This window comes from Rosa chinensis, chromosome 7, assembly GCF_002994745.2.
Source record: "Rosa chinensis cultivar Old Blush chromosome 7, RchiOBHm-V2, whole genome shotgun sequence".
Taxonomy (NCBI): Eukaryota; Viridiplantae; Streptophyta; class Magnoliopsida; order Rosales; family Rosaceae; genus Rosa; species Rosa chinensis.
This window is the reverse complement of record NC_037094.1, coordinates 43,586,628-43,658,716: the sequence shown is the minus strand read 5'-3', so window position 1 is coordinate 43,658,716 and position 72,089 is coordinate 43,586,628. Positions and strand designations below refer to the sequence as shown.

Genomic DNA, 72,089 nt, shown 5'->3' with positions numbered 1-72,089 from the left:
ATTGGCCTGACCACTTCTGTGCCTATCTGATCTCTTTTCTCTCTCCCGACTTAACAGCAACCACACAGTTTTTAATTCTATTATACTCTCTCTCGCCTTGAAACAATAAACTACCCCATTCATTTTCATTCCCTTCTCGTCCTCTCTTTCGCGAAACCAGTGGGCAGTAGCCATCAGCACCGCATTCTCTCTCATATCTCTTCAATAACCATTCAAGAACTGGAAACAATAACGACGATGATGACGATCATATTCTGACTTTGTGGTTTAGCTACTCTCTCTCTCTCTCTCTCTCTCCCTCCCTCCCTCCCTCCCTCCCTCCCTCTCTCTCTCCCTCCCTCCCTCCCTCCCTCCATGAAACAACCTGCAGATCCACGTACCATCAAACTCCATGAAACAACCTGCATATCCACATAGAAAGGCCGTCTACGCGGCCAATTTGTGATTAGTCGAGTCGGAGAGTAGCCGCCCAGCTCCTAGGCGGCCGAGTTTTAGAACACTGGTATCTGGCCAACATCAGAAATGCGGAGGTTTCCATGAATTATAGGTCCAGATTAAGCATTTATTGCCCTTGAATAAAAGGTTTTGAATTGTTGTAATTTCCTTATCTTCTTCCTTAATCAAAGTTTTATTTGTCTTATTTTAGAGAGATTAGTTCTCATTTCCCCGATTAAACATTTATTGAAGGGCAATAAAAATCTCCGACGACCTCTTTAAGGACCTTCGGCGATGTTTCCCACCAAATCTGACAATCAGATTTCGACGATCGATGACCGAATTCGGATTCCAACTATTGGCGACTGGATTCCGGAGTCCAGCAAAGTCTCCTATGATGTCTCTCTCTTCCATTTTCTCTCTCTCTCTCTCTCTCTATGTGACAAAAGGATGAGGGCAAAATGGTCTCAATTTTTTTTTTTTTTTTATAAAATTTAATTGGGTATTAAGGAACAACTTATAAGAGTTATTATGGGTTAGTGGGAAAACAGTGAGTGAGTGGTGTAAGGAGGAAAAAAAAATCTCTAAAATTGGTGTAAAGGGACAAAACCCCTATCTTTAATCCATCAAAGGACATCAAGTGAAATCTAATCGTTCATATATAAAGCTAAAAAGATAGACAGGTTGCCTGCTGGAATATCATTTCTTGATTGAGCATTGTCTGCTTGAACACCTCCTTGTAATACCCAAAAGGTCAGAAGTTAAATTATGATTCCTCTCACTGCCATTAGTTATGATTCATTATGGGGATATATACTAGGGTATAGCTGTTGCATGGAATATGAGGTTCCACTCCTGCAAGTCTGCATGTAATCAAGCACAAGTTTAGTGAATAATGCGACAAAGTATAACCTCACTTCCACCAAAAAGAAAACATGCAACTGTCTACAGAAGTCAGAACTTTGTTTGCATTGAATGGCAATATAAAGCAACTAATTCACTATGTTTCTTCCAAGATTTTCTCAATGGAAATTCTGGAACTTTCAAGGGTATGAGGCCCTGATAACGGAGAATATGAACGTCAGGATTAACTTAAGCTGTTTAGATCAACTGATACACTGTAAACAGGTGGTGTAAGAATAAAGGAACAGAGAGAGAGATGGTTTAACTGGCTTAAAGTCAATTCAAAGAACAAAAACCATAGCCCATCGTTCAAGCACATTTTAGAATTATATCAAAGCAACAAAGAAAACTTAAATAAATTTCTACATACTGGCGGCCTACAGAAACATCTCCCAACATAATGCTGCTGAGCAGAGGGAATACACATCTTAGCAGCACTCTAGTAACTGGACAAGCTTTAAGATGCAGATACTGAATGGCCAAGGCTGTATTTGATGCAAATGTACAAATTTTATCCGAGCAATCAACTTATATTAATTGTTTTAAAAGGTTCCTATATCTAGCAGAAAAAAAAATTCCCAGTATTCACAAATCAAATACCCAAACAAAGAACTGAGTATACTGATGAAGAAAAAATATCACCTCTAGAAAAATGTGGTCATAAAATCCATACTGGGAACAAAGAAAGCTGAACAGAACCAACAATGAACCCATCAAACACTGAAAAAGGCACATTCAAGCCACTTCATAAATGTTCATTCACAAACCAAATAGAGAAGGAAAAGGGAGGGAAGATAAAGAAAAAAAGCCACTTCCTAATCTCTGTTTTTAACTAACCCATCAAAGACACCAGCTCTAATCGCCAAAATGAATCAAAATCCATACCTGAATTCTATCCACAAAGGATGATCATTCACTCATTCCAGTATTCCACAACTCATATATGGCTTGCTTCCGCACCCAAAACAAAGCAAAACAAGAACAACCCAGAAACAAACCCATGAATCAGAAATCACAACAACACAGCAAAAGCATCAAAACCAGCATTTTGGAAAGGCCATGAAAGAAGAAGAAAAAATATAATAAAGATGGAAGCTTTGGGATCCAAATGGGCTAAGGGTAGAGAAGACCTGTCATTAATTCATAGATTATAAACCTTAGTTATGAAACTCAATGTGTAAGTTTTCAGTTATGACATGGTAAAAGTAACTTACAATTGCAGCCTCCTCCAAAATTGCTGCTCGACCCATCTGCACCTCCATCTCTCTTTTCCACCCCCACATGCTTCCTCTTTTTTTCCTTCTTTTTTTTTCCCTCCAAACCTGAAGCAGGAACTTGTCTGGTCAATTTCAAGTAACACACATTTTGGAGCATTCAAGTAAAATTTCAACACAAAGATGTATATCATAGTTATAACTCAACATCCATAAAAGGTAAAATATGGAAATACATCAAGTTCAACATTAGCAACCATCATATTGTAATTTGTTTTTCCTACATGGGAAGGCGAAATTTAGACCTATGTTAAAGCTTTCATTGACTTTCCCAGATGAACGAAGAGGCTTTATTCACAATAGCACCTTCTCGTTCAAAAATTCCTCAACTAAGTATGCATCTCCAGAGCATTTCCATATTGATTTAATTTTTGTCAGAAACATTACTCTCGTTAGTAAGAAGAAAGGGTAGAAAATAGTGAATAAGTCCATAACAAAACAGAACTGTACAAAACACCCATAAATACACCTGTACTTCAGATAACTAGAGCAGCAGTATCATAAATAAAGTATGGAGAGGGAAATAATATCTGAACTTTGAAGATGCAGATGCCCATAGTGAATCCCAAGAGAATGATCTGCTTCCTCACCCTTCTGATTATCAAATACCCTTTGTCTGTGGGTGCATTGGAAGGTAAAATTGAGGATTATAACCCTCTTTTCTCAGCTCTAGAAGAAGAATGTTGAGCAGTGAATGTAATTTAGCAGATTGCGGGTGACTTCTGTCTGCTGCAACAAATACATGAGTCTTGTTGTTGACCTCGATCCAACTGTACCCAGGAATTTTCTGAACTCCTCTTTCATTCATCAAATTTCGAACCTTACGCACATTCTCCCATTGTCCAGCATCAGCATATATATTTGCGAGTAACATATAATAGCCAGAATTGTGTGGTTCCAGGTCAAAAAGATGTCTTGATGCTTCTTCAGCAAGCTGAATATTGCCATGTACCCGACATGCTCCAAGCAATGTTCCCCAGACACCAGAACCTGGGGAGAATGGCATGCTCTTTATTGTTTCAAATGCTTCGTGTAACCGTCCAGCACGCCCAAGTAGATCTACCATGAGGGCATAATGCTCTGACCAAGCTGGGATCCCATATTCCTCGGTCATGCAACGGAAGTAGAGCATTCCATCATCAACTTGGCCTGCATGGACACAAGCAGATAACACACCAAGAAAGGTGACATGATCAGGTAGGATTCCATTATCAAGCATATCACGGAACAGAACAAGAGAGTCCTTGAGGCGACCGTGATAACCATAAGCAGAAATAATGCTGTTCCATGAAACTTCATTTTTCTCTTCCATTAAGTCAAATACACGGCGAGCAAGAACTAAGTTTCCACATTTGGCATACATGTCTATGAGTGCACTCTCGGCAAAAATATCAGAGCTAAATTCACTTTTAGTAATGAAACCATGAATCTCTTTCCCATAATGAAGTGCTGGTAAGTTTGCAGAAGCAGAAAGTGCAGCTGAAATGCTTACACAGTCATACTTTACACCTCCCATCCCCATTTGACGAAACAGATCAATGGCCTCTTCTGGTTTACCATTTTGAGAATAGCTTGTTAACATCGAGTTCCAACAGATCGCATCTCTTTCTGACAGTCTTTGGAAAACTTGATGAGCAAGATCCAGCCTTCCAGATTTTGCATACATGCCAGTAAGGGCACTACCCACATGAAAGCTTTTATCAAGCCCGTGCTTCAGGATATTGCCATGCAATTCCTTTCCCAATTTCAAAGCAGCTAGACCAGCACAAGCTGGAAGAACACTTGCCATGGTAAGAGTATTTGGCCTCAATTTCTCTCGAAGCATCCATCTAAAAATTTCCAATGCATCAGTATTCATCCCATTAAGGACAAGCCCTGAAACCATAGCAGTGCACATCACGACATCAGTTCTGGTACTTTGGTTGAAAATATTGCGTGCCATCTCCACACTTCTGCACTTGGAGTATACATCGGTAAGTGCACTTTTCAAATACACATCAAAAGGTACACAATGTCTAATAATGTAACCGTGGATTTCTTTAGCTTGCTTGAGGTTAGCCGGTTGAGCAACCGACGGAAGAAAACTTGCCAATGTGATGGAGTCAGGTTTGACACCAGCAGATATCATCTCTTTAAATAAATGTGAAGCCTCACTCATAAACCCATTTTGTATATAACCAGATATCATCCCATTCCATCTCACTAAATCAGTTCGTGGCATCATATCAAACAACGTACGAGCGTCAGACAAGCAATGACATTTAGAGTAGACCGCTATCAAAGTATTAGCCACTGAAAAATGCGACTCCAGACCATAAGCAACAACTAACGCATGAAGTTGAGTACCAAAACTAATCATTGCTTCTGAGGCACAAACAGACAAAATGCAAGAAAATGTCACTGCATTGGCCTTAATTTCACTACTCCTCATTTCCATGAATATACCAACAGCATTACTTAATTCCCCCTTTTTAACATATCCATGAAGCAGGACATTCCATGAAACACAATCTTTGTGGGACATTTTATCAAACAAGCGGCGTGCATCATGGATACAGCCATTGTTGACATACAATTGAAGTAAAGAACTACCGGCGTATATATCCACCTCAAAACCCATGAACTGCATTGAATCATGCACTGCTTTACCCAATCTCACATTATTCAAACCACCACAAGCCTTGATTACACTGGGAAAAGTGTACTTGTCAGGTGAAACTCCAGCAGCCAACATCTTAAAGTAAAATAGCAAGGCAAATTCGAAGCGGCCCATTATACTAAACCCTCTAATCATACAGTTCCAGGGAAAACTATACTTTAAATCAAGCTGATAGAACACGTTCTTGGCATCCACAACACTAGCACAATGGAAATACATGCCAAGCAGCTTTGCGGCGACAAGACTATTTTCGATAAGCCCAGTGCAAATAGCATGTGAATGAACTTGTCTACCTTGTTGAATAAAAGAATGATCACTGCATGCTTGCAACATAGTATCAAATTGGGTCGCCAAAGCTGCTTCCAAGTTGAGGAAGTAGTTGGCGTTTGTATGTATGGACTTGGAGTTTTGTGGTGTAAAGGGTCTATAAAATGAACATAACATCCTCCTGTACATCTCTTTTTACAGTAGATGAATTGTGTATCAAATGCTTAATCCAAAATCTGCGAATAACATGAGACAAACTGTTTGAGAAAGAATAACAGTTTAATATGGAAGTATTCAGCCTAATGAGCTAGTTATGTCCAATGTTTTAAAAGGCTGAGGCGTAGCCGAGGCGTTTTCGGCAGAGCCTCAGCAAGGCGTTCGCCTTGAGGCGTAAGGCGTAAGCCTTATGTATAAATTAGTTGTATTTATGTATAGAACTAGTCTTATATATAGAACATGTATTGTAACCAAAAACTAAAATTTGACAACCAAAATCAGACTACTCCCTCCCAATTACACAATGAAATTCAGAAACCAATCACACAGACTGAAAAAAACAGAAGTTGGGAATTGTATACATACAATTCTGATGGTAATGGCTCAAAGCTTAAAAGCTAATTATCAGCATCATTGTTACTGGCTTCACTGAGATCCCTCAAACTTCTCCTTGAAGGAGTCTTGTCTATGCAGCCACATCATGTGCCCCTGAAACTCCTTCCACCACCCAACTGATAAGTACCAGAATTACATTACAACCCAAAAAAAATTCAGTGCTTGTGTGTGAGTTGTGAGAGAAAGAGAGGTGTAGAAGAAGTTGCTATACTATTAAGGTTATGCTACATATAATGCTGTTCAAAAGGAGTATAGAATTAGACCCATTATATCAGTTTTCAGTACTTGATAAACAATGTTATAAAATAATCAATAAGAATATTAGGAGACTTGAGAATGTAAAACATTGACGGCATAGGTTCAATGAATCATTACAAAAATGACATAGGAGCGGGACATAGGTTCAATGAAGCACAGAAACCACAAAACAATTTTTACAAAAAGCAGACCAGAAGATAAACAATTATTACAAAATGCTGACCATAGGTTTAATGGCACATCCGTTTTTATCACACAACACAAACATATCCGTCAGTTTCTCTATAAGATAATAACAGAAGCTAATTATCAGTGATTAGTACTCTAGCCAGCCTCACTATACTTGAAGGTGTTTGATCTGCCATACAAGGAACATTACTGCAATAAGTAGAAACTTAATTGAGAAAGCAATTCTGCTAGAGGTAAAGCCAGCAACTTTGGCCAAAATGAAACACCACTCCTTTGTTTTGATTACAAAATGATTACCAGAAACACATGATAATCCCAGATTGCTATTATATTTGAGTAATATGACCAAAGCACATGATAATCCCCAACACTATGACCAAATCCTTGAGAAAACTCAAGGCAATATGGGCATGACCAGAAACGCAGTAAACAAGGCAAAAATGGAGCACCCACTAAGCAGAAAAAGCAATTGAGAAGACAAAAATGACAAAGCAATGTTCTTTTTACCTGAGGAAGGAAGCAGAGAGAGCCAAAGGAAAGAGCTTGGAACTTGTGTGGGTGTGGTGGAGGAAGAAGAAGAAGAGGAGGAGGTTGCAGAGGAAAGCTGTTAAAGGGTTCTGGAAATAAGATATCGACCCACCCGCACCCGACCCCGCCGGAAAACCGGAAATTTAATTAGCCCCACCGCCACAGCCAGTGTCACGCTGATGAGGCCAACGACTAGTGCTTTTTTTTATTTATTAAGAGAAAACCTTAATTGGGTTTTTTTTTTTTTTTCGATTGCTAAATAAAAATTAAAAGCTACAAAGAGCCGCCTCTTTTTTGAAGTAAAGAAGGTCAGTATGACTTTATAATTCAATAAACAGTACAAAAATGATACACTTCTCAGAGTCATCAGATATAATCGTTTTTTTTATAGAACAGAGCCCCAACGCTCTCACTACACATACCTTTTAGATGATAAGAACTTTTATTAAAGGGTGATTTTATTCATACCTCTAAAATTGACATTTGGACCTCTTCACTTACTAGATCTCCAATTTACTTTTACAAATAGTCAATATGTTACCTGCACCTCCCTAATTTTCCCACAATGCCCCTAATCCAATAGAAACAATAGATGATGCAAAATTTATGTATTGATGAATAGGTCTTTGAGTGTATACCGATTCAATTGCTCAATTACTGAATTGAGCTCATGAACATTTACACGATCACTAAAACATGGATACATACCAGTTGCAATTGCTCAGATTCGGAAGATATAAAAAGGTTTAAGGAATCAAATTTAATTGGCATGACTCACAGAAGAAATCTTCCCATCCATAAGTACTTTATCTTTCCCATTGAAGCCAAAACAAACCACATGAGGTCATAATTCTTATCCATGGTTAAGGTGTAAAGGCCACGAGCAAGGCATTGTTGGCTTACAGAAACGTGAAAGTTTGGTTGGTTAGTGTTTAGTGCAGACCAACCAAGTTTCATCCCAAGAAGATAAGTATCGATTGGATTATCAAAACTTTGTCATAGAACATTACCTGTATAATCAAATATCACAGTTAACTGTTGAAGGTCTGAACTAAAAATGCCATTGGAATAGAAAGAATATTAGATATGAAAATGGTTCAAGTGAAATCTATTTTGATGTATATTTTAGGGTTTATAGACAGGACCCGCCCCAGATTTCACCTTGAAATCCAGAGTGGCCATGAAGGGCCTATCTTAAAAGAAATTCTATCAAAAATTGGCGGAACTTCCCCTAAAATGGACTACCCAAAATCCTGTAACACTTCTGAACTTCTGGAGCCACCCTGCTTCCTATTTCACAACATCCTCCCATTTCACAAAACAATCCTAAAATTAAGAATATTAATCTCATGGGTTATCAGAGCAACCTAATGCACAAGGTACACAAGAGGATGGAGTAAAGAGATAAAGGACCAATACATTCTATAATCCTGGAGCTATGACAGCTATGCCCCAACTCTATGTACGCCCGATCTCAAGCTAATCTGGCCTGCAATTGGGCATTTAAAACCGAAGGGCCCAGGGGAAAAACATTTAAAAACCGTTAGAGTGAGTGGACAAAAAAGAGGGTAATTTACGAAAATAACAACTAAATGCTTTCCCCATTTTCTCATTCTTTAAAATCTGGCATACAGTGCAATTTATAAAACATTCTAAATTCACTTCCTTTAAAATCAACCTTTCATAATGAAATGTCTCAAACCCACTTCCTTTCAATATACACCTTTCCATGTAAAACCTTCGATGAAGCATTAGAGGGGACTGCCGACCGGAACCCAGGAGGCTGTGTTTAGAGGGGACTGTCGACTAACTACCTCATGTCATCTAGAGGGGACTGCCGACCAGATGACACACCGGAGGGAACTGTCGACTGGAATATTCTGGAGGGGACTACCGACCAGAATATTGTCTGGAGGGGACTGCCGACCAAACTATTACCTGGAGGGGACTGCCGACCATATAATGTGCGCATGTGCCGATACTAGCCTCCTTATTAAATTCATCCCTTTTTAAAACTTTTTTTCCCTTTGAAATATGTCCTGTCAAACATCAATCTCATCCTCGAGAAAATCGTAGATATTTTATTAATTAATCACTTCCCGAAAATCATTTCTCAATTCAGTAATTCATAAATACTAGCTCGAATTCTACTAAAAGCCCTTGGGAAGGAAATTGCAATACTAATCTCGTAAACCATTAATAAGTCTCAATAAGTCAAACTTGTGAAATTGTAAAACTCAAAATAAACTCCTTGCCGATAACTCATAAATAACTCAATAATTTAATCCCTCGAAAGCATGATTCACTAATTCTCGATAAATCATAAAAAGCATTATAAAAATCAATAAGATAATTAAATACCTAAGAACATATACTGCATGCAATTCAACTTAAAAGCGTTAGGCGATCCCGCAAACAGTTCCCTCCGTCAAGCAGTAGCTCGTTACATCGTCCTGTACACAATTATATTCCGTGAATAACTATTCAACAATTAATTACAATTCCCAAAATCAAATCCTCATAATCACCTCTCCATTGCTTCTCGGATTCAACCCAAATTTTACCACTAATACCAATTCGTTAATTTAAAGATTCCAAGGCAGAACCGAGAGATATCCGATGGTCGGATTCTCGTAAATCGATAATTGAATCCTAAATTCTGGAAATTGATAATCCACAAAAAACTTCTCCAATTTCAACCAAACTCACAGCTACAAGTTCTACAACAATTATATGATTTAACTAGCTAAAAATAGAAGTTAAATCACTGTTCTACACACTGCCACGCGCCTCCCACAGTGACGGCATGCGGGGCCCAGGCCCCACCTGCCACCACCTCTGATGGCCACCAAATTTTGGCAGCAGCTCCATCTCAACCTCCTTAACACTTCTCTCCACTACCGCCAAGCCAGAAAACAAATAGAACTGGCTAAACAATTATGAAAACAGTAAACCTCGATTATGAACAGTGAGAAAATTCAAACCTTCGATTCTTCCTTCACACTTCAAATCGTTGCCAAAGACTTGGAGAGCATCATCTATGTCTCAAGGCGCTTCCAATGGACCAAGGTTTATCACCGGAGGTGGCAGGAATCGGGAGAGATCGACGTTGACTCAAAACTGCTGCAGTAAGGTTCTTAGGCTTGGTTCTTCGTTTTCCGGCTAAAACTTGGCGAGCTACCACCGCAGGTGAGTCCAGGAAGAGGAGAGGAAGAGAATGATGGCCGTGGCTTGCTCCCAGGTGGCCAGACTTGAGAGGACGCTGTAGTTGCAGAGGAGAGAGAGAGAGAGAGCTCGGGGAAGGAGAGAGAGAAAAGAGACCGGGGGGGGGGGGGGAGGGGAGGAGAGAGAAAGTGAGAGAGTTACCAAGTTACCTTTGTAGAAAATTCAAATATATACACACACACACACACACACCCCAAATTACCATGAACAATAACTTCCGTTTTTCACTTATAACTTTCGCATACGAACTCTAATGTTTACATATCACTTGGCCACGAACTCTGTTTAACGTCCTCTATGACTTTCGTGAAGAAAATTTCCTGAAATTTTGACCCGAACAAAAAGTCAACTTTTTAGGGCCCCTAAAAGATCGAAACAAAGTGAAAAGTGAAAGTAATTGTCGTTTACTGTCCAAATGACTAGCAAACCGGTAAATTGAGATACAGGACGTGACATTTACATTGGAGAAGAAAGTTTTCTCCAAGTTGGAGACTACATATTGTTCGAGTGGAGAGGTTTATTGGTAATTTAACATTAGTTGACAAAGTCAACTCTTACTTGAAAAATGAGAGAGGTATAAATGCTAATTTTGGAGCTATGAATAGAAACTCCCTTTATTAAAACAACAAATCTAGTTCTCCGAAGTAGAGTAAAAAGAGTCAACAGAGAAACTAGATTTCTTGAACCCGAAAAGAAAATTAAGCAATAATAGGATAAGATGAAGCCATCTCCTCCTCCTCACTCTCCAAAGGAGCAGAAGCCTCCTCCATTATTGTTCCATCTTCTGTTGCGGTATTGATCTCATCAATAGTCATAGCCTTGGCTCCACCATCCTCAACCTTAGCCAACGAATACTCTTCTATTTCTTGCTCCTCTTGCTACCTTTCATCACCTTGTCCAAGTTACTAGGTAGCTTAGGTTTGTTCTTACTCCCCTTAGATCACCCTAGCTTCTTCTTTTTCTGAGGCGAGACAACCAGCTTGCCCTGCTTTTATTTCAAAGTCAGCATCACCTCCTCATCCAATTGTAGCGCTAGTGTTGGCAGTGCAAGGAAATGCTTGCCAGTCCGGCTTAGTTCTTTCTCAGTATGACGATTGTTACCCAATAACCTAACGGCCTCCACTACAGCTGTCGACACCGGAGCATTCTTCTCCACCACAGCCAATGGCAGAGGAACATAATCAGGCATTGCAACAAAGGGATTTAAAGAGGAGATAGGAAACATTAACCCCTTTAGAAAACATGCAGCAGCTTGAACTGAAAAACCAGCCCTTCCCAAATTTTAGTAGTCCAGTGATGTATGGGCTTCGTATGGCCTTTGGCCTCCCTTTTACTCCTTAAATCTCAGTGTCAAAGCAGAACCTATTGATATGCAGGCCGTGGAATGTCCACCTTACTCTGCTTGGAATTCTTATCTCCCCCAATCCCAACGAAACATAGTCAGAAACAACAGCGATAGATTAGCCAAGGTAGCCGGTAGTGGTTGTGCATTCACATCCTTGTGCTCGGTCAATAGAAACTTGTCACAACCTACTAGATCGTGTTGAAACAAACCATAATCTCGGTATAAACCCTTAATCTTCTCAAAGACAAATGTCAATTCAAGTTCAATAGAAGGGAAGAAAAAAGTACCTTAATTCTCCTCCTAATATCGTTCTCAAACCTGATTCATTGTTTAGTCTCCTTATGCCTCAGAGAAGTCTAATCAAACACGTCTCATAGACAATCCTGCCATCGATAGGGCCAGAGGATTGTACAGAGCAAGAAACATGCCGTTCACCGAGACCTAGGGTTTTAGCGTGCGTCCCACACTATCATACTCCCCAAAAACAACAGTAGTATTCCTAAAGTGCCAAGGATCTCTATGAAAAATATGATTCTTTTCGCTTTCAAGATCAAATTGGAAATAAATTTTTCCCTAACATCACTCACCGATAAACTAGATTTGACTCTCCAAATCGATGGAATCGATCTCTTGAAACCAGAAAACTTGGATTTAGGGCCAAGGAGATGACCCACCAAATAGGAATGTCATCTTGAATAGCGGCCGCCACCACCGTCCTAGATCTATATGAGTAGAGTCTGAGAGTTGGAAGGCTGCAACAAGACTTGTGATAGCGTCATCCATGAGGTTTGGAAAATTTTGTCGAAGAAATCTCTACGAGAAGCCCTAGCAAAGAGAATGACTAGGTCAAAAAAGTAGCTTCTTTCTACCTTGTACATTTGTTTACAAAGAGCCACCTCTAAAACAACCTAAATTCAATTATCAAAATAGGGTTTGAGCATCTTGAAAAGGCAAAGCATGAGACGAACTAGAAATCTCCAAAATGTCCAAGATTGGTAATAACATCAGTAACAAAATTGGCTTCCCTCCAAACATATTTGAACCAGATTGAGTCAAAGGATAGTGAAATCATTTTGATGTATCAAACTAATATTTTGATCCTCCAGTCTGACAGGACCCACCCCAGATTTCACCCTAAAATCTGAGGTGGCCGTGTGAGGCCCACCTTAAGAATAACTCTACTGAAATTTGACAGAATAACCCTAAAAACAGACTACCCGAAACCTGTAGAAAACTCAATATACACTTCTAAACAAACCGCCCTTATTTCTTTGGAGCCACCCTGCTCACCAAATCACAACAACTCCACATCCACGTAAAAACAAGTCCAATACTTCCACAATAGCTGACAGGACCCGACCCAGGAATCACCCCAATTACCTGGATACGAGCCTGCGGGGCCCACATTAAGCGAAATCCTACCGAAAATTCGGCAGAACCTCCCCTAAATATGGGCTACCCAAAATTTTCACAAACCTGGATATGATTACAACATTAACTTCTACTCAACCTACAATATCATATTTACAATCCAAGCACATATATTATATCCGGAAAGTTCAAATCCCAACATAATCCTCCGTAAGCTACAACATCCATCAAACTTAAAAGAAAAGGTTTATTAGAGCAACACTAAACTAAGCCGATATCATACAAGGTAGGTTAAGTAATAACCTACGGACAAAAACGGAAGCGCTGATTTCCAAGTCCTTGAGCCTGGACGCACTCTCTGCTAATCTGAAATCTGGGCATTTGAAAACGAAGGGCCAAGGGGAAAACATATAAAATCCATTAGAGTGAGTGGACAAAACCGAAACTAGAATCAAAACAATTTATGGTATGCTTTCCCATTTCTCTTTTTAACAAAACCATCATGCAGCTAAACCCAACGAAGTTCCAACTCAATCCTTTTCCAAGAAACTCATTTGATGACTATGAAGGACTGCTTCCTAGGCATCTCATGCCATCGGGGAGGGACTGCCACCCGATGACGCATCGGAAGGGACTGCCAACCGGAGTAGGAGGCGGTGATTAGTTGGGACTGCCAACTAGCCACAGGTAGTAGACGGGACTGCCGACTAACTACCTCAAGTCATCTGGAAGGGACTGCCAACCAGATGACGCATCAGATGGGACTGCCAACCGAGCTGTAGTCTGGACGGGACTGCCGACCAGATATTACCTAGAAGGGACTGCCAACTAGGTAAGATACGCATGCGCCAAAACTGGCCTCCTTGTCAACTGCTTTCTTTTTAAATCTTTTACTTTCCATAGAGTCACATTTTCTCAAATAATAAATCAACTGAAAACTTATTTCCATGTTGCATGCATTATTTTAACAAAATAAAAGTCCACTCACAAGTGAGTCCCGCAGCTAACCCTGCTGCCTGCTTGTGTCCTCCTCGCTCGAGGGCTCAGTACGTCCTGTCACAATTGAATAGGATATAATTAACCATATAATGAAATACTCTCAAAAACAACTCATTCCCCTTGGAATAAGCATCTGTTATTCACAAATTGTTAGAAAACTCCCATCCTTTAATTTGGGATTAAATTCTGTCATTCCTTTACAACCTCGATGCCCTCCAACTCATAACCACTCAATCGATTTTTAATTCGATTCCTTAACCATTCTAAGACCTCGCTTAATCTAAGCCTTCACAAAGACCGTTCGATAACTTAACAAATTTTTAATTCACTTCCTTCAACCCAATTTACCACCAATTTATAATATAAATCCTTTTCCAACAATTCCACATTCTTTCTTAATTTTTTCTCCTTTGCAAAAATCACAATTTTCAACTCTAACAATCTCAAATTCTCTCTAAATTTTCTTTTCCCAAACCACAATTTCAACACCAAATTCCTCAACAATATAGACCAATCCCACAATAACACACAATAACATTGACAATAAATTACCAAGAGATTAAGTCAAAAGATTCATCAACTAAAACATTTAAAACATCCATAATTTCCAAATTTCTCTTTGACATTCCAAACCCAATATACTTCTTCAACCTCTCAACACTCTCAACTCAACACCAAAAACATGACAACAAATTCTCAACCCAAGATAATAATCTTAACCACCTTAGAACCACAACCAACATCAAACTCCAAGGAAACTCATTAACCAACAACCTTAAATCTAACACAACAATTCATAGACTACAACTAACAGTTCCTATACCTGCAACAACAACCAAATTCAAGTAGAAATAACCAGAAAAATCAAACAACAACCCAAGAATTCGAGAGTTACTGTTCACGGTACTGTTCAGAGTCTCAAACACCCTCAAATCTTCTTCCACCGATCAAAACGAGCTGCAACAAGGTTAGGAATACGTTCAGTACTTCCCCAACAACCAAAACCCCCAAAGAATCCGGCCGGAAATCGCCGGAAACCGGACATCAAAGCAGAAATCCATTTTTTTCCATTTCTGCAATTCTCCTCATATCTCCAAAACCAAAGGTACCCAAGGTGAAATACTTACATGGCTAGAAGGAGAAGGAAGAGAGGATCACGTCGTGCCCAAGCTTTCGTCCTGGGGTGGCCGGACGGCGACGGAATCGCCGGAGAGAGGGAAAGCAGCGGCGGAAGAAGAAAAAAGAAAGGGGGGGGGGTGACTCGGGTTCTACCCATGCTCTCTCTCTCTTTCCTCTTTTTTTTTTTTTTTCTGATTCTTTCCCTTTCTCTCTCTTCCATCTGATTTTATCCCCTCCTTACCACATATAGTAGCTCACAAAAAAAGAAAATCATGCCAAAAAATAGAAATGTCTATTTTTGGTCATAACGTTTCCGATATAAATCCAATTTAAACAAACTACGTGTCTACGAACTCGATTTTTCGTATTCTACGACAATCTCAAAGAAATTTCCTAATTTACCGGACTAAAGAAAAAGTCACTCTTCGGTCAACCACGGTAAAAAGTAACTAGTAGGTACGGGGCAGTACAATCTCCCCTCCTTATAAAAATTTCGTCGTCGAAATTACACCTGTCAAGGAAAAAGATGTGGATACTGTTGCCTCATTTGATCCTCTGGTTCCCAAGTAGCTTCTTCAACCAGGTGATTCCTCCATAATACCTTAACCAAAGGTATAACCTTACTTCGGAGTACTTGCTCACGACGATCAAGGATCTATACTGGTTCTTCTTCATATGTTAAATCTTCTGTAAGTGTAATGGGTTGAGCTGGTAACACATGTGAAGGATCAGTGATGTACTTGCGAAGCATGGAGACATGGAAAACATCATGTACTTGAGATAGTTGTGTAGGTAAAGCCAAGTGATAAGCAACAAGACCAATTCGTTCTACAATCTCATAGGGACCAATATATCTCGGACTTAGTTTCCCTCGTTTACCAAACCTTACCACACCCTTCCAAGGAGATAACTTCAGAAATACCCAATCACCAACTTGAAATTCAAGATGCTTCCTATGTTTATCTGCGTAGCTCTTCTGTCTGCTTTGAGCCGTCTTGAGTCTCTCTCTGATCACCTTAACTTTATCTGTTGTGATTTCAATAATTTAAGGTCCAATAAGTTGTCTTTCTCCCACTTCATCCCAACACAAGGGGGTCCTACACTGTTTCCTATACAAAGCTTCGTAAGGAGCCATACCAATACTCGAATGGTAACTGTTGTTATATGCAAACTCCATCAAAGCCAAGTGCTTATCCCAACTTCCTTTAAATTGTAGAGAACAAGCCCTCAACATATCTTCCAAAGTCTGTATAGTCCGCTCAGATTGTCCATCAGTTTGAGGATGGAAAGCAGTGCTAAATTGTAATTCTGTTCCCATAAATTTGTGAACCTTCCTCCAAAACTTTGATGTGAATCGAGCATCACGATAAGAAACAATGGACTCGGGAACACCATGAAGCTTTACAATTTTGTCCACATACAACTTTGCCAGTTTATCCAAACTAAAGGTTTCCTTAACCACCAGAAAATGAGCTGATTTGGTGAGTCGATCTACAATCACCCAAATACCATCATTACCATCCTGCGTACGAGGTAACTTGTAAATAAAATCCATGGTGAGATGATCCCATTTCCATTCCGGAATTGGCAAAGGTTGCAACAACCCCGACGGTTTTTGCCTTTCCGCTTTCACTTGCTGGCACACAAGGCATTTACTCACAAAAGCTGCAATTTCTCTTTTCATGTTTGGCCACCAATAGTACTCTTTGAGAGTCCGATACATTTTTGTACCACCAGGATGCAGGGCATACGCGGAGTTATGAGCTTCATCAAGTATTTCTCGTTTAAGTGCTTCGACGTTAGGAACACAAAGTCTCTTCCCAAACATCAATGTTCCATCTCTTTGAATAGAAAACTCAAGTTGCCAACCACCACGAACACCTTCTTTAATCCCTTCAATTCTTGGATCAAGAGGCTGGGTTTCCCGTATTTTATCAATGAATGCTGGTCTCACATGAAAACTAGCCACCAGAGTACCAACCTCATCAACCGATAACTCAACCCCCGTAGACCTCAACTCTGACAATAGGGGTACTCGAGTGGCCCTTAAATATGACAAGGTCACAGATGGGTTCCTACTAAGTGCATCCGCCACCACATTCGCTTTACCGGGGTGGTACTCAATGGTACAATCATAATCTTCAATCAATTCCATCCATCTTCGTTGTCTTAAATTTAAATTCAGTTGTGTAAACACATACTTGAGGCTTTTATGGTCAGTGAAAATCTGACATCTGGCTCCATACAAATAATGCCTCCACAGCTTAAGAGCAAGCACAATAGCTGCCAACTCTAAATCATGTGTGGGATAATTCAACTCATGTGGCTTCAACTGTCTAGAAGCATAAGCAATCACATTACCATGTTGCATTAATACACAGCCTAAGCCTTGTCTAGAAGCATCGCTGTAAATTACATACTCCCCACTATCATCAGGCAAGGATAGAATTGGAGCACTAGTCAGCCGACTCTTAAGTTCTTGAAAGCTCTGCTCACAATTCTCAGACCAAACAAATCTGACACCCTTTCTCGTTAACTTAGTAAGAGGAGCGGCAATTCTAGAAAAGTTTTGCACAAAACGTCGATAGTAACCAGCAAGACCCAAGAAACTACGAATTCCCGTTACATTGGTAGGTCTTTCCCAATTCAACACTGCTTCTACTTTTTGTGGATCCACACTAACACCAGCAGCTGTAATGACGTGACCCAAGAATGTCACTTGGTCAAGCCAAAACTCACACTTACTGAATTTAGCATATAATTGGTGTAGCCGTAGAGTCTCCAACACAATATTCAAGTGCTCAGCATGTAACTCCTCACTTTTAGAATAAACCAGTATGTCTTCAATGAACACAATCACAAAGCGGTCAAGATACGGGCGAAACACCCTGTTCATGAGATCCATGAAAGCAGCGGGTGCATTAGTCAACCCAAAAGGCATAACAAGGAACTCATAATGACCATAACGTGATCGAAAAGCAGTTTTGGCTACATCCTCCTCTTTAATCCGTAACTGATGATAACCAGACCTCAAATCAATCTTTGAGAAAACTTTAGCACCCCTCAACTGGTCAAACAAATCATCAATGCGGGGCAAGGGATATTTATTCCTTATAGTCACCCTGTTTAGTTTCCGGTAATCAATACAAAGCCTCAAAGTACCATCTTTCTTCTTCACAAACAACACAGGTGCACCCCAGGGAGATACACTAGGTCGTATAAATCCCTTATCCGTTAACTCCTGCAACTGTACATACAACTCCTTCAGTTCCGCCGGTGCCATTCTATAAGGTGCTTGAGAGATGGGTGTTGTACCTGGAAGTAAATCAATGGTAAAGTCTATCTCTCGCACCGGGGGCAATCCAGGCAATTCTTCTGGAAATACATCTGGATAGTCACCAACAATAGGAATTTGGCTAAGATCCATAACTTCGGCATTTGAATTCACCACATGTGCCAAATAAGCTTGGCAACCCTTACTCAACATCTTCTTAGCAGTTAAAGCTGAGATCATGCAAGATGGGAGAACCTCCCATTCACCATAAAAGGTGACAACTGGCTTACCCGGACTCCGAAATAATACAGTACTACAAAAGCAATCCACTAAGGCATGATGCATCCGAAGGAAATCCATCCCTAGGATTACATCAAACTCCACTAACTCAAATGGAATCAAGTCCGCCTCTAAGCAAACTCCTTCTACAAACACTCCATAAAAACGATGTACCCATTCAATTCTATGTCTTTCCCCCGATGGTAGAGCAACATGCCACTCTTCGAGTAGGAGAGATGGGGGCACATTAGCAAAGAAAGAAAACCTCTTAGACATAAAGGAGTGAGAGGCTCCAGGATCAATCAAAATGAAAGCTGGTTGGCCAAAAACAATTAACATACCCATAATGACGTTCGGTGCAGTGCGACCCTCCTGCTGGGTCATAGCATGAAGACGGGCCTGGGTCACTGGACGCCCTCTCTGTCCACGACCCGACTGAGTGCTGCTCCTGCCTGACAAACTGCCATGAGAACCCGAACTAGTAGCACCCACAGAGGTCTGACCCATACTCTAACTAGTAGTAGTGAAGACTCCCTGGGTCAACTGAGGGCATTCCCTCCTGTAGTGACCCCACTGGCCACACTGGTAACAAGTCCCCACACCTGCCAGACACGGGCCTGCATGGTGTCTACCACAAGTAGCACACTGGGGATAGTCTCTCGGAATCGCCTGTCTACCAAAGCCTCCACTGGAACTAGCAGTGCCACCCCTGGACTGTCTCCTACCTGTCTGCCCAGGCCTCCTGAAACGTCCCCTGAAGCGCTGACGAGAGCTAGAATCTGAACTGCTCGGTCTACTGCCTGATGACGATGCAGAACCCAAACTGGAGGTAATTCTCTTAGATGGCCCCTGACTAGGACCGCCAATCTCCAAAGGTCAGGAACCGTCCAGATATCTAGCCTCACACCTCATAGCAGCCTCCACTGCTAACTTAAAAGTCGGATAATCGTGAGGCGCCAACCAATCTCGATATACAGGTAGAAGGCCATTGATAAACTGATCAACCTTCAACTTTTCTGTCGCCACCAACTCAGGGGTAAACCGAGACAAAGCAATGAAACGCTCCTCATACTGTAACACGGTCATCTCTTCCGTCTGCTTCAACTGCATGAACTCAAATCGGAGACGGTGCTGGGATGCCTGATTATAGTACCGATTTGAGAACTCCGTTTTGAACTCTTCCCACGTCATGGTGGTTGGGTCAAAACCCGTATTCCTGGCACCCTGCCACCAAAGCCATGCATCCCCGTCTAGGAGGTCAATAGCCAAAGGAACCCTCCTAGCAGCTGGACAACCCAAGGACTCAAATACTCTCTCCATGCGGGTGATCCAGTCTCCTGCTACGGACTCCGTAGGAGCACTAGAGAAAGTATACGCCCCATGGCGTCTGGCACGCTCCACAGTATAGTCAGTCCTAGGATTTGGGAGGGCCGCTGCAAAACGCTCAAACAACCGCTCCACGGTCCGTAACAACCCACGAGGAACCTGCTCATCATCACCCTCTCCAGCGGGTGAATGGTTCCTGCCAGCACGAGATCTGCGTCCGGGTCTCATTACACCTGAAATTCCCATAACTGAGTTACACCAAGTTATTTATACCAATAACAACTATCTTACATACTTGATTGGTACGTCAGCACCGAAGAGTATATGATGGGGAACTGCTGCAGTCGGGCCATCACTCGGGAGGTACTGAATACTATCAAGCATGTAAGACAACTATAAGAAGATATCGGCCACAGAATCTAATAACCAAGTGCTCTGATACCAACTGACAGGACCCGACCCAGGAATCACCCCAATTACCTGGATACGAGCCTGCGGGGCCCACATTAAGCGAAATCCTACCGAAAATTCGGCAGAACCTCCCCTAAATATGGGCTACCCAAAAATTTCACAAACCTGGATATGATTACAACATTAACTTCTACTCAACCTACAATATCATATTTACAATCCAAGCACATATATTACATCCGGAAAGTTCAAATCCCAACATAATCCTCCGTAAGCTACAACATCCATCAAACTTAAAAGAAAAGGTTTATCAGAGCAACACTAAACTAAGCCGATATCATACAAGGTAGGTTAAGTAATAACCTACGGACAAAAACGGAAGCGCTGATTTCCAAGTCCTTGAGCCTGGACGCACTCTCTGCTAATCTGAAATCTGGGCATTTGAAAACGAAGGGCCCATGGGAAAACATATAAAATCCATTAGAGTGAGTGGACAAAACCGAAACTAGAATCAAAACAATTTATGGTATGCTTTCCCATTTCTCTTTTTAACAAAACCATCATGCAGCTAAACCCAACGAAGTTCCAACTCAATCCTTTTCCAAGAAACTCATTTGATGACTATGAAGGACTGCTTCCTAGGCATCTCATGCCATCGGGGAGGGACTGCCACCCGATGACGCATCGGAAGGGACTGCCAACCGGAGTAGGAGGCGGTGATTAGTTGGGACTGCCAACTAGCCACAGGTAGTAGACGGGACTGCCGACTAACTACCTCAAGTCATCTGGAAGGGACTGCCAACCAGATGACGCATCGGATGGGACTGCCAACCGAGCTGTAGTCTGGAAGGGACTGCCGACCAGATATTACCTAGAAGGGACTGCCAACTAGGTAAGATACGCATGCGCCAAAACTGGCCTCCTTGTCAACTGCTTTCTTTTTAAATCTTTTACTTTCCATAGAGTCACATTTTCTCAAATAATAAATCAACTGAAAACTTATTTCCATGCTGCATGCATTATTTTAACAAAATAAAAGTCCACTCACAAGTGAGTCCCGCAGCTAACCCTGCTGCCTGCCTGTGTCCTCCTCACTCGAGGGCTCAGTACGTCCTGTCACAATTGAATAGGATATAATTAACCATATAATGAAATACTCTCAAAAACAACTCATTCCCCTTGGAATAAGCATCTGTTATTCACAAATTGTTAGAAAACTCCCATCCTTTAATTTGGGATTAAATTCTGTCATTCCTTTACAACCTCGATGCCCTCCAACTCATAACCACTCAATCGATTTTTAATTCGACTCCTTAACCATTCTAAGACCTCGCTTAATCTAAGCCTTCACAAAGACCGTTCGATAACTTAACAAATTTTTAATTCACTTCCTTCAACCCAATTTACCACCAATTTATAATATAAATCCTTTTCCAACAATTCCACATTCTTTCTTAATTTTTTCTCCTTTGCAAAAATCACAATTTTCAACTCTAACAATCTCAAATTCTCTCTAAATTTTCTTTTCCCAAACCACAATTTCAACACCAAATTCCTCAACAATATAGACCAATCCCACAATAACACACAATAACATTGACAATAAATTACCAAGAGATTAAGTCAAAAGATTCATCAACTAAAACATTTAAAACATCCATAATTTCCAAATTTCTCTTTGACATTCCAAACCCAATATACTTCTTCAACCTCTCAACACTCTCAACTCAACACCAAAAACATGACAACAAATTCTCAACCCAAGATAATAATCTTAACCACCTTAGAACCACAACCAACATCAAACTCCAAGGAAACTCATTAACCAACAACCTTAAATCTAACACAACAATTCATAGACTACAACTAACAGTTCCTATACCTGCAACAACAACCAAATTCAAGTAGAAATAACCAGAAAAATCAAACAACAACCCAAGAATTCGAGAGTTACTGTTCACGGTACTGTTCAGAGTCTCAAACACCCTCAAATCTTCTTCCACCGATCAAAACGAGCTGCAACAAGGTTAGGAATACGTTCAGTACTTCCCCAACAACCAAAACCCCCAAAGAATCCGGCCGGAAATCGCCGGAAACCGGACATCAAAGCAGAAATCCATTTTTTTCCATTTCTGCAATTCTCCTCATATCTCCAAAACCAAAGGTACCCAAGGTGAAATACTTACATGGCTAGAAGGAGAAGGAAGAGAGGATCACGTCGTGCCCAAGCTTTCGTCCTGGGGTGGCCGGACGGCGACGGAATCGCCGGAGAGAGGGAAAGCAGCGGCGGAAGAAGAAAAAAGAAAGGGGGGGGGTGACTCGGGTTCTACCCATGCTCTCTCTCTCTTTCCTCTTTTTTTTTTTTTTTCTGATTCTTTCCCTTTCTCTCTCTTCCATCTGATTTTATCCCCTCCTTACCACATATAGTAGCTCACAAAAAAAGAAAATCATGCCAAAAAAATAGAAATGTCTATTTTTGGTCATAACGTTTCCGATATAAATCCAATTTAAACAAACTACGTGTCTACGAACTCGATTTTTCGTATTCTACGACAATCTCAAAGAAATTTCCTAATTTACCGGACTAAAGAAAAAGTCACTCTTCGGTCAACCACGGTAAAAAGTAACTAGTAGGTACGGGGCATTACAATAGCCAACGGGAATCCAAAATTAAACATAATCCCAAATGCATAAATCTAACTCTCAAACTTTAAAACATTTGTCCCATAAGTTATTAGAGAAATCTAAAAGGGGAAAATGCAATCAAGGTACAAGTAGGTTAAATAAGTAACCTAAAATATAGAAAATGATAGCAGCTGATGCTATGCCTCAACTTCTACTATGCTGAACCAGCTAATCTGCAGACTGGTCATTTGAAACCAAAATCCCAGGAAAAAGTAATTAAAAACGTTAGCGTCAGTGGAAGAAAATAAATAATTGAAAAAAAGAAAAAGAAAACAAGAAGCTAAACTTTCCCACTTTTACCTTTATAAAATCGACAATGCATGCGAGTAATTATTAAAACAATCCCTAAGTAAAATTTCATGGAAATGGACTAGCCTCACTAGTCAAAAAGAGCAAAGTAAAAATAAGGGAAGACAATAGCCATACAAGTGAGCCTCCCAGGCTCAAGTAAGGGCCTCTCAGGCCAAAAGTACTCCTATATTCCCGTACATTTATGCCATAGAGGTGGATAGGGTATTGGGCTTTCGTGATACCGCCACTAAGGCAGCACCATATCACCACAAAGGCGGAAAAGACTTTCATGACTCCACTGTGAAGGTAGTAGTCACATCACCTCGAAAAGCGGAACAACATGCTAGCATGGTAATATGATCACAACAAGTATGACATAGGAAAATCATGTGAAAAATAAAAAATCCATATGCTTTCCCAAAATCTCACAACCAAGGCACAAATACAGTTCCCAACTGTACTAAAAAAATTTCAAGTAAAAAGACATGCTCAAAAACATAATAACAGAAGTGATTAGCAATTTCCATATGATTTCCCAAATCAATAATTAATAAAGTGCGAAATTAAAGAAATTCATAATTCAATTAATAAATATGTTTCAGAAAGTTCAATATTATTTAAATCCGTCAAGCAGGTTCAATTCCGAACGTCATACTAGTCAAGTCAAATAAGCCATTCAAAATTCATTTTCAAAAATAATGACCAAAAACCAAATCAATAAACCAAACTCAAATGCATTAAATAAATAATACGAAAATTAATAAAAATTCGTACATGCATATTAATAATTAAAACGAAAGTGTCCATTCACAGTATAAGGCTAACGTGGCCAAGTGTGGGGATCCTCATCAAGCGATAGGTTGGTATGTCGTCTCGTACACAATTATAATTCGTAAATGACAATTCGAAGATTCAAAAGTTATATATACAATTCCAAAATGTAATCCGAAAACCCCTCGCCCAACTAATTCGCGGGACATCAAAAATCACATCGTATTTGGTTCAAACTTCAAGGGTTTCACCAACTTAATTATTTTAACATCTTAATGAAAAGTGAAGATGATCCAATGGTCAGATTTCCTCGAATCATAACATGAAAATGTAAAATTTCAGAAATTCCGATCGATCTCAAAAGTTCACCAATCACCACAAAAATCATATCAACACCTTCATATCGCCAAGCTCTATCAATAAGACAAGACACAAGGCTAGAAAGGCGCCACTAGAAGCGGCAGCGCGTGAGCCCCACCCGCCACCAAGTCAACCCTCGATTCGGGTATCAACACCAATGCCAAAAATCTTCCTTACAACATCCCCATTGACTTTTACAACTACCACAAAGTCCAATTTCAATTGAGGGAGTCAGAAACTACCTTAAAGGCCGCGCAAATCCCTAAAACTTCAAGCTTTCGACTCTTCCTCCACACTTTGATTCGATGCAAGAGACTTGTATGATTGGAAAGAGGATGGTGGTAGCTTCAAAACCCGTGGTGCGGCCTGAGATGGCCGGAAAACTGAAAATTGATCGGAAGAGTAAAACGGGTTTTTGAGAACATCCACGCTTCGATTCGTCATTCTGAGCACGAATTGATGTAAGATGAGGCCGAAATCCGATAGGACAGAATGAGGCGCGCTGGATGGCGTCAGTGCAGTGACTTATGGTGGCCCCACGGCGGAGAACCCGTCAGGTTGGGCTTGATAGCCAGGTCGGCGAGAGAGAAAACTGAATTAGGGTTTGGGGTAACTTTCCGAAAATGGAAACTTACCAAATTGAAATTGCCTGTTATAGATAGTTTCCTAAAATAGTAACTTTTACGTTTTAGACCATAACTTCGTCATACAAAGTCCGATTCAAGCGTGCCACATGTTCACAGACTTGGTTTAACGTTCTCTACAGGATTCGTGAAGAAAATTTTCTCAAATGACGAATGAAATGAAAAGTACCGAAATGAAGTTAAAAGTGAATATACTTATCATTTACCGTCCGATTGACTGGTAAACCTTGAAATTAAGGTACGAGACGTAACGCAGTCTCATTTTGGAAAGTATATTAGTTAACAACCATATTAACTTCTCTATAGACATGCTAGACTTCACTTTGGAGTTATAGTTCGGGACGAACATGGAGAATGCAGGGCTGCTTTGGCTAGACCTTTCCCTTTCATAATCTGCTTTACATGCTGAGGCGGAATCACTTCACGCTGGCTTACTGGTAGCTATACACCAAGGGTGGGATGAGATTAAGGTTGAGTCAGATTGTGCAATGCTTGTAAGTGCCCTTGATGGGCATTTTGAGGAGTAATCAGAGGTAGGTCGGACTGTAGAGGATTGTAAGAGTGATGCTAACTCTTTTCTTTCCTTTCAGTTTCGGACCCAAAAAAAAAAATTCCTTTCAGTTTCGGCATTTTTTTAAAATAACAATTTCGGCATTTTATGGTGAAACAAATGATAACATTACACTGATTGAAGTGTGGTTTCAAGGGCTCCTGTTTCTTCGGAGCAATACCAAAACCCTCTAGGTTTAGCGGAGCAGTGCGGTGGCGCTCCAATCCCGTATGCAGCAGGGCGCTCCGGCGTTGCCAGTGTTAGCAGGACGAGGCTCATCTCCTTTGTGCTTGTGGAGGTGGTTTGGCCGGAAGAGAAAATTGAAGGTTTAGATCTTGCTTTGGGTTTGTAAACGCACTCGGTTTAGTTTTGGGGATGCTTCAGGGTAGACGAGGAGGTGTTAGACGACAGGCTCTCGGCGTCTAGAGGAGGAGGGCAGTCGGAGATGTCTGCTAGAGATTCGTTTTCGGGTTGCCGGATAAGGCTTTTGGTTTTGTGTTGCGGAGCTAGACTATTGCAGAGAGCAGGTTTGGTCGGCGGCGAGATGGTTGCTATGGCCCCTTGCCAGGGGAGGCCACCGGATTGACGAGGCAGTGGCGGACGGCTTCTTGGAGGCTCTAGATTCGGTCGGCGGTTTGGGAACGTAGGGTTTGGGCAGTGGGTCTTTGGGCCTCTGCCTTCATGGGCTGTAGCGATGTAGTCTAGCGAATTGGGCCTCTTTGTCCAATTCCCCTATTTTCTCATCTTCGTTTGGATTTGGGCCTTCTTGGGGTGGTCGGTCACGCTCTTTGTCTTGCATCTGTTCCTCGAATGCTGCTGTGGGTGTGTTGAGTGTTGCGACGTACACCAAAAGGGTCTTAGGTGTCAAGATGTTCAGGACATTGGTTCCATTTTAGGGCAATGTAGGATTATGGAGTTTTTTAATTTCTGCATTTTCTTTTTCAGCAGTTCCTTTAGGCTTTTAGTTTTTGTAGTATGGATTTTTTTTTGGATTTAGTACTCTTCGTGAGCTTGCATTGTAATATGAGGAGTGCTTGTACCCTTCATGCTTGACCGAGTGAGGTCGTCATGATTTCGATCAATAGATTAGTTTTCCGTTGTCCTAAAAAAAAATGATAACATTACACTGATACGGGACGAATTCCTCTTTCTTTCTTTTTTTTTTTTTTTTGGATGAAGTATTTTTATGTGTTTGAGAAAGGGAAATTCGAGCATTTGTTTGATGTGGCTAGCAACACCAAAAGTCGCAAGTCCTGACCCATAAGTGGCCATAACCCCTTTGGTGGCCAAAACATAAAAACCCATAAACCCTGAGCATCAGAGCATCTGCTCACATTTTGGTACCAGTAATTTCATTTCATCCATAGAAACAGAGCTTCTAGACGACCGAGAGTGCGATTGAAGGTACTGTCAAACTGTTCCTTCTCTCTGTTTCCATTTGAATACTACAGTTTGTTTTCTCTGATTCTTTTTTTTTGTTTCCAAGTTTCTTGAGGTCTGTGAACTCCGTTTTGTTTCTCTAGGAATTTGAAAGTGCTCCTGTCCATCCATCTGGGCTTGTTGGATCCCATTTTAAATTCTGAAGCTCTACTGTTGCATACCTTTGTGTTCATAGTCTCCAATGTCTAACTTACGCTTTGCTGATTGTTGGGTTTTGGCTGAAATCGATTTCAATCGTTTTGATATGAAAAATAAGCATGCCTGCCATTCCTCTTGGTCGTAAAACAGTTTCTTTATTCATATGAATGCATTGATTTTCCTTTTCCCAGCAGAAAAAATATAGTATTTTTTTTTTTTTTTCCATTACCAGTTCTCTGATTGAAGCTCACATATTGGATTGTAGAGAAAGAGAGAGTTTAGGGGTGTATTGGGATGGCTTTTCGTGGAGGTGCAACGCGTTTCCTTGGTTCAATACTGTGTAGTTATAGATCGTCAACTACAGCTACTGCTGCTAATGGCCGAGGTTTTTCTACCTGTGTCTCAAACAAAAGAGCTGTATTTTCTCATGTCACAGAGACCCAAACCTCGATTCCTTTGAGACTTGCCAATCCCCAATGTGGGTCTGCCCTCTTTCTTCTTAGGACGTTGAGTCTGGGAGCATCGTCGTCTTCTGACCAAATGAGTCTTATAAAGCAACTCAGGCAGAGAACCAGTGCTCCTATCAAAGATGTCAAGGCTGCTCTCATTGATTGCAATTGGGAAATCGGTATCTCTTGTGTCCATTTGTAATGATGCTAACGTAAATTACCTATTTGCTTTTTGGATGGTAAAAAAGCTGGGTTTCTCTTTCATGAAATGCAGAGGCTGCACTGAAGGAATTGAGGAGAAGAGGGAAGGTTTTGGCATCAAAAAAGTCATCAAGAATGGCTTCTGAGGGTTTGCTTGCACTGGCTCAGAACGAGAGCAGGGCTGCCATTATCGAACTCAACTGTGAGACTGACTTTGTTGCTAGAAATGAAATCTTTCAATACTTGGTTAGTCTTAGTTTGATTCTATATGGGTGTGTATGTTTATGTAGAACCAAATATAGTTTTTATTATTTTATTCTGAGGTTATTATCAAATGTGTTTTTTTTACCCTTTAAAGTCTTTCATTGCCTTATATTTTCTCAACTATGATTACATGTATTCTCTTCTGGAGGTCACACTTCATTTATCTTGTTTTTTCTTCTAGGCATCAGCTTTGGCAAAGCAAGCTTTGCTGGTTGAAGGCTCTTCTCAACAGGTTCCTGGGGTCATTCCCATTGCCTCGGAACATTTAGAGGTGAGGATTATGCATTGTTTTTTGTCTTTTATTTTAAATCATGTTTTCAGATGTCGTACTCTACTTACGATTGCATTGTGCATCAGCATGAGAATGTGTTTCAAAAACTTTACCATCTTTTGAATCTTTGAATTAATTATAAGGATGTAATGAGTATCACCTTGAACTAAGAGCATGTTATCTGCCTTGATATCTACAAATGGACTAGGTATGCAATTTTTTGTTTAGTGAAGTTACAAGAATAGTATAGTTGTATATAGAATTGAAGAGTGTTTGCCACTAGATTATGTCAGACGTTGAGAACAACATGCTAGTTTGACTCCCAAGTCTTGATAAATCTAGATATCTGTAGCAATTTTACTCCATGTCGAAAGTTTAATGTAATAAGTGAAATCATAGATCTTTTTGATTCTGCTATAGTAAACTATATAGGTGAACTGTGTAGTAAGCCTGTTTATTGAATTGGCTAAATTCCAAGCATGTTTAAAACCTTAATTAAAATTGGGTTTCCTGCAAAGTTAATCTTAAATTATTACATCATTATCAGGACTTGAAGTTAAATCTTGAACATCCAAAAATTAGTGGAGAAACAACTGTTCAGACTGCTATTACGGAAGTGGCTGCAGTAATGGGGGAAAATATTAAACTTAGAAGGGGATTTGTGATGCCTACAGCTTCACATGGTGTTGTTTCCACGTATCTCCATGCAAGTCCCCAACCAGGTACACAACTTAAACCACTTTTCCTTCCGCGGAAAATAGCGTCCTTGAATTCAAAATTCGTGCACGTTGCAGTATGTTCTGATATTTTAGATCCTATCTTGATCTTATGTTGCAAAGTCACAAACACTGGATGAAAATATCTGAAAAAGCATTTAAAATTGGTCTTCATCATTATTCTATGTTTTATCTAAATTACAGGTTTGGGTCGCATTGCTGGAATTTTATCTCTCGAAGTAGAGGACAAGAGTGCTCCGTTGGATGCCATCCAGCGCGTTGGGTCAGAATTGGCAATGCATGTGGTGGCTGCAAAGCCTTTATTTTTAACAAAGGAACATGTTTCTTCTGATGCATTAGAGAGTGAACGGGAAATTCTCAAGTCTCAGGTACTTGGTAATATCATGTTTTCCACAGTAGTTGGCTCTTTACCGTATTTTAAGTATGAAACAATCTATTATAAATTTATAATAAAACAAGTCTAAATGCACCTAATTACATGTTGTCGGATTTTAATTTAATGAGCCTCTTTGCAGTGGATCTGCTGATTCTTTTATAGGAGTCATTAGGAGGCCGTGCTATCTTTGTTTTGTTTTTGTTGGTTGTCTTCCTTTCTTCTCAGTTTTATTTTTATTTTTTAACTTTTTTCAATCTCTACTTTTCATCCCAAGGATAACGGTTGATCATGCAACAGTAGGTAGCCCTGTAGGCACTTTGCTGACCACTAAATCTGGAATTTATAGTGAAGCTTCATACTTGGCCAATTATCAGAAAGAAAACAAAGAAACAAGGAAACTGAAAAGGCTTCCCCATACCCTGTTATACTCAATTGTATAATCATTCCGAAACATTAATACATAAGTAGAATACTTGCTTTTGAGAACAGCTTGAATTAAATATGTCAGCCTCCTCAAAACTAGATATCCTTCCATCCTTTTAGCCTCTTTCAACTGTTCCAAGCACCAGATTCTAGGAACTTGTGACCTTGGATTTCCTCCCAATGGTAGCCCCCGATACTTTTCATAACTGCACCTTTCATCCAATTGAGTTTGCTAGACTCAAGTTTACTCTAGACTGCACCAAATCTCTCCACCAGTCCGAAGAGCTAGTAGCTTGTCCTATTTTTTGTTACACGGGATACAAAAAAGGTACTGTTGTCTGCAAACTGAAGATGTGATACTTTCACCCCTCACTCCTAATTTCATCCCTTTGATTAGCTGTCTTTCTTACTCAATAGACCAACGTGCTCAGCATACCCTCTGGTACTGAACAAAAAAAGGTGATAAGGATCACCTTGACACAATCCTCGTCCAAACTTTCATCTAGGCCACCACTGATCATGATTGAGAAATTAGCAGACCGTAGGCAACCCTCAACCCATCTTCCCGTTTTGCCCCAAAGCCCTCCTTTTCCATTAGAAAGTGGAGGTGATTTACTCACATGGTCATATGCCTTTTCAAAACCGATCTTAAATACCATACCCGGCACCTTGCTGTCAATAATTTGCATTTACTTTATAAAGGCTGGCACCAAGCTTATGGGCATGTAATCTCCAACTTTCAAAGACTCCGTCTTCCTTGGAATGAGACAAGATGCAATTCTCATTTGTGATAGCATACGCGATCTGATTTCCACAGTAATTTCTAAAGACCTGCAACAATGCTATCAAAGCCATCTGGCCACAATCAGAAACTTCCTTTGTAACGCGCATGTCTCAACTCTCCTGCTATCTACTTCCACTCTGTTAATAGCCAGCATTTAATTTTTGTTCTTCTCTTTTTTCTCCATTTGATGAATACTTGGTGATACTTACCAACTTGAGCACCCTTGAGACAACACTAGACTAAGAGGCTACAGATCATTACGTGATGGCTAAAAATATGGTTGACCATAAAATGGCTACATCCACTAAAGAAAAATGGAAAACAACTTGACAAAGTTATTAAATGACAAAAATGATTCGAGCACTACGTGTTCTTTTGCTGTACTTCACTCTGAGCTTAATCATCATTCTCTGTCAATGATGAGGTCATGATCAAGCTGATGTCTTCTATTTGTTTACATAGAGAAATAAATATACTAGCTTCTTGGCAGTATTTTGTATCAGTTACTCTTACCTACATGCCAGTGGTAACACTTTCTTTTTGTTTCCCTTTGATGTCAGGCTGAAAGTACGGGCAAGTCTCAGATGGCCATAGACAAAATAGTAGAAGGTCGTTTGCGTAAATACTACGAGGAAGTTGTTCTTATGGAGCAGAAGTTTATTGTGGACGATTCTGTAAATGTAAAGGTAAAAATCTATATATCATCTCAAAAAAAAAAACAACTAAAGATTAGAAATGAGGTAAACAAGTTTCAACAACAACAAAAAAAAAGGAGACTTTGCAATGCTTTAAGTCAGTTTTCTTGTTTTTAGTTTGGGCCTCCAACAATCCCAATTCCACTAACTGCACCAGTGTAAAAGTTTGAGTTGCAAACCTAACAAGAATAAATTTCACTCACTAGGTGTTTGTTTTGAGGTTAGATAAATTTTATTATTTTAATGATAACTTTCTGTTAAGTATGTGGGTTTCATAATAACACCATATATTTTCCAACCCTTATAATTTATAAAGTTAGATACATAAATTTATGTTTCATCTAGTATAGAGTACTTACTTGTACTACAAGTACTGCAATTAGTGTAATGAACTTGTAGTATCTAAATTGGCTTCCTCTTGGTAAAATGTTACCGCGTAAGCAAGCTATGTGGGGCACTTGCTGACTGTTGTGTGACAAATGTATCTTACAGACACTATTAGATAAGCTGTCTAAGGAAGTGGGATCACCAGTGAAGATTGAGAGCTTTTTCAGGATGGAAATTGGAGAAGGAATTCAAAGGTAGAAACTCATAATTTATTGTTTATGCTTTCCTGTCTTAGAGGGATTTCACAATGCTGTACTACTAATTAAAGTCTCTCATGCACACGCACACAGACAACATCTGGATGGTGGTGATGATCAAGAACATTTGAGTTTTTGTTATCAATACTATTGTTTTTGTTGTTTAACTTTATCTTGTGGATATTTTTTTTATGTTATTTGGCTCATATCCCTCACATCTGCATCATTACGAGGTGGTTAAGAGCATACTTTATCCACGATCGATGCTGCAAATACAATATCTACAACTTGTAGATTGCCTTTATTGCACCAGTACAGAGATTCCTTGATGGAAAAAAATTCTTCTAGTTCCACAGGATTCAAAAGTTGAGAGAGAAGTAACCAAAAAGCAATAAGGAGATATCCAGTCCATCTGAAAATTTGGTGGAGAGCCTGTTCCCATTTCGTAATCCTCCTACCTGGGTAAAGGAGTGAATTGGTTCCTTATCCCTTGGAAACAGAATCACAAATTTCCACTTGTTCATACTTCTTACTACTAAAGCAGGAGGTTGTAGGACTAATATTTCTTTCAAAGGTTCTTATTTCTGATGGTATGTACCATGTGAAAATTTGGCAGGCTTGAAGCATCCAATACATCTGAAAATTTTGCTGAGGCCGCTTGAGGAAATGCTGCCCCTTAATCCACAGAATGTAGAATTCTGGAACATCTGTAGAAGTAGGGATTCAGCCTGGGTCTGTCGATACTCGGCATGAGTTCTTTCTTTATGCTTGCTCGCTGATGGTAGTTAGCATTTCTGTTGCTGGTGTTTTCAGACCGTGATATTTTGAGATTATGAAATGTCTTTTTATAATTTTGTGACAGATTTAAGTTTCTTTTCATTTCTGTCAACATACACAATGTAATAATGTGCATTCTCTCGTCAGGTCTCAGTGTCACAAAATTATAGGTATGGCACCGGCTTCGAAGATAAAGGAGCGATTATTAGATGCTTGATATATGGGTAACAATGTTTTACCGTTAACATGGTGAATTTTGGTAAAATTAATTAGGGTATGGCTATTTCCACCCTACTGTCTACTTTGTTCGCCCTGCATTTAATTTTTGCCACCAAAATTTCCATTAATGTCCTTATTTGTTAAACTAAAACAGATAACAAAACAAAAACTGCAATGTTGTCTTCTACCATTGTAAAGAAACCATAACGCACCTCTATCGAACCAAACTGCAGCGCTGCCTCTCCTTCTTCTAAATAGATCTCTCTTTAGTTTTATCTAATAGCTAGCAAAGAACTTGCATGACTCCTGATTGATGAAGCAAGAGAAAGGAGGGGGTAAAAAAAAGGAAGAAAGGGGATGGAGCCTAGTGTGCAGCAAAGGCAGAAGTGCCACCTATAGAAATTTGGTAGTTAGGTTTGGTAAATCATGCATGATGCATTATATGATGAAACACCATGGACCCATATCACCAATGAACATCACAGCTCTGCCCTTTTCTAGGGATCCCTTCTCTTCTGTTCTGATGCCATGGTTTTCTTAAAATCTCACTACCTAGTGTTCTCTTATCTATGTACTCTTTTCAACTTTGATAAGTTGACGACAAGTTGAATTGTGAGGTAGTAATTGGCTTCTTTTAAAGGATTGAATAGAGAATTGAAGGAGCTTGGCAGAGGTGCCAGTGGTTGTTGCAATTTTTCATTTTTTTTATATATTAATTTTCTTAATTGGAAGGTTAAAGTTGGAATATTTGAGTGATATTTGTTTTGTAGGGTGAATAAAGTAGACTGTAGGGTGGTAATAGCGGCACCCAATTAATTATAGGGAAATGATAAAAACTCCAGCTTCAATATTTCCACTTTTGCCCTTCTAACTCATATTTAGAAGAGGACGTCAACCCACAAAACTCACGGGTTTTTTTTATTATTAATTTTTTTTTTATACATGTTTAAGGATATCTCTATTTGTGTTTATAACAAACTCTAGGTTACTTGACCTAGTGGTAATAGGGTTCAATTAGAAGGATCTAGATTCCTAATCAATGTACGATTACTTTCCTTGTATGATTGAGATTCTATGCATTGTAATCCTCTATATAAAGAGGCCCCTATTATCAATGAGAACACACAACAAATTTCTCTCAATTTCTGATTCCCTAAAACACGTTATCAACACGAAGCTCTAACCCTGAAACCCTAATTTCGTAGCCCTCAAATTTCAGCATCCACCGCCCCACATATTGAAGCCCTAGCCTCAAGGAACCCAGAACTGGCGGCGGAACCACCAGAACCGGCCGGAAAGCCCCTGAACCGGCCATCTGAAAAATCGGACTGGCCCCTGCCCCCTACAAGCACCTGCCGAGTCCTGTCGAGACTTGCCGAGTGTTGCCGACATCTGCCTAGAAGCCCAGCGCTCACCTGCCGACACCTACCGAGACGTGTGCCTGCCCCGTCGATAGCCCCGCACACACCTGCCGAGCCCCCTCGCACACCTGCCGAGCATCTGTCGACATCTACCAACAGATCCCCTGCACACCATCGACAGCTGCCGACAGCCCCTGCCTAGCACCTGCAAGAGCCTCGCAGCAGCTCCGCACAAGCCCTGCAAGGCTCTGCCACCTCCGCCTGCAGCCACCACCAGCTCAGCTCCGGCCACCGGCGACCACCGTCCGACCACCACTTTTCCGGCGACCTCCGACAAAGTTTTCCGGTCATCTACAGTAACTTTTTCCGGTCAAAATTTCCGCCCAATTTTCAAGTTAAACTTTTCTAAAAGTTCTCGTTTTTGAAGTTTTTTTTTCATTCTTTTCTTCTTTTCTCGGGGACTTGCAACCTCCCTTCTTCTACCCCCCTTTCTTCTTCATAGGGGAGACCAAAAGCCGAACTGTGGGGGTTCGTGCTCACTCCAAGCTTAGAGCTTGTAAAATCCTCCAAACTTAGAGTTTGTTGAGAAGAATACGATCGACCACAAACATCATTGTTTCGATTTAATCCAACCCCTCTTGGAATTGAATTTCTTGGAAGCGACTACGCTCAGAGATTTTTATTACTTTCGTGGTAGCTTATTTTGCTCCAAAACTAACCCTACTTTCTTGTTGTTTTTCAGGATGAGTAACCTGAACAAGTTGAGCTTCGCTCCACTAGAGACAACAGGCGCAGGATACCATAAGTGGGCCCGTGATGTGCGCTAGCATCTTAAGGCTGATGGGATCCTGAGTACGATCCAAGAGCCAAGTCAGGACGTGCTTACTCCTCAACAAGCTGCTGCTTTTGAAGCAAATAGAGTTACGAGAGAGGCTAATGAAGCAAAAGCCATCATTCTCATGACAAGGCACATGAATGATGCGCTCCAAAATGAGTACCTCAATAAGGAAGACCCAAGAAAACTATGGCTAGAACTCGAGCAGCGTTTTGGCAACGTCCGTGATTCCCTGCTCCAGACTTAGAAGTGAGATGGCATAGCCTCCGCTTCTGTGACTTCAAGTCTGTACTTGACTACAATTCAGAAGCACTTCGTATCAAGTCTTTGATGGAATTCTGTGGATAGAAAATCATTGATACGATGTTGATCGAGAAAACTCTCTCCACCTTCCCCATCTCTGCATTGATGGTAGCCAAAAACTATCGGATTGATGTCAATGCTAGACTCATCACAAGATTTCATGAGCTTATTGGAGCCATGAACGTAGCTGAAAAGCACGACAACATACTTGTGAAGAACTATAACTTTAGACCCGTGGGAGAAAACCCAATTCCAGAGTGTAATTATAGTCGCGCCCCTAAAGGAGGGCGCTAAGAGCGAAACCCTAAGGAAAGGGATTATTCTGGACGTTCTGGTCCATATTATCACCCCAAAGAGGAAGGAAATCACCAAGATAGGCATGCACGGAACCGTAGAGGTAAACGTGTGAAGGGAGAGAAAGGCCAAGCCTCTGGCTATAGTGGTGATGCCACCAAATGGAATAGCCATCCCCAAAGCGCTTCTAAAGCGCCTCGATCAAGGGAACATGACCACAATGATGCTTGTCTTCGGTGTGGAGCGTCCGGACATTGGGCTAAAGCATGTACTGCACCCCAAGATGTTGCTAACGTGTACAAGACGTATCGTGAAACAAGGGAAGCAAATTACATGAAGCAAGAAGATCAAGATGACGATCTCGCTCTAAGGGTTGAAGACTTCAAAGGCCAAGATCCAGAGACTGGCAATTTTGATTAAGTCTTTTTATTTTCCAAGATATGTAATAGGCAATTGCCATATTATTTTTGTAGTAGATGCCAATGGTATTAGTTTTTCTTCAAAGTAGGCATACTCAATACAAATGTGATATCTAGGAAGGTTTTGAGATTAGTGGTACTTAAGAGAGCTTTGCTCCACCGACATCTCTCCACTCACCTGGTCACATTTGCATTGGAATTACCGAAAGAAGTTAGACGACTACCATTGTTTTGCATTAGCTAGTTTTTGGGTTAGATTTTCTTTGGTCAAAGAGACAATGATGTAACTCCGTTAGCTTATGAATAAAATTTCGAGTTCCTTTCATTATGACTCCATTTTTATTCTTTGTGACTACGATGGCTGGGCTATCGATATAAATTCAAGGACATGGAATAGCCCAAGTTCCCCTTGCTAAATGGCACCTTGATTATTGTCACAGAAACTTTCTACGCGCCTAGGGAAAATTGCACATATGAATAGCCAACGGATTCCATGTGAAAATGCATATAGAGAACGGAAATGAGTTTCTTTGCAAATGTCTCTAACGATTGCAAATAAAGGCGCATCTTAGAGAAGTTTATGTGTCTCTCTAGTGGACTCTATGTCACTATTCGAGCTATTAAATCCAATGAAGTTATGAGAGAAGATCTCTTGGATTTAGACATATATTGGCTTTGTCACTACATGATAGGTCATCCTAGTCATGATATGATGATCCGTATACTAAAGACTTCACACGGACATCCATTCTTCAGAGTGAGAAGAAGCAAGAATCGAAAATTGATTCTTGGACTTAGTAAGACAGCATCCACCGCAGCATCTGGCGTTGCAGCTATCTTGGGACGCCATAGGACTGCCCAAGTCCCTCGTGATGTTGCCATAAAAGGCGCCAACCATGAGCATGACATGGTTGTTCCTCCCAATGGCAATGACGCCATACATACTCATTCCTATGGCCCCAACGCCATAATGGGAGATATAGTCACACATTTTGCTTCTAATAGTGCTACAGACGCTCAGGCCCAACTGGCATCCTCATTGGTTGCTTCTAAAGCCTCTCGCTCCTTTTACAAAGCCCATTCCTTAAGGTAATTAGGACTGAGATCGTCCTATGCATAGGATATGACAATACTCATTTTGTTCTTACAGAGAATCCGTAGGGATTCTGTGGACTGATATAACCAACTTGCAAACGTTTAAATATCTCATGAGGTTGGTTGATATGCAAACACGCTGGTCACGTGTTGTGCCATTATCCATATGTAAATACTGCTTATGCTACACTCCTAGCGCATATCATATGACAACAGGCTCACTCCCCAAATCATCCTATTCATTCAATTGGATTTGACTGTGCTAGAGAGTTTACATCGAAGACTTTCGATGGTTATTGCATTAGGACTAATGTTGGACATTATATTCCCATGAACACACCCAATTGGTCTCGCAGAAAGGACTACGATGGTAGTCCAAACATTGGTAATGCGCACCAATCTTCTTACATCCGCTTGGGGTGATGCAATATCGCATGCAGCTATGCTAATTAGTCTACGACCCACTGCCACTCAATCTACCTCTGCATTATAGCTAGTGACTAGGTACAAGTATCATACTTACGCATATTTGCGTGTGCCTTTATGTGCCAATTGTGACACCATAGCGCTCTATGATGGGTCCTTACAGATGAATGGGCAACTATGTTGGATTTGAGATTCCAACAAATCGTCTGCCACTTAAATACTTTTGCAAGGCGATCTCCTTACCGCTAGATTTGTGGATGTCACTTTGATGAGACAGTCTTCCCGTCGTTAGGGGGAGATCAGAACACGAATGTTCAACAGGAATGACAGAAATTGTCGTAGTCTGTCCCCACTATGTCTCATCTCGATCCCTATTAAAGTGACGAGATCACACAAATATGTTGCAAACAAGCCTGGAAGGAAGGACGTCCTTACCAGAGGACGTAGCGCCTCCCTACATGGAGGTAGGCATGGCGCCAACGCCAAAGAGAGTGGCATTTTGGCGTTATAGGCCATGGCCCCGGCTAGGATGCGTGGGAGGCCCGTGGGTTCGAAGGATACTTTGGCACATTCCAATCCTTTGATCATCAAGACTCAAAATCCATCTCATGAGTATCTTCCGGGTTATGGTTATCGTTGGGGGATGCCTCAACGTCAGAATCTATTCCTGAGAATATAGAGCTCTATGAAAATTACACTAGTGTACATGAGACGTGGGATAGAAACTCCATCATAATTGATGTAGTTGCGCATTTCGTTGTGCATGAGTTTGTTGAGTCTGACGATATTGAACCACTATTCGTTGATGAATGAATGCCAACGTAGAGAGATTTGGCCTAAATGGAAAGATGCGATCCAGGTTAAGTTGGATTCTCTAACGAAGAGGAAGATTTTTGAGCCAGTGATGCCAACACCTCCTAACATAAAACCTATTGACTAATGGGTCTTCGTTAGAAAGCGTGATGAGAAAAAGAGATGGCAATCTCGCCTTATGGTGTAGGGTTTCTCACAAAACGCCCTGGAATCGACTACGATGAGACATATTCTCTCGTAATGGATGTCATTGCACTCCACTACCCTGTCAGTTTGGTAGTTTCCGAATAACTGAACATGCAGCTTACAAATGTGGTCACTACGTATCTCTATGGGGATCTAGATACAGAATATACATGAAGGTTCATGGTAAACTTCATTTACCCAAATCAAGTGGCTCTAGACAACGGAACGTGTTTACAAAAAGGTTGAAACGCTCACTAAAATGACTACTTGATTGGGAAGGGATATGCCCACGCATTTCTATAACAAGTTGCGGATTCTATCGTGGTTCATGTTGGACATGATCTTCATTAGAAGCCCTTAAAGAGTTAAGGGAAACCGCTGAACACTTGAAATCTGATTTTGAGATGAAGAATTATGGGAGAACACGATTATGTCTCAGTTTGGAACTTGAGCATCGTGTCGATAGATGCTTAGGCATTTTGACAAAGTCAAACCTTCAAACATCCCCATGATCGTCCGTAGTCTTGATCCTGAAAATGATCCTCTTCGTCCAAAGGATGATGATGAAGATGTGCTAGAGGCAGGAGTGCCTTACTTGAGTACAATAGGCGCATTATTGTACTTAGCTCAATGCACAAGACCGGACATCTCATTTACAATGAAATTGTTAGCTAGATATAATTGTGCGCCAACGCGATGCCATTGGATTGGTGTAAAAGATATCTTTCGATACTTGATGTACGATTAATATGGGCTTGTTCTATCCCTACAAAGAGATGATGGATTCGGACCCATCACACACCAGGATCGCCGCCCACATTGGCCTACGTCCACTATCCCCATCCTAAAACGATATAAGTGTTTTGGAAGGTTTTGCTAATATTGGGTATCTCTCTGACCCACACAAAGGTCATTTCCAAACTGGTTAAGTGTTCACCATGGTAAAAGACTGTGATATCTTGGAAGTCTACAGAACAGACCTTAGTCGCTATATCTTCGAACCATGCAGAGATTCTTGCTCTTCACGAAGTGATTCGTGAATGTATATGGATTAGATCCATAGTTACGCATGTTTGAACAATTGTGGTTTGAAGTCTACCACAGATGAGCCTACAAGCATTTAAGATAATGCTGCTTGTTTTGAATAAAGAAGCAAAGGCTACATCAAAAGCGACAACACCAAGCATAATCAACAACAACAGACTCTCCTCAAGATCAAAGTGAACTAGGTTCAATCTGAGGACAGTGTGACAGGCTTGCTCACTAAGTCATTGCCTAAATTCCACTTTCGAGGAACATGTTGGTATCATCGATTACGGAAGTCATCCGAACTCCCATGATAGTTGTCATCAGGGGGAGATGCAGACATCAGGGGGAGATGTCTACATGTATGGTCTCGAAACGTGAAGGGTGTGTTATGCTCTTTTTCCCCTTCGACTGAGGTTATTTTTGTCCCATTGGGTTTTTGTTACTCGGCAAGGTTTTTAACGAGGCAACGAGAGAAGCACCGCGTTTGGACAACACAAGGGGGAGTGTTTAAGGATATCTCTATTTGTCTTTAGCCCAAACTCTAGGTTACTTGACCTAGTGGTAATAGGGTTCAATTAGAAGGATCTAGATTTCTAATCAATGTACGATTACTTTCCTTATATGATTGAGATTCTATGCATTGTAATCCTCTATATAAAGAGAGGCCTCTATTATCAATGAGAACACACAACGAATTTCTCTCAATTTCTGATTCCCTAAAACAATACATATATTCTAAATGTCAATTTTACTCTTACATTTAACTGAAAAAATTAACAGAAGTACCAAAGTGTCAAATGGAGTTAAGTTCAGGTATCAAATTATCCTCTTTTAAAGACTAAGTATCAAAGTATCCAATTGGCCATACCTCAGGTACCATAGAAGAAATTTACCTTATTTACCGGGCCCTTCTAGTGAGGGATCCCCTCTTTTTAGCCATTTTAAGGGATCGCTCGTTAGACCCATTTTTTGGTCGCATATGTACATTTTAATTGTTGAATTTTTAGGTATATATGAGTAGATCATCTCTGCAAATTTTCAGCCAAATTGATAATCATTAAGGCATTCATAACTGCGATTTATAATTATGAACACGAATGGTTCAGGTTGGACAGATTCGGTTCGTCAATTAATTTAATATAGTTCGATACCTTAACGATTATCAATTTGGCTGAAAAATTGCAGAAATGATCTATTTATTAGGACTTAAAAATTGAACGGTCGAGATGCCGAAATACGATTGAAAAGTGGGTCTCACAAGGGAAGGGATCCCTAACTGAAAGGGTGTATGTAATCAATGTGTGTGTGTGTGTGTGTGTGTGTGTGTGTGTGTATTTACGGAGCGTGGTGGGTCTATATCTTGAATTTATGGTTTTAAGTATTTATTGCTGTTAGAATTCATCATCTATTTTTTTTTTTTTTTTTTCCGATAAAAGGGTTTGGAATCCAGTCACACGGGAGGCTCATCCCCACGCCCATATTATTATTAATTATATTTTGCCGCATTAAGGGGGACGTAATACCTGAACCCCGAGCATGCATAGTTGCATTACAATTATCCTCATGGAGTACATCCTGCAGGAATCCAGGTGCCTCATCTAAAGAAAGATCTACAACATGATCCATACTAGCAAATGAGCTACATTATTTGCTTCACGATATATATGTCGAATTCTAAAAGAGTAAAAAAATTGCAAATATTCTTTACAATCGTCAAGAATTCGACTTACCTCCGAGTTATCCTCCACATTATGGTTCAAGGCAGCAACCAATACCGCACAATCAGTGTCAATTTCAACCTCCTTCCACCCTTGGTGAATAGCTAGCAGCAATCCTGCTCTGCAGGCCTCCACTTCACCGTGGAACGCCGACCCCATATAGGGTATAAATCTCAACCATGCACCCTTGAAACTGCCCTTCTCATCAAGGATAATAACCCCCACTCCACCACTTCCTCGGTCAGCACAGAAAGCTCCATCTATGTTGATTTTAAGTCGTCCACGAGGAGGGAATAGCCATTTTGCTACACCCCCTCTATTCACCTTGATGTCTTGGCTGGGTGTAAAGATTGATAATTCTCCAACAAGTGCATTGACCACGTGAGTGTATGCATGGGATTGAAAGTCCCACCATTCCACACCAATATGTTTCTCTCAGACCAAATAGTCCACAATAGCATGAAAAAGATATCAACCTGTTGCTTGCTAAGTGTCCCAACTACATCCATAATCCAGTCCTTCATTGACGTCGCTGCATGGCTCCTAGCACGTAGCCCAATTGGGCTGTAGAACCACATGCATTCAACTATGTTGCACTTCTTAAACACATGTAGGTCATTCTCAATATCACAACGACAAAAAACACATACCTGCTCATCCATGCCAATTCTTCTACGCAAAGCAGCTTTGGTTATTAGGAGTATGTTCTTCAGCAAGCGCCACACAAAAGCTCGAATTTTTGGTTGAACTCTTACAAGCCAAACCGCCCTCCATAACTTCCTTATCTTATCATGGGACTGAGTTGTAGAGCTTGGGGCCAAAAATTTTCTAGCTACATGGTACCCACTCTTCACCGTATACATGCCATGCTTATCATAGTGCCAAATTAGCCGATCATCCGGGTTTCTCAAGCTTAACGGGATTTTACGAATTAGCTCCATTTCCTCCTCCATAAATATCTCATCCAACCACTCAATCACCCATTTTGTGGACTCAAGGTCAATCAGATCAGAAACTTTCAGCTCTTCTAAGCCTTCCATCACGATGTTGTATGGTTTAAATGTATGGGGCATGGGTAACCAGGGATTATACCACATTGAAATACTAGAGCCATTCCCCACTTGGAATCAAACACCCTTTTGTAAAAGCTCCTTACTCTTTATCAGTCTCCTCCATGTATACGAATCACCCGGGCTAACCCTAGCATTCAGGAAGTCACCATCCGGAAAATATTTTGCCTTCAATGTCTTGGCTAGCAATGAATCAGGATATCTTAGCAATCTCCAACCTTGTTTTGCTAGTAGAGCTTGGTTGAACAGCTCCATGTTACGAAATCCCAGACCACCTTCCTCCTTCGGGACACACAACTTATCCCAGGCTAGCCAATGAATCTTGCGACCCTTCTCAGAATCACCCCACCATAATTCCGCCATGCACCAATGTATTTCCTAACAAAGATGTTTGGGCAATTCAAAACAGCTCATTACATAGGTAGGCACCAACTGAACCACCGACTTGATCATCACTTCCTTTCCTGCTGTACTCAGCATTTTATCTTTCCAATCTTTCATTTTGTTTCTAGTTTGAAAAGCCTCTGTCTTGGAATAATTTACTTCCATTGGAAGGCCTAGGTACTTATCATGCTTGTCCACCCTTTTCCACACCAAGAACCACAGCTAACTCTTCTTGGCAATCAAGATTGACATTCTTAGAGAAGGATATGCAACTTTTTTGGAAGTTTACCTCTTGGCCCGAAGCTTCCTTCTAACTTTGCAAGATATTCTTCAAATTGATACATTCCTCACTTTCAGCTTTTATTAAGATAAACGAATCATCTGCAAAGAAAAGATGACTGATTGGAGGAGCATCACTCATAATAGAAACCCCATGTAATGCTTGCTGCTCTTCTGCCTTCATTAACATTCTTGATAAACCCTCCGGACACAACAAGAACAAATATAGAGAAATCGAGTCGCCTTGTTTCAAACCTCTAGATGGCAATAGTTTTCCTCTCAGTTCCCCATTGAGCAAGAAAGAATAACTCACCGTTTTCACACGACCCATAATCCACCTGAGCCATGTAGAGTGGAAACCCATGCTTCTCATAACCGCTTCAATAAACCCCCACTCAACCGATCATATGCTTTATTCATGTCGAGTTTCAAAGCACCAAAGCCTATTGATCCTCCATTACGACACTTCAAGAAAAGAGATATCTCAAGGGCCAATAGCGAGTTATCAGTTATTTGTCTTCCCGGCACGAATGCACTTTGATTTGGAGCGATGATATCATGCAAAAGCGGCTTTAATATGTTAGCCAAGACCTTCGACCCCAATTTGTAGATCACGTTACAGAGACTTATAGGGAGAAGCTGCTACATGTGTTCCACTTCCTTCACTTTAGGGATCAGAGTAACATATGTACTATTCACTTCTAGTAACAAATCTTCTGAACTCATGAAGCACCTTATAGCCGCAGTCACATCTTTGCCAACCACCGACCAGTAGCGTTGATAAAAAATAGGGGAGAAACCATCGGGTCCGGGTGCTTTCATAGGGTGAATTTGTATCAAAGCCTTTAGAACTTCATCCTCTTCAAACTTCTTAATTAGCTGAGAGTTCATTTCGTTTGTAACTACTGGAGGAAACAAACTTGTAAACAATTCCATATTTCTAGGACAAGATGTTGTAAACAACTCACCATATAGTGAAGCACAATTTTTTCAATGTCAGACTCCTCCGTGCACCAAACTCCACTACTATTGAACAACCCATTGATCTCCTTTCTTCTTTTCCTGTTACTGGCCTGCTGGTGGAAATACCGAGTATTTAGGTCACCCTGAGTCAGCCACATAACCCTAGAACGTTGTTTCCAATAATTGTGTTCATGCAATACTAAATCATTCAATCTTTCCTTCAACCCAAGTCTCTTATCTTCCGGTGGTGCAGACAAATTTCTATCGTAGAAGACTGACAACATTTCCCAAGTCTTCTCTATCTCCACCTTAATATTACCAAATTTCTCCTTACTCCAGTTCCAAAGCGCTCGTCTTGTACTCTTAATCTTTAAGCAAATAGTTTGGAAAGGGTTAGACCTCTCCACCCAATTCCAACCTTCTTTAACAACCCTAGCACACTCATCATCCTGAAGCCAATGCTCTTCAAACCGGAACCTCTTCTTTTTTCTCTTGTTCTTAGGCCGAGTTTGACGCACCTCAATGAGTAGTGGAAGATGGTTAGATTTTGATGGACTAAGATGAGTGACTCGAGCTGCAGGCAATAGATTCATCCATTCTCTATTTGCTAAGAATCTATCAAGACGAACCTTAATCACTTCACCTCCCAGTCTACCCCTCCAAGTGAAGGACGGGCCGACAAATTTAATATCTACCAACCCACAACCATTCACACATCTTGCAAAAGCCTCCATTTGCCTCAGACAACGAGGGGGACCGCCGTCCTTCTCTCTACCACGAAGAATCTCATTAATGTCTCCCCAAGCAACCACGGTCTGCAATTGTTGTGCCCTAACTAATTAGTTCCCAAGTGAGATGCCTTTGTTCCACTTTTGGAAAACCATACAAACCCATAAACCTCCATCGATTGCTGTCATTGACATTACCCATCAAGACATCAATATGATTATCATAATAAGTACTAAGTGCCACCTCCAACCATTCCTTCCAAAACAAGCACAACCCTCCTAATTTCGAAATCTTCCCATTGGATTTCCAAATAGTCTTGCAAGCCACCGCAAAAGCATTCTGAAAACCAATTTGAACCTTCACACTTGTCATCTCGTTAACTTTACATCTAGTTTTGCAAAGAAAAATAACATCGAGAGAATTTAGAGCAATTAGCCCTTTAAGTCCATTCACATTCCAAGGGTTCCCGATCCCGTGGCAGTTCCAGCTCAACACATTCATGACTCGTGATGGGTCAAGGACGGACCCGTCATGAAGGGACGTTCAAGAGCACGCCCTTGACTCTTCTTTGGAGAAGTAGACACCACAACAACCTTACTCAGTACATAACCCCTCTTCACTTTCCTATCCTGCTGTGAACCTGAATCTCGAGTCCTTTTAAAAAGCCCAGAGAAGCCCCTGGCCTTTTGATCCTTGTTATTTTGTAGCAAACCCACACCTAGCCCATGCCTTTTGTAAACTTTTGGGCTTGGCCCATCCTTTGCTTCGCCTAGCCCATTCCCACTTAAAGGGACCTCCAGGTCAACTTTCGCCGCTTCCCGCGCTTTGCCAGAAGGCAATAATGCCAAACATGGATATTGATAAACTTCTGCCAGTTTAGTGAAATCAACAATGTAACGCCCCAAGCTGCACCTCACAACCAACATAGCATAATTCCAAGTCTGGGTTTTACAATTTACCTTTGCTAATTCCCGTGTCGCGACCACAGCCCAATTTGATTGACAGAGCTTCTAAGTCAACATCCATCTCTATTCAAACATCAAGACAACAGTAGAATTCACGTCTCAGAGCTACCACAACAGCCGTCGACGTTGACGACCGCGACGAAGCCAAAATCAACCCAGAACACAAATCGTTAAACGTGACCGAATTCAAAAACTGATTTCATCAACACGTAGAGCACGATGAGAGGATCCATTTTCTTACCTCATGCAGATCATCCCGTCGCCGGAAACAGCTGAGAATCCGCCGGGAAACACCAAGCTTCCTGGCTTCAGTTCTCTTCCCAGAGATGCTGACTGGACAATCATATCTAACCCCATAAAGATGTCGGCGACGAGGAGAGGAAGCCATTGGCGCCAGTGTGCCATCGTGAGGTGGCCGGACGGAAGAGTTCCCGTCGGACCCAGTCGCCGGGTCGTCGATCGGGGTCGAAGGGTTGAGAACATTCTGGTGTGATCTGGCATGCTGACCTCCCTCTAGCCTTTATGTACTTAAATTCAATGGCTCACATCAAGCGGTGGAGGATTTCGACGGACCAGATCACTCCACTAAATTTCTATTTACTTTTAATAATTTATTAAATTCAGAAATTTCTGAAAATTATATTATCTCGAGCGCCTTGACATTTATAGAGACCGTTAAACAATTTCTCGTACGATCTCCGCTAAGCTCGATACATTTTTCCGGGGCTCACAAACAACGTCATTCTTGCCTGAAGATTCTGCAATTGAATACTCCATTACTGCATTTTCCAAATCTAGTGCCACCAATACCGGAACATCCAGTAGATCACTCAACCCTTCTCCCTCCGCCGTAGACGGCGGATTCCGACCACTCAGGGTTCAATTATTCTCTTTTTTCTCATTCCGAGGTCATTCTCCTCCCCTGTACCACTTGGTTTGTCCACTTCCATTGCCGTACCGTCTTTTGTTAGTGGCACTGATGCAGCTAAAAGCAAGCGCATAATTTAACCCTGAAATGTCATCGTTAGTATATAGTAAATAGGGATCGTTCTATTCCGGGGATTGAGGGTACACCTGTCATTGTCAAACAATTAAACAATTAAAATTAAAACAAAGTATAATATTCACAAAGATATTCACAACTATAAACATTGTACATGGAAAGGGGGGATTTTGTTTTTGGTTTTTCGAAAATAAAACTAAGTTAACAAAACAATTAAAATGCAAAAACATAAAAATACGAATGGAATGAGAGAACAAAGATCAAAACCGAAACATATGATTAAAATTGACTCAAACCCTAATATTGTTCATCTAAGTCATGAGAAAGGAGTTGATCATGTGAAACATTCGAAAGCAAATGAATTCCCATTTTTTACTTTTCAATGCTAATTAACCTAAGCGAAAGCACCTAGATTAATCCTATCAAACATGCAATCAAACCCTAGAAAGCTAGTCAATCATGTCATGTTTAATGCATTACACATAGAGAAAGGCTATCAACTCAAGTGTACAACTTAGTATGGAAAAGTCCACCTAATTGCAATCCTCGTTAATTAAATTCGGTCTTTGCACAAAACCTTTACTACTTTGATTCAAGTTTACACAAAACAAAAAGTCGATTTCATGTTCTTAAACCTAGCACCAATTATATCGAAACCCTAAGTGTTTGCAACCACATAAGATTAAAATACAAAAGTTATCTATAACGCAAATTTAATTAAACAAACCCACATAAGCAACTCTCGAAGAACAATAATATGAATCTGAAAATTCTCAATTAATCATAAAAATTCCAGAAATTAATATTTGTTCAAACACATATGTCAACTAGTTCATAACCAACGAAAATTCAAAGCAAAGGTTACAAAGGAGAATCGGATTACACCGTGAGATGGAGATGGTGATGAACGATTGATGTGGTGGTCTCTTGAATCTCGAAAGCAAGCTTCAAGGTTGGAGATGGATGATGGATGCTCACGGCTGTGCTTCTTCTCCCTTGGCCTTGCTTGAACTCGTGGAGATGACTAGAGGATGGAGAAACTCACAGCTATGCTAAGAAGATTTTCTGATTTTTTTCTAAAGTGTAAATTGTATGGGGGAGAGGAACCCTTCTCAACGTCAAAGAGGTGGGTATATATAGGAGCATGGCTAGGGTTCACAAAGCAATCAGAATTTTCCACATAGCTTCAACCAATGATAATTCGCCAAGTAAGCTTGTGATGTGGTCCAACCAATCATAATTCTCTAAAATACCTCCCTAATATTTAATTGCCGAATTTCCTTGAAATTATTCTGATTTTCTTCATGAATTTCGGCCAACATTCCTTTAGGAAATTTAGGGATGAATCTGGACGCCTTTTGAGTTTTTCCTTGGTGCACACATATTTTCCTTCCATAAATATCTCCCTTGAATCTCTCTTTGCGTCATCTCCTTGATTATTTCTGATTTTCACGTTGGCAATCACACCAATTTACTCCTCCAACAATATTTCTTTCCATAAAAATCTCCCAAGAAAATCTCCCCTTGAAATCCTCAATCAATCATCTTTCATTCCCACGTTGTCACCTTATTTTTCCTTAGGTATGACACGGCAAATTTAATCCCCAAGGAAAATATATTTTCCTTTTTAAAAACTCTTCCTTGATTTCCTCCTTGCCATGTCATCTTCATGAAGCTTCTCGTTCCATTTATGAACTCAATTCAGCTTATTTATTCCAAAAACCTGAAAATAGAAGCTTTCTAAAATAAGAAATGGAAACTTTCTTAAACTAAAATGGAAACTTTCTTAAACTAAAATGGAAACTTTCTAAAAATGGAAAATAGAAACTACAAAACGGAAACTTTCTACAATTAGGAACTTTCCCATTCGAAGAATGGAAACTTTCCTAAACAGAGTTTTATTAAGGAAATAACGCAGAAAATATAGGGAAATAACAGTTAAAACATCGCATAAAAATGCTCCTATCAGGCACAAGAGCACCCACATCCTTTTCTTCCCTACTCCTAGTAAGGCCGGAAACTGGATGATCAGGTGCTGTCATAATCCAGCCTGTTTTCCTCCTTGTGTTCAATCCCAACCTACAGCCACCACCGCCATTCCCCAGGCCCTGTCGTTCCAACCTCCACTGCTCAAGCAGCCAAGCCTCCTTTCTCTCCGCATTCATAAGAGCGTCATAAGCAGATTCATTTAATTCTCCCTTCTCCTTACGTGAACAGTTCGCCCTCGTGTGTGACAGTAGACCATAGAAGAAGAAAAAATGTGGAAGACGCTCATACTCTAGTTCAAATCTCTAGCATTCTGGCCAACCTGCCGGCCTAAAGTTGACCCATTTCTTCAAAGGTGCTTCCACATCTATCCCAACCCTGATTCTCAGGAATTCCCTCAAGCAACTCACCCCACTACCTCTCCCTGCCCTTATGAACTGACCAATTGCCTCCCCAATACATTGTCCCGTTACCACAACTCTACGATCCTCCAAATACACTGGAGGCAAACCCCGTACATGAATCCAGAAAAATTGGGTTCTTAGAGACACCTTCTCTGGTTCCTCACGACCATCTGTTACCGCAACCTCTATCAAGGCTTTCTCGAAGGACCATGGGTAGCCTTTCACAACCCACTTTAGATCTGCTTCATTTCGAAACGAGAACACCACTCGATTACTCCTGCTTAACTGTGTTGCCGTAATTCAAGATTGATCCGGCGGATCAAACTTTGGGATCCACAAGCTTTTCATTGTACTTATAAAAAATTCCACCTATATGGCTTCGCCGTTAGCAGTTCACAAACCAAGAACCACCTCTGTGGCCCTTCATCCACCATCGTCGGAGGAATAACCACCTTCACCTCTGTATCTGACAACGCAATCTTCCTAGCAAAACTTCCAACAACCTCCTCCATTTAACACAAGGCGTGAGATAGCAGAGACCAAACCTTGACAATCCCACACAAACACCAGGACATAAGTCAACTTACAAGAACTCCGTCACTATGGACGCCTCTTTAGAGGGGAAGATAGAGAAAACCCTAACCCTCATTATTCATAATTTCAATCCTTATCAAAATAGAACTACTTACTATTTGCAAGGAGATTAGTAATGAATTACAAGAAGAATGAGAAAAGTTAAAGAAATTGAAAGAGTTTAGATCAAAACTTAGTAGAAATACTCCCAATTATTAGGATTTTTTTTTATTTTTTTATTATTATTATTATTATTATTTATTATTATTATTATTATTATTATTATTATTATTATTATTATTATTATTATTATTTATTATTATTATTATTATTATTATTATTATTATTATTATTATTATTATTATTATTATTATTTATTATTATTATTTTTTTTTTTTTTTTTTTTATTATTATTATTATTATTATTATTATTATTATTATTATTATTATTATTATTATTATTATTATTATTATTATTATTATTATTATTATTATTATATTATTATTATTATTATTATTATTATTATTTTATTATTATTATTATTATTATTATTTTTTATTATTATTATTATTATTATTATTATTATTATTATTATTATTATTATTATTATTATTATTATTATTATTATTATTATTATTATTATTATTATTATTATTATTATTATTATTATTATTATTATTATTATTATTATTATTATTATTATTATTATTATTATTATTATTATTATTATTATTATTATTATTATTATTATTATTATTATTATTATTATTATTATTATTATTATTATTATTATTATTATTATATTATTATTATTATTATTATTATTATTATTATTATTATTATTATATTATTATTATTATTATTATTATTATTATTATTATTATTATTATTTATTATTATTATTATTATTATTATTATTATTATTATTATTATTATTATTATTATTATTATTATATTATTATTATTATTATTATTATTATTATTATTATTATTATTATTATTATATTATTATTATTATTATTATTATTATTATATTATTATTATTATTATTATTATTTATTATTATTATTATTATTATTATTATTTATTATTATTATTATTATTATTATTATTATTATTATTATTATTATTATTATTATTATTATTATTATTATTATTATTATTATTATTATTATTATTATTTATTATTATTATTATTATTATTATTATTATTATTATTATTTATTATTATTATTTATTATTATTATTATTTTATTTATTTATTTATTTATTTATTTATTTATTTATTATTTTTTTTTTTTTTTTTGAAATAGGACATCAAGCCTTTCATATATTCGAATATTAGTGATTACACAACATGACCAACCCTCGAGAAGACCACGCAATTATTAGGTTATTCTCTTCTGAATTTAGAAAAGATTTTACAAAGTTGAGGAAAATATTAAAACTATCAAAGAAACTCTTGAGGGAGAACAAAAATCTCTTGATTATTTGAGCATCTTTTAGATCCGCTCTAGCTGGTGTCAGAGCGATTTCTCAAAAGGCAGTCAGTTTAGCACTCATTAGAAAGGAAGACAGTGATAAGCTACTAGTATACTATGCCAGTAAAGGATTCATGGCCGTCGAGACACGATACTCGAAGATAGGAAAGCTAGCACTAGCTCTTGTAACCTCGGCGAGACATTTGAGACGGTATTTCCAGGCACACACAATACATGTCCTCATTGATCAAACCCTTAAGCAGATACACTAAAAGCCTGAAATCTCTGGTAGGTTAGTCAGGTGGGCCATAGAGTTGGGAGAACTTGACATACAATTCAACACAAGAATAGCCATCTAAGGGCAAGCCCCTGCATTCATCCCTGAGTTTATCCCACTTGAGGGTGACAAACGCCGAGCAGAGGAGGCATCAACGACCTTACTGATAGATGTGTGGGAACTCTATGTCGATGGCTCATCTAACAATAAGCACAGTGGTGTCGGTATAATCATCACTAACCCAGATGGGTTCACGTATGAGTGCTCATTGAAATTTAACTTCAAAGTGTCAAACAACATCGCCGAGAATGAAGCATTAATTACATGAGTACAGCTGGACTGCGAGATGGAGGCCACACACTTGAACATCTTCAGCGACTCCCAATTGGTTGTCAATCAGGTCAGCGGTGAGTACCAAACTAAGGAGTCACAATTGACTTCTTACCAAAGCCTAGCAGAACCACTTTTACAATTCTTCACCACATGGAAGAGATTACCCAGATACCTCGGTCAAAGAATGCAAGGGCAGACGTCTTGGCAAGACTAGCTATGGTGCTCACCGATACCGGTGACAAGGATCTGAAGGTAGAAATTCTGGAAAAACGAAGCATTTCCAAGTCGTTCTCTGAAATATTCGCCACCGAGGTATCACAAGCACCTTCATGAACGGACTCTTTCGTGACGTATCTCGCTAACAACACATTACTAGAAGACAAGGTTGTCGCCAAATGTCTAAAAAGTAAAGCATCGCTATACACGCTCCGAGTCTTTCACTTAAGCCTCAATTTCTATTCGTCTATATCGTGCGGACCCATCGATTCTCAAGAGGTCCTCCAAAATTCCGGTGGCCCTAGGAGTTGCATCTAGCTCATCTGTCTCCCTTCGATCTCCTGAACATATTAGTTCTTAGAGTTCCATCATTAGTGCTTTCACTTTGTCGGATAGCTCGCATGTCTCCCTGCAGTCCTGCCATCACTGCTCCTTGTAGGCGGTCTGCTCTTGAAGTCACTAGAATAGCACCATCCAATAGCTGCCAGATGGGTTGCTTCCTCCAGCTCCGCTCGTTGCCTGAGAAGCGTCAAAGTCTAACATCAGGTTTCAAAAGAGAGGGTGTTTGTTACAATTGCTTTTGGGTTGCAATCCCTCATTCGCGCCACTGGTGGGTCGAGATAGTCTTTCGATCTCAGTGATTCGGATTCCGTCGTACTGTTAGCCGGAGTCATTAATGTTCGGCTTCAAGACTAAACCTTCCATATCCGAAATCGATGCGAATCTGCTTGTGTAGATTTGAGCGAAACCTTCCAGTACTAAAGACTTTAGATCCCCCTTCCAACAAGAGCACCAATTGTTGTAGCACAATTTTTTCAAGGTTGTTGACTCGATTACCTGCATATAAGAGAAAAGAGAATCGAAAACCTTGGGTGAGTGAGGATCTATGTGGTACTGGCCAAGAGACTTTGATAGTCAAGTAAGTATGAGAATAAGAGTGTTTAGTGTTTGTGTATTCATAATGATCGAATTAAGTTGCTTGGAAAAATTACTTCGAATGGTGAGAATAGGGTGTTTGTATGCTGACCGAGCTAAGAGAAATCCCTACGAGGCACGTAATCCTAATGGGCTTGCCGTGTAGTCCAAGATAGGATTATCTTGAATGAGATAAGATCATATGCCTTTGGAAGTTTAGCCGCAATAGAGATTTAGGCAAGATTGCCTTCCTGTACATACATGTGCATTTGCAAGCATAATTAGCTATAATGAGCCACGCTCATTGTACCGCCAGGGGTACCAACGCCCATCATATGAGTGACTGGCGTAAAGACAGCTAGCCGGGTTACCGCCTGAGCCCCGGATCAACCCCAAAGCACCGCAGACGCGCCACCACGCGCCGTGTCAAGTTAGCATCAGAAGCTACTGAAACTGGGAACTGAAGCACATCAGTCCCACATCGAAAACAAGGAGAAGATCATCCTCTTCCTCACCTATAAAAGGTCCTCTCCTCTCTCCTCATTAATTACGCATTTACTACTCATTATTGTTATGCTGCCTATATGCATTGACTGACTTAGGCATCGGAGAGTTGAAGACCGCCCAACGCGGTCTCCCTCTAACGCCCTGTCTTGTGTTTGGCAGCTAGCAGTAATCCTCAGATCGGCAGAGTAGCGGTCCGCCCGCCGGACCAGCGTTAGACCAAGGTTTGGCTACCGCCAGACTTTTTGAGCATTAACACTTCCTTACTTGGCTGAGCACACTTGGTGTTTAAGTCACCACATGCTCAGACTCATTATGAAGTATTCTAGTCCGAATTGGACGGACTCGAATGGGATTAGCTTATTCCGCATTGAGTTTCAGGCCTTAGCGCTAGGCTTAGGTTATTCAGAATGTAACGTGGCAGTCATCTATAGGACTTGGTCCATATCCATTCTAGTAAGTCATGGGCTTAAGCCCATGTCTCGTGGAGACATTCTGAATGGTTTTTCAGATTATTCGGACCTTACTTGGTTTCAGATTCGGTGTGAGCTTGGCTCGTTCCCTTTTAGGGTAGTTTGGTACTTTCGGAGCCTAGAGACATTTGTCCCATATCCGTGTTACTTTTGCTCTCCACACTAACCACTCCAACTCATATGCTGATAATTAAGATTTTATCTTAGTTTTGAGTGAGCAAAGATGATCGAGGAATCGATAGGTACAAAGGCGAGCTATCTAGTGCTGGTCGGGATTTTTTATTTCCCGAGTTTTTTCCTTTGTTCTTATCGTCACAAATATATATATATATATATATAATTAATGGTGGTGTCACAGATAATTAAAGAACAGAGAAGAGACAACAATCAAAAAGCATATAAGGGGAGCATTGAATTTTCAAACCATAAAAGGGCTGGATTTACTTATAACTGATTTTTTCTCAAAGATGGAAACAACAACTTGCGCTGTCAATGGGTCGGGTTATGTCGGGCTTGTGTTGTGTCAAGGTATTAAACGTGCCACAATAGACAAACACAAACTCAATCCATTTAATAATCGGGTTAAAAATACAAACTGAAACCCAACCCATTTAATAATTGATCTTGTCAAGAATACAAACTCAACCCTAACCTGTTTATTAAATAAGTGATCCGTGATGACCCACCTAGCATGTTTATAAACAAGTTGTGTCAGGTTTGAGTTCTCTGGCCCATTTAAACCATATAAACAGGTCACCACTTGACCTATTTAAGATATTTAATTGAAAAACATGCATGAAGTCTTGAAATAATAGTACCGATCTTCACCACTTAACTCATTTAAGACGTTAAACCCGTAAATATTTAAAATATTACTTACTTTTAATGGGTCTTGTATATGAATTACATATAATTGGACTTGATCGTTTTAATAAATGGGTTACACGGGTTCATATCGTGTTAGTGAGTTGACATGCAAATGGCCCACTTTTTAATGGTGCAGGTTCAACCTGCTTTATTTCGTGCGGATTTCGAGTTGTGTTATTGGGTTGTGTCTGAATTGACGGCCCTAATAACAATTGAGTTTGAAATGAAACACTCAATACATAAAAACTATGCTTATTTGTACGTATGAACTTAAAAGGTAACATAATTTAGCATAAAACCAAAGGCGGACCAAAATTAAAAACAAATAAATTAAATTTTTTAATAGAATGCATGTAGACAACTCGTCAAACATTTCGGTTGCAGGGTATCTATGACCCAGATATTGTAATAACTCACTTTAACTACCATTTATATAAAATCTCGGCCCTAATCTCTAACACTTGGACAAGACATCCTGAGGCTTTTAAAACTCAATCAATAATGGCCAATTCTCAGGTAAAGTTAATTTTTGATTTAATTCATAAAAATTATACCAACCTAACAATGATTTGCTCCCATTAATGCATGCATAACCTCTCATAAAATTTCACATCCCAGGCATACTAACAGAATATATCTACCCCCAATGATGGACTTCCTGCACCCACTACACCTCTTCCACCAGAAGGGTTTGACGACTACAAAAGTGACAATGCTACATAGCCAAACAATTCTTCATTCTGTTTCCCTTGAACTATCTATGGTTTGAGTTTCTTTTGGCGTATTTTTTTTAATTCAGGATAATTTTCTTTTGGTTTGTTCTTGCATGGAATTTGGACTGTTTAATTAATTTTTCCTTTCAAAAAAATAATTAAACAGTCCAAATTCCATGCAAGAAAACCAAATTGCGGACGACAGTTTGTTTGGGTTTATTTTTTTTATTTTCTGGATTGGTTATTTTTGTGAACTGGAACTGGTTTTCTTAATTATTATTGGTTTGGTTTTTTTTTTTTTTTAGACAATAATTGGTTTTGGTAATGTATTTCATAATTGTCGGTGTTTATTTTGTGATGTGGTTTGATATTGGTTGGTTATGTATTTCATATATTGTTGGTGTTTTTGTCCGAGTATTGCTTAAACATGAGTCATCTTAGTGAAGTCATCCAGAATATATAGAACAAAAACCTGAACATCGCACTTATAGAGAAAAATTACGTATGCAGTCCTAAGAAATCTGATAGCTTACATTTAATGTAAGCCGAAAGGACTAATTCACTTTCAAGTTTTCAAGGACTGAAAGCTTCTCAGCTATGTCCTTCACCTAATTATATGCAACAGCACGAAATCAAATTAGATGGCCCATAAGATTCAAAATTATTTTACTTCGGCAAATTACTGAACCATTAATAGAAAAAAGTGATTCTTAAGACCAGATAAAGGAGACGCAAATGAGCATACGTCGTTCTTGTTCATTATCCTATCTTTGAGTAGAGCTTTCAAAGCTGGTCTAGATCCAACCTCAATCTCCATTGCATGCAAAACTAAGTAAAAACAAGAATTCAGTTCAAATTTATCAGTAAAGAAGAAACTTGGAGTATGGAGTCATCTCAATAGCAAGTAGCAACTGTCTTCACTAAATCAACAACTGATATGTATATAGACAAGTATCATAAGTTCAAAAAGATTTGTTCGATCGTTAAATTCAGACACGTGATAAAATTCAGAGGCATACTATCTCCCACAATATAAACTTCCCTACTCTATAACATTGCTAAAGAAATTTACTAGCATTATTTTAAGAGTGTACATACGATAGGAAAGATAGGCAAACATATTTTCCTCTGGAACATAGGTGAAAACTACCCCTCCTTTTTTGTATCAGACTTCCTTCCCAACTTCCTCTTCCTCTTCAGTTCATTTTACTATTGAAATCCGCTTCTTTGTCCATCATACTTTCACCATGATCTACTGCCACAACCGTAATAGTGTCATCTCCATTCTCATCCACAGGACCTGTAAAATCTAATTTTGATTGACGAGGTGAATCATCCAAAACTCTACATTTCTTGGTTATCATCTTCTTTGGCTTAGCCTTGGAGTCCTCAAGGATAATTGTTATTCTGTTTCTACCCAACCTTAGATCTAGGGTCTCATTTGGTTCGCGGAAAGGAAAGTAATTCCTTTGTCTTCCCATGGGAAGGGAAATGAAATTTCTGAAGAACTTTTCATTATGATGTTTGGTAACAAAAGGAAAGTTATCCGGAAAGTTGTTGAAAAGTTTATAATTAAGGCAATAAAATAATATGTTGTGAGTAATAAATGCAAGGAAAGAATGAGAGAAAGTGATATCTTTGGAGTATGGAAAGAACCATTTTCCCCCTATCTTTCTTCGCTTCGGAAAAGTATTTCCTTTTCTTTTGCATCCCAAAGGCAAGAAAGGAACCACCTTCCTTTCTCGATGCTTACTTTCCATGAATTAAAGGAGGCCTAGATTCAACCTTATTTACATCAAAAGCCTGACAGTAGGACTAGTGGTCTCTTTTTTTGTTAGTAGTACTATACATTACATTCTTCGATAACAACATGATTACCATTCTCTAATTTACAATTAATTATTGAACAGGGATATGGTTTTAATTATTGAAATTTATTAGGTATTTTTTTTGGATAGTAAAATGTGGCTGAGTGAGCAACCAGTCCGGGGTCGAGAGCAACTTGGGTATGACATCTCCCTAAGGGATTTTTTCACAAGCTGGGGTTCGAACCAGAGACCTCCTATTACCAAGAGAAGCCCTGAAGCGTCCGCCCCACTTGCAACCTAGCATGCTTCCACTAGACCAACCCCATTGGGTATTTATTAGGTAATATTTGAAGATAGGATGAGTGCGTGCTTTTTAAAGTAATGTTAACTTTAATGGATAATGCACATCTCGATCTTTTTCTTGATTGGAGGAATTGCAAATGGGCCCACAATATATTTTCATTTCTATTTCTAAATATATTTTATTAATTGAGTTTCCAAATTTACCCTTAGAGTCAACAACATTTTACACCACTCTTAATATTCTTGAGTCATAAGTAATTTGCCATCCTCATCATCTTTTTCTTTTCAAAATTAATTAGTAGTGGATGAAGTTGACCAAAATCTTTATAGACTTATAAACAAGGTCTCTATTTTCCCATATGGAACTCATATGCATCTGCAAACCAGATTTCTGTAGACATTTTGTTGCTAACATTACAGAAAATGTGTCGCCCTTTTTCTTTAAAAAAAAAAAAAAAGTGACAAATTTTCTCTGTATAGAAAAAAGAGTATTAATTGGTCAATGGAAACATATATGTGCCACTACAAATTTGAGAACTTATCACAAATGAATTAACAAAACGACATTGAATTCAAGAAACAACATAGAAAAACTAAAAAAAATAAACACTTCAATATTTTTAGTTGATCTTTGTAATACCTAAAGACACATTAACAACATGACCCGGATCTATTAACCATGTAGAACTCACGTACCAATATGTGGCCCATGTAAGTTGTTATGATCCTAATAGTAATCAAAACAATAGAACAAAATCTAAGCGGTGAGAAAAGGTAAAGAATTGGGGTTCGTCGATGGTACATTAATATATCGATACATAATTTCACTAGTTTGATTCATATATAGGTAGACTTGCTCCGTGCATTCACAGACTAGATTGAAACTACCCTACTTTTTCATTGAACTAGTCTAACTCTGTATCAAACCAAATTTACTTGATGTATGGGTACATTAATGTACCATAGAACTTCCCCTGTAGAATCGTTATCCTTTCTATTTGGGGCCGCATATAGCTACCCCATGAGCATGGGCCCACCAACATGTTGAGCTAGATATCCAAGATGCAGGAATTTAAATCACAAAGTATGAAACTGCTCTATGCCACTAAGCAAAACCAAGACATTGGTCTATATAGCTGCTTCTGGACAACTAGTGTCCTTTACAGGTTTTAGATTACTTGTCACATTTCAGAATTGCTGTTTATATTACATAATGAAAGCACATTTCTGGCACGTTTACTTAATTGGAATGTAAAATAATCATGAATTGGAGACAACTAGAATGGGAGAAGAAATGAATCGGTATTGATTCCGGAGGAGTTGATTCCTAAACCCATCTCCCCCCTTGGTAATCAAATTCCTGATCGAGTATTCAGGAATCGATTCCTTATAAGGAGGTGGGACCTACACCCATTCCGATTTCTTCATGTGTTAGTAAACGCATGAATACTTTTATCTGGAATCGTTCCGATTCCTTTATGTGTTAGTAAACGTAGGAATAGTTTTATCCCGTAATCATTTCCTCTCATTCCAAGTAAATAAACGTGCCCTTCATATCCAATTGAGCTTTCCAATTGAACTATACTTCACCATTATTCTTATTCTTGTTTTTCTTGATGTGAATTTCATGTATATGTGTCTCTCTATTTAGATAAAATAGTCAATCCCGTTAATATCCTGTATCACTAAAATTATTTTCTAAGTGAGGAGGTATTTAAAGACAACATATTTAATTTACGGAACATTTAGACTGGGCATTTAGTTAAATAACCAAAATTTAACGGGAAAACAAATCAGGAACATTTTATAAAATGATGGACGAGTGACTTGGACAGAACGAGTACCTAAGAATGCGAGAGAGGGATGCTCTACTAGTCAATTAAATTGTACCCGTGCACTACTGTTATTGAATTTAAAATCCAATAGTGGAGGATAATGAGCATTCTTTAGTGCCTTTATTTTCTACTCTGGGATCTAATTCCAACTACACGTCAACGCGAGTGAATACGGAATTAACATCTGAACAGGACTATATTTGAGTCTACGGCGGACTCCAATACATTGCATCATGGAGAGAGATTTGGTCTTCCACTTGGGACTACGTTGATACCCAAAAAACTTCCACCAAGCAACAAAGTACGACATATACTACGATTTGTCACTATTAGATTTCTCATAGGGATCTAATCCAACAGTAAAAGTTCTGGGTATACACCATAGATCGGGAGACAGTAGAATTTCCGAACACAAAAAGCATGGCCAAACATCTTACAAAGTTCTCTGCTTTTTTGGTCACAAGTCTTGCCAGATCTTTTACTACAATGATTAAAAGACACCAAGAGCGCATGAAAAGATCATCAAAATTCAAAAGCTTTTTATGACACCTAATTAGTCTATCATTCATGGTGCCTGAATACAAATCCTGACCATAAGTGAATGCCAGAAAAAGACGATCAGAGCATCATAATTTGTAAAAAACAACAGAAACTGAATAGCTAAACACGTGTATCATATACCTAACAAACCAATTTTCTCTACTCGCCGCCACCATTTGACGGAAGTCTGTCAACATAAGGATGATGATATGATCACTTCTCTCATTGTTTTGTATCTTATCTTTGTTTTAATGGTTAATCAATAAATGATACATGAGCTACTTTAAAGCCACAAACCAACACTAAAAATTGAAACAAAATTAGGAAGTGGCTAGTAAACCCTGTCTATACAACACAGACGAGATAAATAGATAAATTAAGTCTTTTGCCTTTTTTGCTTATGGTTCTCATTGCCATCTTTTCTTTCCCTTCTTCCTTTCTTGGGTCCCTGGCATTAGATTATAACAAATCAATTAGCAACTTCTGGTCTCTGCCTACTGACACGAAGTATAATCATGAAGAAATAAGTACAAAAAGGAAGCTAAAGTATACCTGAGCACTGAGAGACTTAAGGGGGTCCTTATCTTTCTTGAATTTTTTCTTGAATCCACGGCGACCAGGGTTGTTGTTACCCATTGCAGCTCTCGCAAGCTTAACTCTCTTGCTGGCTTCTTTAGTTGTTGCATCCAACAGATAATCAGGCACAACTCGCAGGTGAGGAGCAGGGGGCTTCTTGCTCAAAACCTTGTCATGTTTCAACAAATCTGCGCAAAAAAAAAAAAAATTAAAATCAAAATTAACAATGCGCATGTCAACTTGAAATGATACAGCAAGTATAATGTAAGACTCAAATACATCCAACCACACAAGCTTGGTACCTAGATCCTTTTGGTTGGCTTCAAAATGAGCCTTCAACCTGAACAGATAGAAGCAGATCATTAGAAAACTAAAACTACAAATACTGTGGTATAGAGGTAATGCAGAGAAACCAAAGATTTGAAACCTGAAATTGAAAGCACTGAATGTGATGATATTGGTTAATTTAACATGCATCAAGTCTAATTTTGCAAGAAATATGGCGCAAAAGAATTCATATTGATAAAGAAAAGCAATGATTGTCGATACTCACTTTTCAGAATTGAGAATTTCATTCCTCAAATCCTGAGCTCGGGATTCTCTCACGGCAAGTTTTGTCACACTCTTTGAGACATCCTGCATAATTCACATTTTAGCATTAATGACCTTCCACCCTATCTTTCTATCTTTCAATGCAATGTCAGAATTAGGAATCACACGAATGCAACTTAAAAAAGGTGATTAAGAAAATTAAAACATAGCCACAGAATCAGAACAATCACCTCAGCTCTATATCTTAAAGACTCCACTGCATTCTTGGTCAGTAAAGTAAATGGAACAAGTTTATTTGAATCATTTTCTTCATCATCACCCAAAAAGGACTTTATCTCTTCAAAAACTTTCATCTCATCTGGAGAAACCTGTAACAAAAAGCTAAAATTATCAAAATCTTATGCAAGATAAGAACATGATCATTTCTGTCATTATTTAAACCTCCTGGGGTAACAGTTAATTTGTTAAGGCATCACGTAACTTGAATAGTTCACAAAGGATGCATGGGGTTATGCGGAGTAGATGTGAAATTCAGACTATTGATTCCAATTATGTAACTATTATGTAGAAAGATCAACCACCGTTCTACTAGTCGCTATTCCCTACAAAACAACAAAAGGTCCTTAAATTGTCTAACAAACTCACAAGAGACACAGAAGCACCAGTACTATATGCTCTTCCAGTACGACCAATACGATGAACATATCCTTCAACACTTAAAGGCATATCAAAATTCAGAACCTGCAAAAAAGAAAAGAGCAGATATTGTTAATGGCATATCAGATGGTACTTTAGTAGGTTTTCTTTTTTAGAAAACAAGAAACAGATAAATAAATCTACAATAGGAAGTACTCAATCTACAACAAAAGTGAGCAAGCAGTCCAGCAAAAACAAAAACAACCCAAAACAAAGTCAAGTGGCTACTCAAGAAACAACCATCAGCTCATGAAACAGCAGCAGCCCCAATCAATATGAATAAAAGGTATAATTTCATCTGGGGGGAGGTATGAAATATTTGTGGTTTCCCAGTAGAATCCCATTCCAACAATTGTTGCCAAACCGGCAAAAAGAAGCAGTTTCTCTTGTAGCAGTTAAATTAGGTTCACATATCGGTAGCTAACATGATTGGGAAAACAAACTCAAGCCTTTGTAATTAAAATGATAATAATAATAATAACAAATACGACTGAAGTCTGCAACTCGTGGCTCTGAAATAGTGAATGATAAAAAGAACACAGAAAGCCTCAAATTTTAAACAAGTATAATGCAATGCGTATTTCAGGCCATTGTAATTTACTAGGATCTATGGTTAGGAGATATACTTGCATTGTTACAGAAATTCAGCAATTTTATACATGGTAATGAATACATTAAACAGTAAAACCCACAAATTACTAATAAATGAATCTAATTATAGCAACAGCAAAGCAAACTCTAAATTGCAGTTTGACAGGTTGTAAATAAATCATCTAGGATGCATATATCATACCCCAGAAACTGCCATAGTCTCTGAAGGTAAAGTTTAATCACCATCCCCATAGCAACGCAGATAGTGATGACATACCGTGTGTACATTTTTGAAGTCAATTCCTCGCACCACTCCAAATTCAGAGTCAGCTTTGGGTTTGGGTTTAGCATGTCGTCTAGAATTTTTTGAATCGATCTTTTTCTGATCATTTTCTTTTTTCTCCTTTGTTTCGCTGTCATCAGTTGCAATCAGGTAATCAAAAAGACCAGCATTGAATTCCTGTTGACAAATGAAGGTGGTGAGGATTTTGCGAAATGTCATTCTCACTGAAAATTTAGCCAATGACATAAGTAACTTTATCCGTTATCCAATTGCAATATCAATTGTTTTGTGCTTACAAACCTCAAGAATGTGGATACGAGAATTTTGTGGCAACTCAGAATTCAAAACAGCAGATCTTATGCCAAACTGCACAAATAAGAAGAAATCAATTTCTACAATAGTAACTTAGCCTCTATCGATGCATGTAAAGGAAATCCATTTACCTTTTCCAAAAATAGCTTTATTCTGAAGGATGTGTCTATTGTATTAGTAAATATCAGAACCTTTTTCTGTACCAACTCCAACTTTAAGAGGGAAAGGATGTATAGTAACTTGTCACGAGCAGTGCATGATATCTATGAAACAATAAAAAGAAAAATATAAGTTGTTAACCCTAAATTTATAGAATTTATAAAATTTAAACATGCAAAAATTCGTAAAGATCACTGGTATATGTTTAAGAGCATTAATATTCTTACCCAGGATTGCTCAACATTTTTTGGGATGACCTCATCCTTGATATCTCCAACTTCGGGCAAAGTCAAAATATAGGAATTATGTAGAATAAGCTTCTTTAGTTTCTCAACATCATCACTGCCAAGTATATAGGTATCAGATATATGGTGTAAAAAAAAGAAGAAAAAAAATGCAACCTTTGAGTCTTCAAGAGATATATATATATATATATATATATATATATATATATATATATATATATAGTATCACAAACCACACTGTAACATCCTAGCTCCTTAAAACTTGCAGAAATAAGAACTTGTAGACATATTCAGCGAACAACAAACCTTGCTGTGGCAGACATAAGAAGAGATTGACAATGTTTAGGAATGTGAGGTGTCAAAGCTTTTATGTCTTCCTCATATCCATATGACAAGAGAAGATCTGCCTGAAACAAAATATAGTTCAATACTCTCTCGACAGAAATAGCAAAATAATCATTCTTTACAACTTACGGGAAAATGTGAATATCATGTAACAGATTAAAGACCATATTTTTGCAGTAAAAATTTTGATATCGAAAGATCCTAGGATGTCCCACAACAATTTAATGGACTTTACATTAACAATCAACTTCTCAGCACACAGAATGGCCCCTCACCTCATCAAGCACAAGCATTTCCAGTGAATCACCGATGGATGTTGCTTGAAGAACACCATCTGACAAGCACTTCTTCACGCAAGCTGGAGTCGAAACCAGAATCTCAGGCGGGCCCGCCAAAGCTGTGCGCTGCATTTGTCGAGAAGATAAAAGAGTTAGCAAAATGAATTTAGACAAAAAATGCATAGCAAAATCTCCACAGCTTGGAAAAAGAAACTGAACCAACCAAATCAGAAGTAGGCATATTGCTTGTCAACTGTACGACTTTCAATGGAACTCTACACAGTTCAATCAACGACCTGACCTCCTTATAAACCTGCAAACACAGCATAAACTCAATTTAATCGAAGAGCATTACAGATTTCGAAGCCGTAAATGTTTGGAAGTTATAAACCTGCTGAGAGAGTTCCCTAGTTGGGACCAGAACAATGGCAGTAGGAGCGAGTTTCTTGGTTGATTCTTGTGAAGCGGTAAACAGCTTCTGAAGCAGAGGCAGTAGGTAAGCAAAGGTCTTTCCAGAACCAGTCTTTGCTCTGGCCACCACATCCTTACCCTCCTGAAACCCCCAATTTGCAGAAATACAGTGTAAAACAATCAATTAACACAATATTTTCAACAGTAAAATTCATTCGTTGGAAGAGATAGAGAGAGAGAGAGAGAGAGAGAGTTACAAGGATGAGAGGAATAGCGACTCGCTGAATTGGCGTGGGCTTGAGAATCTTCTTCTTGTTTAGAGCACGAATAAGGCGGCCGTCCAATCCGAGATTTTCGAAGGTCTGGTCCTCCTCTTCGTCTTCGCTTTCGATCTCCTTGGGCGGCTTTTCCAGTGTTTCAGCCATGGAAGTCTGTAGCTTTCAAGCTTTGTTTGGGCAGCTTCTGGGGGTTTTAGGGTTTTACGAGCTTCCTGTAAAACATAGACAACTGTCAAGTTTGCATTTTTTCCATTGGGTAATACCCGCGGGTAATATACCCACCCAGCAACCAAAGTGGGTACTACCGATACCCATACCCGGTTTAACTTTTCGCGGGTATTTCCATACCTACCCATCGGGTAAAAGGGTACCCATCTGCTGTCTTTAATTTTTTTTTTCCCCCTAAACAAAAAGGGGAGAGAGAGAGGGAAAAAAACTCTCTTCCTCTGGGAAAACAGACGTCAGTTCCTTCAGTTCTTCATCTCCAACCCAATTCCTAACCTCCTTCACCCAAAAAGCTCGAAGAGGACGAAGCATGCTTCACCGCCGGAGATGAGAACAAGCACGACAAGCCTTCCATCGCCGGCTTTTGTGACGTGACGGTGTTGAAGCCGTAGACGATGAAGATCTGGATCTCAATTCGAAATCAAAGGAGGAATATCGTGAAAAAGTTTCTTTCTTTTTCTTTTTTTTTCTTTTTTTTTTTAATCATGAACTTAATTTTGTAGGAAGCTTTGACCAAAAAAAAATAATTTAAATCTCTAGGAAGATTTTTAAAAAAGAAAAAGAAAAAGTTGAATAAGTTATATGGGTATGGGTACCCGTGGGTATTTAGAACCCATTATCCATTTACTCATGGGTAATTTACTGCTACCCATACCCGAATATTTTTACTCAAATGGAACGAGTACCCATACCCGTGAGTTTTTATGTCATCTCTAAGACAAACGGTGCGGCCCATCCAGGACTCTAAATGTACTATTTTGCCCTCAATATGACCAATTTATATATATATATTTTTCTATTGGGGGAGGATAAGAGTTTGATGTTATTTGGATAAACTTTTTTTTTTTTTTTGATAAAATGGCAGCATACCAATAGTATGCCCCGGTTCATAGATCAAGAATAGTATAGAAGACTACTCCAATAATACATTTCTGCTGAGAGTAGTCGATGCCACATAAAAATATCTCGCCTTGCAGGCAATCGATTCTACCTAACCTTAAAACGCCGAGCACGCAATTGTGGTACGCAAAAGCTAAGCACTTCCACAAGACTCATAGAGACATTCTTATTACTAGCATAAACAATCAATACTAGGATCACCTACTAAGCAACTATAGGTTCCTTCCCCTGAGACAGGTTGGAACCACTGACAACCTCAACTAAAGTGAATTCCGGCAAACCATTCACCATTTTTTCTGCTTTTCTTAGAGACTTACGTTTCTGTGATGGGGACATTTTCATAGGAGAAACTGGAACAGTATTGAGTTCCTTAGCTTTGTTTTTTGTACCTTTTGGCCTACCTCTCTTCTTGTATACCTTCTCAATTGCTTGACATTGCACATCCCCATGGTCATGGCATCCAGATTAGTTCTTCCAACTGCCAAACTCAATCGCAGCTTCTTTGGAGAAGGCCCATCCTCATCCACATGCTTACGACGCATCCTACATCTAGGAGAATGCATGGCAGGGTTGGGTGCATGTTCTGTCGAACTATCTGCTCCAACTGTCCCCTTGTCTGAGCCATTAGACTTTGGCTCACTACCACCATCAAGCTCCGGCGTATTGGAAGTTGTTTGCACCCCAGAGCTCCCCCCTCCACTGCCAACAGAAGGCCTTTGACGGATTGCTTTCCTCACCTTAGGTTTAGCATTCGGCATAAATCTCTCTAACCCAACCTGGGAGGTATTATGTGCCCCAAAAACCAAATTTGGCCCAGCCAGGCGTATCACACCCACCTGGTTCAAAGCACGCTCCAAATTTCAACGTGCTACCATAATAGCAGTTTGTAGCTCGACAGGCAAAGCAGTGCTAGAACACGGCAAGCCAACATGGGTGACAAGACCACAGTCCCTGCATCTGCCATACAAATTTTCGAAGAAAAATTCCAAATCCGCCACAATACCATCATATACTGTGAAACTACGTTGAAAGATGATAGGCTGCAGTAGGTCCACCTCAACCCGAATTCGGATTCTGCCTACAACAAACTCTGTAGTATCCTTTTGAACAAACCGACCTAGGGCACTGCCTACCCTCCTAAGGCAACGATCCGTGTGAAAATCTGGCGGTAATCCACGCACCTTGATCCAGAAAGCAAGTTTAATAAGCGGCACATCTTTGAGTGCTCCAACTCCATGATATGGTGCCAAAACCACCGGGGCTCTGTCAAAACCCCACGGACCACCCTGGAGAATCCGGTTACAATCAGTTGGATCCGATAGTGTGAAGAGAAAGCGGTCAACATGCTCTTGGACAGTGTATCGACCATTCAGCCGCCACGCTCGCCGGAACATCCCCATAAACGATCGCTTGTTGAAGGCTCTGGCTGTCAGTAGTTTCCCCACAAGGTACATCTGTGATCGACTAATCGTTCACCATGAGAAGGCCGCAGATCGACCGGCCGGCGTGCATCCGCCAGTCCCACTACCATCTCGTCGACTTCCTCCATGCAAACAATCTGAGGGTTTTTTAAACTAGGGTTTTCCTCTCTCTTGCTTAGATGCAGCTAGGGTTTTCCTCTCTCTCGCATATGTTGCAAAGGAATTATTACATATGATAAACATATTGTCTATAGGATCATTAATCAAATATTTTGTTTTCTATTGTAGAATAATGAAAATGAAGAGAGAATTGGGAGAATAGTTATATATTTTATTGATGATAGAAGCCTCTATATATAAAGAATACAAGTATATAATAATTGAGTACAAGGAATCTTATTCTAGTTAAGACCAGAAATCTAAAAACAATTTTCTCCTATTACAACAATAGAACTAATCATAGTTTGGTAAGACACACATAATAGAATATCCTTCGACACTTCCGCCATCCAAACATAACGTCACATTGACATCTTAGAACTTCTAGCGTTGCCGCGTTAAAAACCTTGTCCGAGTAATAAAAACTCTGTGGAACAAAAACAACCTCGGGAGGGAGAAAAAGAGTACAACATGCGCTTCACTATTTGAGATCAAACATGTAGACATTATGCCTCCCTCTTATGTCAAGATCTCTCCTTGATTGCAACAATCATGGGAGTTCGGATAATTTACACATTTCGATACTCTTCACATGTTTCTCGAAAGTGGACTTGGGCAATGACTTAGTAAATAAGTCAGCCATATTATCCTCAGATCGGATTTGATTCACTTCAATCTTAAGAAGTGCTTGTTGCAGCTTATTGTAGAAGAACTTAGGTGATATATGCTTGGTGTTGTCGCCCTTGATGAAACCTGACTTCATTTGTTCAATGCATGCAGCATTATCCTCATAAATGCATGGAGTTTCATCTGTGGTAGACTTCAAACCACATGTTCTTCAAATATGTGAAACTATGGATCTTAACCATATACATTCACCAACTACTTAATGAAGAGAAATAATATTTGCATGATTCGAAGTACTGACAAAGGTCTGTTTCGTAGACCTCCAAGATATCGCAGTGCTTCCTATGGTAAAGACATAACTAGTTCGGGAAAGACCTTTGTGTAGGTCAGAGAGATACCCGACATCAGTAAAATCCATCAAAACATCACCACGATTATGATGGAGTGAGGGAGGACGCCGCCCACCGGTGGAGGTGGCGATAGCCCTATGGCCTATGGAGTCTGATTCCATCTTGTCATCCATTCTTTTCTCTTTGTAGGGATATACAAGCCCAAATCTATCGTACCCTTTAAGTATTGGAAGATTGTCATTACACCACTCCAGTGGAGTAGCGTTGGCGCATGGCTATATCTAGCCAACAAGTTCAGAACAAATGAGGTGTCCGGTCTTGCATTGTCCTAAGCACAATAATACACCTATTATATTCAGGTAAGTACTTTTGCTACTAACACTTGTTCGTTATCATCCCTGGGACAAAACGAATCCCTCTTAGGGTCAAGACAATGGACGACCATTGCAGTGTTTACAGGCTTGACTTTATCAAAATGCCTAAGCATCCATTGATATGGTGCTCAAGTTCTAAATCGAGACAAAGCCATGTTTTCCCAAGATCATTCATCTCAAACTTAGATTTAAGGTGTTCAGCGATTTCCCTTAACTCATCAAGGGTTCCATTTATGCTCATTAACATTAACTGCGATGATTTCAAGTCTGAAACATGTTATGAAAACGCACGGGCATAGTTAATTATATCCCTTCCCAATCAAGTAGTCACTTAGTGAGCGTTTTAACCTCATTGCAAACACGCTCCGTGATCTAGAGTCACTTGATTTGAGTAAATAAAGTCCATCAGGTACCTTTATGTATATTTTCATATCTAGATCCCCATAAAGATACGTAATAACCATATTCGAAAGCTGCATGTTCAGTTATTTGGAAACTACCAAACTGAAAATGTAGCAGAATGTAATAACATCAGTTACGGGAGAACATGTCTCCTCGTAGTCGATTTTAAGGCGTTGTGAGAAGCCCTGTGCCATTAAGCGAGTCTATAATCTCTTTTTTCTCATCACGCTTTCTAACAACGATCCATTTATGTCAATAGGTTTTATGTTAAGAGGTGTCAGCACCTCAGGCCCGAAATCCTTTCTCTTCGTTAGTGAATCCTCTTCAACCTGGATCACATATTTCCATTTGCGCCAGTTTTCTCTACATTGACATTTTTCAATTAAGCAAGGTTATATGTCATTGGTCTTAATATCCCACGTCCCATGTACACTAGTGTAGTTTTTAGAGATGTCTATATTCTTAAGAATTGGTTCTAACTTTGAGGCGTCGGCCAATTATGTCTCTTAGACATAACCACTGTTTCTGTGAGAGAATACGGGAACTATGCATGGATCATGATGGAGAGAGAGATAGTAACACAAGCATGTATAGTGGTTCACCTTGCCCATGAGGCAAGGCTACATCCACTTAGAGATTCCACTAAGAGTGAGGCCAAGTGACCTTTGTAGTGATACAAGTGTGGGGATCATGGGTCTATCCTATTCTAAGAAGGGGTGGACTCCATTTTATAACTAAAGAAGTCCCCTTCCATTTACATATTCTCGATGTGAGACAATATGTGTCTATTGCTTCTCTTGAAGCCTTTCGGAGAGCATAGGAGGATGGCCTCTCGGTGAGATACCAGCTGACCTCCACCATAGCGAGGTAGCTCGGGTGTCGATCTATCGGATGCATGTCGTAGGCGGGACTAACCATATCGCGGGGCCCACCTACGAGGTCATTGCTTATGCTTGGTAGTATGTAATATAAGTGGTATCAACAACCACAATCCATAATATTCTCATGAGATGGATTTTGAGTATCAATGATCAATGGATCAGGCTGTGCCAAATTCGCTCTCTTCCTAAGGTGACAATCCATCGAACTTATGAGTCTCCCACGCTCCCTAGTGGATCCCACGGCCTGTGACTCCATTATACCACCATCCATGGCGGTGTTGTGCCCAGCTCTTCTGGGTGGCGCCATGTTCTTTTGAGGGGACATTAATCATTGCAGGCATGTTTGCAGAAATTTATGTGATCTCATCACTTTAGAAGGGATCGAGATGAGAAGTAGGGATAGCCCACGACAATTCCTACCGTTCCTGTTGAACGTTGACGTTCTAATCTCATCATAACGATAGGAAGATTGTCTCATCAAAGTGACAATCCACAAATATAGCGGTAAAGAAATCGCCTGTCAGGGGTTCTATATGGCGGACTTATAGTTAGAGATTTATATCCAACATAAATATATATGCATTCGTTGCTTATGACCCATTGTGATGCGCTGTGGTGGCACGATTGACACATAAACCGTGCACTCAAATATGCGTAAGCACGAGATATTGGACTCGCACCCAGTCATTAGCTGTAATGCAAAGAAATGTGAGTGTCGGTGGGTCGTAGTCCAATTAGCATAGCTGCATGCGATATTGCATAACCCCAAGCGGAAATATTGGTGCACATTACCAATGTCTGGGCTACCATTATAATCGTTTAATGGTGGCTTTCTGCAAGATCATTTAGGTGTGTATATGTGAATATGATGCCCAAAGTCAATCCCTAATGATATGCAATAGTCATCAAAAGTCTTCGATGTAAACTCTCTAGCATTATTAAGTAGAATGACTGAATGGGATGATCTAGGTAGTGAGCCTGTAGCCATATGATCTGGGCCAGGAGTTTATCATAAGTAGTATTACTAGTGGACGATAGCGCGACACATGACCAACGTGTCTACTAGTCAACCAGCACCATAAAATATTTAAACGGTATGCAAGTTGGTTGAATTGGTCCAAATAATCCCCTCAGATTCTATGTAAGAACATAATGAGAATACTTGTGTCATTTGCATAGGACGGTCTTGGTCCTAATTTCCCTAAGAAGAGGCTTTGCAAAACCAGCGATGGGCCATAGAAGCAACCAATGAGGATTATGATGGGGCCACAAAGTTGCAATCCACTTCGGAAGCTTAGAAGGGAAGCATGGCACCACATATGGTGTCATGTCCGAGTTCTCACCGTAGGAGGACGACAACGGCTCCTGTTTCTGATTGTCGGTGGATGGTGCAGTGGCAGTTTGAGCTTCTCTATGAATCAATGTTTGATTCTTGCTTCATTTCGCTCGAAGGATGTATGTGTGAAGTCTTTAATAGATGGATCATCATATCACTATAAGGTTGTCCCTACCTGTCGCGTTAAAGCCCATATGTGTCAGAATCCTAAAGGTCATCTCTTATAACGTTGTTGGATTCAACAATTCAAATATGGTTACATATAACCCACTAGACTGACACATAAGATTCTCTAATACGCATTTTTGTCTGCTGTCATTAGAGGTAATGCAAAGGAATTCTTTCTCATTTTGATTATGTATTTCCACATAAAACTGTTGGCTCTAATATCTTAAAAACTCAAAAGGGTCCTTCCATACCCTAATGAATAAAGCTCGAATTAAACAATGCACAA

General features: G+C 39.5%; 4 protein-coding genes across 23 annotated transcripts; 1 reads left to right on the top strand and 3 right to left on the bottom strand.

The window, feature by feature from the left end:
- Positions 1–934: 934 nt before the first annotated feature.
- On the bottom strand, positions 935–7,300 carry LOC112180773 (pentatricopeptide repeat-containing protein At4g21300). Of its 19 annotated transcripts, none has more exons than XM_040511927.1 (6): positions 7,105–7,300; positions 6,121–6,243; positions 2,553–5,774; positions 2,224–2,289; positions 1,981–2,058; positions 935–1,298 (listed from the first exon to the last, which is right to left on the bottom strand). In XM_040511927.1, exon 3 carries the CDS (start codon positions 5,725–5,727, stop codon positions 3,214–3,216), a length of 2,514 nt encoding a protein of 837 aa, XP_040367861.1. In that variant the 5' UTR covers positions 5,728–5,774; positions 6,121–6,243; positions 7,105–7,300; the 3' UTR covers positions 935–1,298; positions 1,981–2,058; positions 2,224–2,289; positions 2,553–3,213. The 19 variants fall into 19 exon arrangements, with proteins under 19 accessions (XP_040367861.1, XP_040367862.1, XP_040367864.1 ...); XM_040511928.1 differs by having other exon boundaries at positions 1,981–2,026; XM_040511930.1 differs by having other exon boundaries at positions 2,224–2,285.
- A 19,722-nt stretch (positions 7,301–27,022) lies between these two features.
- Positions 27,023–33,159, top strand: LOC112178923 (elongation factor Ts, mitochondrial). Of its 2 annotated transcripts, none has more exons than XM_024317196.2 (9): positions 27,023–27,179; positions 27,619–27,981; positions 28,077–28,249; positions 28,449–28,538; positions 29,086–29,260; positions 29,459–29,643; positions 31,419–31,544; positions 32,046–32,134; positions 32,754–33,159. In XM_024317196.2, the coding sequence occupies exons 2-9, from the start codon at positions 27,648–27,650 to the stop codon at positions 32,797–32,799; spliced, it is 1,218 nt and encodes a 405-aa protein (XP_024172964.1). In that variant the 5' UTR covers positions 27,023–27,179; positions 27,619–27,647; the 3' UTR covers positions 32,800–33,159. The 2 variants fall into 2 exon arrangements, with proteins under 2 accessions (XP_024172964.1, XP_024172965.1); XM_024317197.2 differs by lacking the exon at positions 32,754–33,159 and adding an exon at positions 32,486–32,733.
- Positions 33,160–42,739: 9,580 nt separating this feature from the next.
- Positions 42,740–43,045, bottom strand: LOC112177955 (uncharacterized mitochondrial protein AtMg00310-like). Its single transcript, XM_024316188.1, has one exon. It carries the CDS (start codon positions 43,043–43,045, stop codon positions 42,740–42,742), a length of 306 nt encoding a protein of 101 aa, XP_024171956.1.
- Positions 43,046–60,326: 17,281 nt separating this feature from the next.
- On the bottom strand, positions 60,327–65,191 carry LOC112175185 (DEAD-box ATP-dependent RNA helicase 16). The gene is made up of 15 exons (XM_024312848.2): positions 64,940–65,191; positions 64,663–64,824; positions 64,495–64,584; positions 64,269–64,397; positions 63,955–64,055; positions 63,631–63,745; positions 63,376–63,507; positions 63,233–63,298; positions 62,927–63,109; positions 62,008–62,103; positions 61,593–61,730; positions 61,364–61,446; positions 61,113–61,150; positions 60,787–60,998; positions 60,327–60,682 (listed from the first exon to the last, which is right to left on the bottom strand). The coding sequence occupies exons 1-15, from the start codon at positions 65,105–65,107 to the stop codon at positions 60,611–60,613; spliced, it is 1,785 nt and encodes a 594-aa protein (XP_024168616.1). The 5' UTR covers positions 65,108–65,191; the 3' UTR covers positions 60,327–60,610.
- Positions 65,192–72,089: the final 6,898 nt, after the last annotated feature.

What these genes read in the sequence shown, in the direction of transcription:
- LOC112180773 (XM_040511923.1), bottom strand. Translation starts at nt 5,727, where the DNA reads ATGTACAGGAGGATGTTATGTTCATTTTATAGACCCTTTACACCACAA.
- LOC112178923 (XM_024317196.2), top strand. Translation starts at nt 27,648, where the DNA reads ATGGCTTTTCGTGGAGGTGCAACGCGTTTCCTTGGTTCAATACTGTGT. An exon ending in ATGAAATCTTTCAATACTTG is followed by an intron (nt 28,250 to 28,448) that starts GTTAGTCTTAGT and finishes TTTTTCTTCTAG; the next exon opens with GCATCAGCTTTGGCAAAGCA. An exon ending in ACGATTCTGTAAATGTAAAG is followed by an intron (nt 31,545 to 32,045) that starts GTAAAAATCTAT and finishes TGTATCTTACAG; the next exon opens with ACACTATTAGATAAGCTGTC.
- LOC112177955 (XM_024316188.1), bottom strand. Translation starts at nt 43,045, where the DNA reads ATGGCGGAATTATGGTGGGGTGATTCTGAGAAGGGTCGCAAGATTCAT.
- LOC112175185 (XM_024312848.2), bottom strand. Translation starts at nt 65,107, where the DNA reads ATGGCTGAAACACTGGAAAAGCCGCCCAAGGAGATCGAAAGCGAAGAC. An exon ending in TCGCTATTCCTCTCATCCTT is followed by an intron (nt 64,825 to 64,939) that starts GTAACTCTCTCT and finishes TGGGGGTTTCAG; the next exon opens with GAGGGTAAGGATGTGGTGGC. An exon ending in TAAAGCTATTTTTGGAAAAG is followed by an intron (nt 63,299 to 63,375) that starts GTAAATGGATTT and finishes TTATTTGTGCAG; the next exon opens with TTTGGCATAAGATCTGCTGT.